The 72,089-nt window shown below is 36.8% G+C and overlaps 2 protein-coding genes across 2 annotated transcripts; one reads left to right on the top strand and one right to left on the bottom strand.

The window, feature by feature from the left end:
• Window positions 1–8,096: 8,096 nt before the first annotated feature.
• On the top strand, window positions 8,097–16,368 carry LOC113310973 (structural maintenance of chromosomes protein 2-1-like). The gene is made up of 20 exons (XM_026559804.1): window positions 8,097–8,740; window positions 9,230–9,910; window positions 10,066–10,209; window positions 10,315–10,605; window positions 10,696–10,881; window positions 10,993–11,157; window positions 11,254–11,310; window positions 11,386–11,448; window positions 12,115–12,200; window positions 12,439–12,535; window positions 12,968–13,084; window positions 13,190–13,408; window positions 14,081–14,221; window positions 14,292–14,459; window positions 14,596–14,780; window positions 14,946–15,039; window positions 15,138–15,226; window positions 15,305–15,530; window positions 15,846–15,920; window positions 16,022–16,368. Exons 1-20 carry the CDS (start codon window positions 8,423–8,425, stop codon window positions 16,136–16,138), a joined length of 3,519 nt encoding a protein of 1,172 aa, XP_026415589.1. The 5' UTR covers window positions 8,097–8,422; the 3' UTR covers window positions 16,139–16,368.
• Window positions 16,369–16,491: 123 nt separating this feature from the next.
• On the bottom strand, window positions 16,492–17,880 carry LOC113310974 (protein SRC2 homolog). The gene has a single exon (XM_026559805.1). It carries the CDS (start codon window positions 17,600–17,602, stop codon window positions 16,718–16,720), a length of 885 nt encoding a protein of 294 aa, XP_026415590.1. The 5' UTR covers window positions 17,603–17,880; the 3' UTR covers window positions 16,492–16,717.
• Between the last annotated feature and the right edge of the window lie 54,209 nt (window positions 17,881–72,089).

Here is a 72,089-nt window from a genome sequence, read left to right on the forward strand (position 1 = left end):
TCGGATGATAGTGATTCTGAAGAAGGACAGAGTCTTGATGAGGAAGTTTCTCAATACATCAAGTTGTTTAATCGTGAATTGAAGGAAACAAGGACAACTGCTTGCTTAAGAAAGTATATGAGTCCTCTCTGTCAAGAAAACAGAAAATTGAGAAAACTCTTCAAAAGTTATGATGGTGGATACAAACTGTTACAATCTATCGTTAAAGATCATGAAGAAGAGGTTCGCTCAAAAAAATATGAATGTGATAATCTTCTTCGTAACCTCTGTATATTAAAAGAGAGGCTTGCCGAAAGTGAAGCAAAATGTGAATCTCAACAGAAGTATTTCAATGACAAAGAACGCAGTCTTCTTCTCAGAGAAAAGTCCTTGGAAACAAACTCAGTGCTGCTCTTAATAAGGTAAAATCACTGGAAGAGAATCTAAATAGGTTCGTTTCTAGCTCTACAAAACTGTCTTCTATGCTGGGAGCCTGTAAAGAACATCATGATAAACGTGGTCTGGGATATAAAGGAATAGACGCTCCTAACAGTGGTAATACTAAGTTTGTTAAAGCTGTTAATATTTCTCCATGTGAAGAACCTGTGTCAGCTTGCAAAAATAAGGATTCTACCTCTTCTAAATCTTCTCAAAAGAGAACTACTGAACGTAGGTCCTTCAACTGCTATTACTGCGGAAACAAAGGAAACTCTGAGCGAAGGTGTTGTCTTCGGATTAGGAATGAAAAACTTCACAACATTCTTACTTGGATGTCTAAAGAAGTTGTTAAACCTATATCACATATTGGAATCATTCCTGTCCGGCCTCAGGGGAAATACTGTGATAGGGATTTTCCTAATTATGTATTCAAACCGAAGGATACCTACAATGGTGGAAGGAAGAACAACAAAAGTGTGACAGATGCTGTAAATCAGTCTGGAAGGATAAAAAGGAACATGAGAAAGAAAAACGAGTCAAGTTCCCCTAATGTTCTCAAAAAGGACTGTGAATCCAAACTTCCAATTCAGACTTCTTACATGTCAACAATCGAGTATATGATCTGAAGATTCACATAAACAGACTGAGACGGAATATAAAGAAAATATGGAATGCTGTTAAACCGGGTACTTCTAAATCTTCTCTTGATAATGCTTCTTCAACTAAACCAGGTAGTTTGTTAAAAACCGATGAAAAGGAAAAAGAAGAAGTGAATAATGATGAGAAAGATGCTCATCTTATTACAACATGACATGTTCATGTTGCATCTCTTTTTTTTTTGTCTTGTTAAAAAGGGAATCTCATGGTTCTCAGGATTTTTATCTTGAGAAAACTGTCAGGATTGTACTGCATTCGATGTTACTTATTCCGTTTGCTCCTTAACATCTATTTCTCTTTCTCTTTGGGCTTCTTTGGTCTATCATAGGCTCGTCTCTCTAGTACACGCACCAACCCTCACGAATGTCTTGTTTCCTAGGGTTTGATGGAATCCCTTATTTTTATAATGTGTTCCAGCGGTGCAAAAATATTTTCTAAAAGTCTTTGTGGTGCACAATGGAGGGAAGCAACAAGGTTGATGATGTTGATCTATGTCCTATTGATATTTCCTGCTTTCATGCTCTTGATCATGAAAACAAAGACAAACTGTCAGTTCAAATTTCTTCACAACTGTTAGGAAATCTTCTTGGAGACTTCAAGGTCGTTCACGAACAACTTGGTATCGCAACACGGAATCTAGACTACCTAAAAGACGAACTAAGGAAGGCAACTGGGGAACTCGCTCTTGTTCAATCCCTGGTTGCAGACATGATTTAGTTTTTCGTCTGATCTTGGTTCTAGTTGTTTGCCTAGTATGTCTTCTTTTTGGATTAGTTGGAAGAATAACTAGTGCGTTGAATAGCGATGATTGTGACTACACATAACTATTTTTGTTTTCATCTTCTTATGTTATTTTTAAAGTTTATTGGTTATTAAATTCTAAAAATATTTGGAGGATGATGTTATTGCAGTATTGATCTTTATGATTTTGTGATATTGCAATTTGTTTATGGGATATGTATTGTTTACGTCCGTGAACTTGAAGGTTCCATATTGCGGTCAAAAGTAAAGTCGTTCATGAATTAATATTCGTATTGATGAAAGGACGAATGGACTTTTGACAATTACAAAAGTTATGCCCATGCAATCATGTATTTGATGGAAAATAGGATAAAATCTTTTGTTTGACAAGGATAAAGTCTATTATATCGTTATGATGGAAAATAGAATAAATCCTTGTATGTTATCCACGGTATTGATCTTCATTGATCCATATTGTTATGTTTTATCGTGAAGGCTCCATTGTGTGTCTTATGTTGAGCACGATACAACTAAGTCGATTATTCTTATTGGCTTGTTGGTTGTTCCATAAGATGCTATATGTCGAGCATTAGGAACTAAATTAATCAACCAGTTTGGTTATTTAGTTTGTACTCCATAAGTTTTCTTTCTTATGTCGAGTACATGTACGGTTAAGGTTGTCATATTCTATGATGAACTTAGTCGGGGTTCCATAAGTTCTCTTATGTTGAGCCCAAAATAATTAAATTGATTACTTCAGTGATTAGTTTGGTTGTTTGTATTCCAATTAGATTAATTATATCTTCTCTTGTAATTGATCTAGTTGAGTTTTCATATATTCCACAAATTCTTGTGTTGAGTATATGAACGGCTATACTAATCATGTTCTATTGGTTAATTTAGTCGTATATTCCGTAAGGTTTTCCTTATGTTGAGTACGTGAACGATTGAGTTAGTCATCTTCGTATGATTACCTTAGTCGTAGCTCCGTAAGTTTACTTATGTTGAGCACTTTCAATTAAATTGATCACTTTTGTGGTTTGATTTAGTTGTGTTTTCAATTGAATTAATCATGGGTTTACTTGTGATTAATTTGGTTGAGCTTTGGATATAGAAAATCATTCCTATGATTTTTTGGTGTCCAATTGAAAAATCCTTCTTTTCTTTCGAAATTAAGGTCGCTCTTGTTGTTCTTTCGGGAATGACATCAAATGGGGGAGAGTTCTTTTGAACTTGTGCTTAATGGTAATATCTTGCGGGGTATGCGGCTGTGGAATTTTATAGGGGCTATCTTGTATCTTAAAACTCCTTGATGAATGCATTTAGCTTCGGCTTTATGATTGCATCTAAATTAAGTTGGTATGTATTTTTCTTTTAGTTTATGAAATGTCTCTTGTGGAAATTTCATTATGATCCAGTTCTTGTAACTTTACCAATTTTATTGACAAAAAGGGGGAGAAATAATGTAGTTCACACTACAAATACATATGGTTTTCGGATCATTATGTAAGGGGGAGTGGTTTCCATGATCGAGATGGAGTATTGACTAAGGGGGAGTGATACATATCACCGTAGTATTATTGTTAAAGTCGTGATACAATTGGACTTTGATATTACATAATAATACTATGACAATGTATAATAATGATCGAGAATCTCGAATTCTCTCATTGTTATAGCTACGGACTGTATAATAATGATCGAGAATCTCGATTTCTCTCATTGTTATAGCTACGGATCTTCAACAACGGTGATGCTAAACTTACAACCTTTGGGATCATTGGAGTACTTGGAAGGACGAAGATTTCAGGGAACGTTGAAGATTAGACTATGGAATAGGAGCCACTAAAGTTTATCTTTTTTGTATTTCATATGTATTAATAGTTTTGTCACTAAAATTGACAAAGAGGGAGATTGTAAGAGCATAGCTCGGTAAACCTCGCATGCGTTGCTATCTCAAGCATGTTTGTCAATGTTAGTGATCAAAACTATGAGTCTTGATTTCTAGCCTACATAGCTAAGTCTCGGACTAGGATAGAAAAGTGTAGGTTAGCTCAAGGACTTCATGGCGATTCATCATACAACGACGAAAATCTATACAAGGAACCGTGGAACTTCATCAACAAAAAGGTATGTGGAGACTTGAACTTATCTACCACTCAAAAGTCTATCTATTCTATCTCCTACTTCTTATGAGACAAAAGTCGTATGTTATATAGACTAGATCATACACATTTGACATTTCGAGCTGAGCATTCATTGCTTATCTTTTATCTCGAAATCGTGTGTTGGTAAAGCTTTTCGCTTTGATCAAGTTTATCTTCACCTAGTGACAACTGTCATGAAAAGTTTCAATCACTTTGAGAATTGCTCTGACGTGAATCGGTCTGTGAATAACGGCTACATAGATTCCTCTGAGAATGTCTCAATGATTGAAATGAGAGTTTAGATTACATAACCATGTATTCGTTGAACCGAAATTTTCGAACTTTATTTATCAAGAGAAATCGGGAGGATTGTGGAATTGGCTTGCCAAGTCCGCGAACCCAGTCCGCAGACTCAGTCCGCGAACTGTCGGAAGTTCTCGACCGAGAATTTCTGCTGGATTTTCCAAAACTCGTTTGTGTGCTAAGTCCGCAAACCCAGTCCGCGAACTTGTTTGTAAACTTAAGAGGTTATGATCTAAAGATGTGCTCTGAACATGAAACATTAAATTACTAAGGAATGCTTTATGCAAACCGTAACTATAATGTTCATGAGCTGATTCAATCGAATCGAATCATCTTTGTTTCAATTGTGTCTTGTGTAGTTACATAAGATCTCATAGCAATTGAACAACTCTTTAACTAGTTCATTTGAGTCAATTGAACTAGTTATGGTGAAGAAGAACAAGGTTAATATGAAATGCTCATATGGTTAACCTTTTGGGTTACCATGTTGAACCAACATACACGTACACGTTTGGGAATGGTTTTCACGAACCCAGTAAACGTTTACCAAAGTGTGTGTGACAAGCTAAGTATTCGATCTAACGGTTGAGAAATATTAGCTTGAATCTAAATCAGGTTTTCATCTAACGGTGAATAAGGATTGCTTTGTAACTAAGGCAAAACCCTGATTTGAAGGCTATATATAGGAGACATCTAGCATTGTGCAAAACTAATCCCCACACTTCTGTGTGCTACTAGTGCGATCGCTAGAGTCGATCTCCATTAACCTTTGATTTTCTTCTCTAAAATCAGGTTAACGACTTAAAGACTTCATTGGGATTGTGAAGCCAGACCGATACTACTTTTATCGTAGTTGTGTGATCTGATCTTACATATTCTATCGTACGAGTACAATCGATTGATTGACTTGAGATCGTGAGAGTTCTTCGATGGGCAAGATAAAGAAGTCACAAACATCTTCGTCTCACTGTTTTTGATTCATCGACAAACCGCCTGTGTAGTCAGGAAGGATTGTAGAGAGGTGATTGATTAATCTAGGCTGTTCTTCGGGAATAAAAGACCGGATTATCAATTGGTTCATGTTCACCTTGATTTTATATCAAAAGACGGAACAAAACCTAGGGTTTATCTGTGGGAGACAGATTTATCCTTTGATAGAATTTTCTGTGTGAGACAGATCTATTTATTATCAAGTCTGTGATTTTGGGTTGCAGCAACTCTTGGTTGTGGGTGAGATCAGCTAAGGGAATCAAGTGCGTAGTATTCTGCTGGGATCAGAGGCGTAAGAGTACAAATGTAACTTGGATCGGTGGGAGACTGATTGGGGTTCAACTATAGTCCAGTCCGAAGTTAGTTTGCAGTAGGCTAGTGTCTGTAGCGGCTTAATACAGTGTGTATTCAATCTGGACTAGGTCCCGGGGTTTTTCTGCATTTGCGGTTTCCTCGTTAACAAAATTTCTGGTGTCTGTGTTATTTCTTTTCCGCATTATATTTTATATAATTGAAATAATACAGGTTGTGAGTTCGTGATCATCATTTGAAAATCCAACCTTTGGTTGTTGATTGATATTGATTGATCCTTGGATATTGGTCTTTGGTACCGTCCAAGTTATTCATTGTATTTGATAAAGACTCGCTATTGTTTTTAGCTTGAGTAAAAATCAAATCAAGAGAGAGATATTAACTCCTTGAGATACTTTTATCTAGATTGAGTCTGACTGTCTAGTTGATTCTCTAGTAAAGTATTTCGGAGTTAGTCCATACAGATTGCTAATCGAATTATTGGGTGGTGTTGTTAGACCCCCGATTTTTCACCAACCACGTATCAGCAGTCGCATGTGAAATTTTTTGGGAGGACAAAACCTGGGAGAGGTTGTTGGCAGTGCCAATGAAAGATGCGGCAAGATCAAACAAAAATACACAACTCAAAATGATGAATGGCACAATAAGAAGCCAAGAAGATATCGTCAATGAGCGTTCATAATGAAGTTAGTGTTGAGGGTGAGTGTTGAGATATCAACACAGACTTCATTAGTCAATCCCAATAAGATTCAAGCCCGTATGGTATTCTCTATAATTATCTAGAGTACTGGCTTGGTTGATGGTTAGATATCTAGCCAGAAATATCTAGAACGTGGTAAGTAATTATAATAGTTAGTAAGATCTAAACATTTATACAATGTCTGCTAGTAGGATATAAAGTTGGACGATCATGTAAATGATACATAAGAGATACCTAGAGTATACAAGTTAAAAAAATTAGCTAGAAAAATATAGGCTAGGTAAAATCGGTCAAGTATCTCCTATAAATAGAAGATGTTGGTGTAGTTGCAGAGGGTGTGGGAAAGGAGCAAATCACTCCTTAGTGGGAGTAAGTGAAGGAGTTATGTTCTCCCCCACCGAGAGTTGTAAGGTGAGGTGGTTGTGTGAGAGTGTAGTGCACAAGTGGTGCATGAGTGTGTATTGAGTTGTATATGTCTAGAGTGTATAGAGATAGTATAATGGCTTTTTGGTACATAATTAATGAAATTATTATTGTATCGAAACTACGCCAAAATCTCAACTCAATCTCTAGACTTGGTATCGAAGCTTCCCTGCGTTAAACTCCACAAGTTACATATTGTAAAGTTGATTCTAATATTTTATCCATGGAAATACGAGCGCCATTTGGATATTTGTTTTCGATGTTTACTCCCTTCGTATCGAAGGCCAGAATATTTTGTAATATATTTTTAGGGGATTGAAAAGATTATACTCCTTAACTGGTTATAAGGTAATAATTGGCTCGGCTCAAGCCAAGCTAAATTAAAAATTAAGGTACATTGTGGCTTACATATCCAACGGTGAAGTATGATTTCATCTACGACCATAAATTTAAGCCAAAAATTAAGTTAAAAAATTTAAATTAGGGGATCCGGTCCCATTTTAATTATATGATAAATTACGTCAGAAAATGGAAAGAAACAATTAGCACTAAATTTACAAATTTCAAAGTTTAAAGAAATGAAAAAAGAAAACTGTAGTAAAATTTTACGTTCTGCCAATGAAGCTAACATCTTGAAAATTGTTTCAAATCATTTTGTTTCTTGATCTTTTGAATCCTAATCATTGATATCATATATGTCAGATGCTTCCATTAACAAAATAATCCAAAATTAACATATATATTATAGCAATCAATATCGGTTTTCTTCGCCGAATTAGATCGTCTTCTTTCAAAATGTACATGACAATAATGAATCAGCACCACCATAAAATGCCATGAAGGCTAACACGTCTTGATATCGTAGATGAGCCAGCAATCCAATCAGAAAACAAAAATGAAAAACCTTAGATCACAATATGTGATTTTTTTATCGAAAACATTAAATTAAAATCCAACTACACAAATCTAAATCTATTCGAAAAATCTGATATCTCAGATTAAATCCGAACAAATCTAGGTCCGGAGATGAAGAAGATAGAAGGAAAAATAATTATTTGGATTATGCGGTTATGCAATGTAGGGAAGAGAGAGTTTTTGGTATATTGAAGTGCCAAGGGAACACTCGCTGCCGTGTGCACCCAAAATGAGACTCCAATGAACTCCTACAAAACACGCTCCTTGCAGTGTGCAAGCAAAATGAGACCCCCTTAACACGCTCCTTCTGTTTCATATCTACGGCTCACGCTTTCCATTTTCCTAGGGCTGCTTAGTTTCCATCCATCGCTTGTTTTAGTTTGATATTAACGTACTACTGGTAGCAGGGAATTTTCTGTCCTTTTTGAAATTAAAAAGTATATGTACTCCCGCCCATTCTCCCAAATCTGTTCATGTACTGATATATTTTCAGACCCCAAGAAAACCCTTCCATTTCAAAGTTTCGGTCTTTAACCTGGTGCCGATTCTACCATACGCTGTTTCGCTAACCGATCTATGCTTTCAAACTCAGAGCCCTTTCTCTCCATCTATCACCATCTGTCTCCATTTCTGATTTTAGGGTTTTAGGTCATTAGATTTTACTTTACTTTCTTACGATTTGGTTAATTTAAGCAGGTGAAAATCAGTTCTAGGGTTTCAATTTCTGAAACCCGCATCTGATTTATTCACTTTGCATAGGTCTTACTACAACTTCTACTAGATTTAGGGTTTTTGTGAACTCCAGAACAAAGGAGAAATGTATATCAAGGAGATTTGTTTAGAGGGGTTCAAGTCGTATGCGACGAGAACAGTTGTACCTGGATTTGATCCATTATTTAATGCTATTACGGGCCTAAATGGTTCAGGAAAATCAAATATTCTTGATTCTATTTGTTTCGTGCTTGGAATCACGAATTTGCAACAAGTACGGGCTGCGAATCTTCAGGAATTGGTGTATAAGCAAGGCCAAGCTGGAATTACTAAAGCGACTGTTTCAGTTGTTTTTGATAATTCGGATAGAAATCGAAGTCCTCTTGGTTACGAGGATAATCGAGAAATAACAGTTACAAGACAGGTAAAGATATCATTTTTTACAATCCTGAATTTTGGACATGTCAATTGTGAAACTTTAACCTAGTGTGTGATGTTCTTTTTTGTTGGCTAACTAGGACATTAGTATTTTTTTTTGTTTCATTTTGGCATGATATCTGGTATGTGTTTGTAAAGCTTTTGAATTTTCTATAAATTATTTGTATTTTAAGACTCAAGTGCAATAGTGTTAATAATTTTGGCAATGGTGAATTAGGCTATGGACATCACGACCTTGTACAGTGTGTGGATTTCCTTTTACTGTTTGTTATGTTGGATATTGTATCCATCGACTGTAATGTTGGATATATTGTATTTATTTCATTTACTAAATTGCAGGTTTCGATATTTTAAAAACAATTTGAAATCTAAACAGCAAAATAGCATAGACTCCACATTGTCGTTATCTGAAGTTTATACGAGTTTACATTTTCATAAGATAATTGATATAACAGGTTTTTATTGTTGTCTGTAGATTGTGGTTGGTGGGAGAAACAAGTACCTTATCAATGGCCGTGTTGCACAACCTAAGCAAGTTCAGAATCTATTTCATTCAGTGCAGCTCAATGTTAACAATCCGCATTTCTTAATTATGCAAGGGCGCATCACAAAGGTTTTGAACATGAAACCTCCTGAGATTTTATCTATGCTTGAAGAGGCTGCTGGAACAAGAATGTACGAGACCAAGAAGGAGGATGCTTTAAAGACACTTGAGAAGAAGCAGAGCAAAGTTGATGAGATTGACAGGCTTCTTGATAGCGAAATACTACCTGCTTTGGAGAAGCTGAGGAAAGAAAAGTGTCAGTACATGCAGTGGGCCAATGGTAATGCTGAACTAGATAGGCTAAGAAGGTTCTGCGTTGCTTTTGATTTTGTTCAGGCAGAGCGGACAAGAGATAATGCTGTCAATGGGGTGGAGCAAATAAAGGCCAGCATAACTCAGATTGATACTGATACAGAAACTATAAAGTTAAATATTCAGGATATGGAGACGAACATATCAAACTTGACTGCTGAAAAAGATGCTATCTTGGGTGGTGAGGTAAAAAAATTGTCCGAAAAGGTGGATACTTTGTCTTGCGACCTTGTGAAGGCAACATCTGTATTGAAAAATCAAGAGGATTCCCTTAGGGCAGAAAAAAAGAATGCCGAAAAGGTAAGTTGGATGTTTGTTTGCTCTTTTTGCTCCTAAGGTTCTCTTTTTCTTTTTTCTTCAAGTCCATTTCTTCCTTTATATTGTTAATCAAGTTTTATCGAGTTATTTTGTCTGATTCTAATTAGTTTGGTGCCTGCTTGTCGATGTTTTGCCAGCATGCAAAAAGTATTGAAGATATTAAAAGGTCAATTGAGGAAAGGGATTCCGCTGTTAGAAAGGCTGAAGATGGAGCTGCAGATCTCAAAAAGAGATGTAGTGACCTCTCTAAGAATTTGGAAGATTATGAAAAGGAGTACCAGGTAAGCGTGTTAATGGACACTGCTCTTTGTCAAGAGATTTTGTAGATGCATGCATTTTAACCGCAAACAAGCTTCATCCTAAGAAATTAATTGTCCTGTTGACAGGGTGTGCTTGCGGGTAAGAGCAGTGGGAATGAGGATAAGTGCATGGAGGACCAATTAGCTGATGCTAAAGCTGCTGTTGGTACAGCTGAAACCGAATTGAAACAGCTGAAAACAAAAATTAGCCACTGTGAGAAGGAGCTGGTTGAGAAAAGGCAGCAGTTGAAGACTAAGGGCGCAGAAGCTGTTGCTGTAGAGAATGGACTTCGGAATTATAAAACAGATATAGAGAAGATTAAAACGGCTCTTGAATCTGTTCCCTACAATGAGGGTCAGATGGAAGCTCTGCAAAAGGTTTCGATCTTAACTATATGCCTAAATCCAATTTTAACGTTATTGTTCAAATAGCTGAAAAATCCATTTATGTACGTCAAATGACCTCAGGACCGACAGTTAGAGTTAGAGGTGGTGCAAAAGTTGAGGGAGGAGACCCGGAATTTGTCAGGTCAATCTGCAAGGGCTCAATTCACATACAGCGATCCAGTGAAGAATTTTGACAGGTCAAAGGTAAAAGGCAGATTTGCAAAGCTCATTAAAGCGAAGGATAGTTCCACATTGACTGCCTTGGAGGTTAGATACCTAATTGTTGTCATTGTTTTGATTTAAGTTGTAGTCTATTTTCAGTTACTTACCAATACAGAGTAGAAATTTGTGGAGCTTTATGCTGCATTACATTTGCAGGTTGTAGCAGGAGGCAAACTATATAATGTTGTTGTAGACAATGAAGATACAGGTGCACAACTAATCGAGAGAGGTCGTCTTCCAAACAGAGTAACCATTGTACCACTGAACAAAATCCAGCGCAATATTCTTCCCCAACAGATACTGCAGAACGCTGTGAATTTGGTTAGTAACGGAAACTTCTTTCCACATTCTCTTTAAATCTTTGTACTTGAATAAAATTACTTGAATAAAATCTATAAAAGATGTCTTTGTTTTCAGGTTCATGGGAATGCAGAAATTGCTCTGTCTTTGGTTGTGTATGATGAGGAAGTTAAGGTACACGATTTGTTCCTATATTTGGGTATGTAATTAAGTCTAATTTATAATAGTGATGATTTAGTTATGTTGCAGGCGGCAGTAGAACATGTGTTCGGTTCAAGCTTTGTTTGTAAAACTAGTGATGCTGCAAAGCAGGTATGCCCTTTACCAATGGATTTATATTACATTTATTGCCTCCCCTGATGTCACTAGTTCAAACTTGCTGACATAGTTAGTTAATAAGATCCTCAATTTGAGGTATTTATGATTGTGGAGGTGCTTCCTGGTGCTAAAAGATCCCAAAAGTAGTATCAGTTCAATGCTTGTTTGATACATGCCAGACCTGTGTTTTTTCCTCTTGGCTAGTCATTAATCAGTAATATGTATTTCCTACCTTCCATATGGATCTTTATCATATTGCTTAGGCAGGATGTAATCCAAAGTAAGTGAATGTAAGGAATATAAGTATTTATGCATACAAATGCCAGGCTACGAGATTACAATTTCATTATGAACCATTAGGTGTAAGTTTTAGTTTGTTTATCACTTTGTAATGGAAGTAAGTATTCATCACCAACTAAAGCAAAAAATTTCAATGAAGGCTACTATCACAAACCTTTATGTTCTTGAAAAGTACCTTCTCATATATTTTGTGGCCCACAAGTTATGACTGTAAAAACCCATAACTAATTATTTGAACTTGTCATGCATAATTATTCAGCCAGACATTGTGCCGATATAAACGCCCTCTATAGAGGTTCATTACGAACGAGACTCTGCACTCATTTTGATCTGATATTTCTATTGCACAATTTTGTGTAGGTGAATCAGAAATTCGATAAATCATGTGTTACTCTTCAAGGTGATATTTTTCGGCCAGGTGGGCTTGTGACTGGTGGTCATCGCAAGTGAGTAGTTGCTCTACTTGCACATTATCGCTTTTGTTTCCTTCTGTAGATTTTTATTGTTCGTAAACGCTTTTTCCTTCAGAAGGTTTATCTGTTGCAACTTGCAAACTTCATTCATTTATTTTACTGTATTATTAACATGTTTTTAGTACTTTTATTTTATCAATACTATTTTTTTTTTTTATTATTAAACATGGTTCTCAAGTATCATTTCTAACTTTACCACTTATGCTTGTAGAAATGATCAGGAATTGTTAAGGATTCTTCATGCCTTGGCAGAAGCAGAATCAAAGCTTTCGTTTCATGAGAAGAGACTAATGGAAATTGAGAACAAGGTCAATATTTTTTTCCTCTTTTTCTTCTCATGGAGTCTAACAACTAAATGCGAGCCCAGGGTTCCCATGGAACCTCTTAATCAATGCCTTGTACACTTTCCAGTGCCTTGATAGGTCCATGAGTTTCATCATACTTTTTGGATTTTTCTTTTCAAATTATCTCCATTTTATGGTTTGGTATTCTCGAAAACTCAGAGGTTTTCAATTTGCAAGGACATACACTTTACGAAGTAACCCTCCACTTCGATCTTTGTACTATCAACATTAATCTTGTGTTTTTTTGTACTACGTTGTTTTGTTTTCAGCAAGTTAGTTGTTAGCTTACAGCTGTTCTGTTCTCTTCTAGGGAAGGGTGTTAGTATGAAATGAAAAGTTGTGAACTTATAATATTTAAAGTATTTATTTTTCCCACGATTTCTGTTAATGCTGCAGATTTCCCAGCTACAACCTCTTCAAAAAAAGTTCATGGACCTTAAATCTCAGTTAGAACTGAAGTCTTATGAGCTTTCACTGTTCCAAAGCAGAGCTGAGCAAAATGAGCACCACAAGGTTCTGCTTTAAGCTTTAACACGTTAAAAAGCAATTTTTTGTTCAGTTTAGGTACTTTAAATTGAAATATTTTCGAATCCTTATGGATTTACATTTGTAATGTAGCTAGCTGAATTAGTAAAAAAGTTAGAGCAGGAGCTTGATGAAGCAAAGCAGAGCGTAAAAGATAAACAACTGCTGTATGACAAGTGTTTATCTACCGTTTCCTTGCTTGAAAAATCTATTAAGGAACATACTAATAAACGGGAGAGCAAACTTAAGGATTTAGACAAAAAGATTAAGGCAACAAAAGTTAAGATGCAGTCTTCTTCCAAGGATCTCAAGGTAAATGCTGGGAATAGGTGGTTGTGTTTACTATATTTACTTTACTGAACAACTTCCTATTTTGAGAAGTCGCATGTTTCAGCTCTTTTTTAAACAAGTCAGTACGATGTTTACATCTCAGAATGACCTTTTTTTTTTCTTGAAGTTTCTTTTTCTTTCTTGCTGTTTTTGATATAAGTGTAGTTACTGTTGCAGACTTGAGACCTATCATGTCTGTTTTCTGTAGTGACACATGAGGTTCTGAAACCCCAGAGAACAAGCCCGAAGTCTGTTTAGTTAAACAACTTCCAGAGATTCTAGAAAATATTGATTAAAAAAGAAAAAAAATCTAGAAACTGAGTTTCTAATGTCCAATGTTTTGCATCCTTGCATTACAGGTCTGAAACCATTTTTATTTGGTAGGGAAACATATATTCTGATTAGAACTAGTCTCTTAGCTATGAAAAACCATAAAATATGTTTCATTGTTTTGTAAAACAATATTTTTCTTTCCTTGTGCTTTTAATAGCCACCTAATTTGATCTTTAGAAACATGAAATAGATATTAAGATATAATTTTGTATTTAAGCATTGCTTCCCATGTTGAATGACTTAACATTATATCACCAGTGGTTTGAATGGATCATTTTCTGGTCTACCTATAATAATTGATCTGTTCATGCATGATGGTAGGAATATGAAAATGAGAGAGAGAGGCTCATTATGGAAAAGGAAGCTGTTATTCAAGAGCATGCCTCCCTGGAAACTCAAGTAGCTGATCTAGAGGCTCAGATTAGCAGTCTCGCAGTTGATGTGGATAAACATAGAGCCAAGGTATGTCCTGACGTGTTTTAGCAAGCTCGATGGAGCTCAAACGTTTACCACTTCTGCTTCTCTCATGCAGGTCAATTCCATCAATGATGATCTCGATCAAGCTCAATCTGAACTCAATTCGGTACGTGCGAAGATGAAAGAGTGTGATTCTCAAATTAGTGGCATAGTGAAGGAGCAGCAGAATCTTCAACATAAACTTTCTGAGGCAAATCTGGAGAGAAAGAAAATGGAAAATGAGGTGCAATGGCGCCTATCTTATACATTGTATATAAGTTGCCATGGATCCCATCTCGAAGGAACTACTTAGTATCAGTGATACATCAGTTCCTGTATATTTAAATTTCTTATGTTTGATATTTGATCTTATGCTGTAGGTGAAACGAATGGAGATGGAGCAGAAAGACTGTTCGTTGAGGGTTGATAAGCTCTTAGAGAAGCATAGCTGGATTGCTGCTGAGAAGCAACTTTTTGGAAAAAGTGGGACTGATTATGATTTCTCTTCTTGCAACCCTCACAAATCAAGAGAGGAATTGGAAAAACTCCAAGCTGATCAATCAAGGTATGCGTTTCAATTAGTTCTATCTCCTATCAAAGTCTTCTTCCTTGAAGTACCAGTTTCTCTCACATTGGTTGAATTTATGGGATCCAAGTGTTTGCCAGATGTTCTGCAAAAGCTGAAGGTTGAATTTGCATGCCTCACTAATCATTTGGTATTTGAATGTAGTCTCGAGAAGAGAGTCAATAAGAAAGTCATGGCAATGTTTGAGAAAGCAGAAGATGAATACAACGACTTAATATCCAAGAAAAACATAATTGAGGTATGTTGTTGCCTCTTCCAAAATATTGATATAGTGCCTGTGCCTCTCATGTTATGATAATCTGTATTAATTTATATTTTGTATTGCATCTTTTCTAGAATGATAAATCAAAGATCAAGATGGTTATTGAAGAGCTAGATGAGAAGAAAAAGGAGACACTAAAAGTTACATGGGCTAAAGTTACCAAGTAAGTTTGCAGTTTTTAGTTTCTTCTGCTGATATACTTAAATGTGTATGGGCTAAGTTTCACTCTGAACTTTTACAGGGATTTTGGATCCATCTTTTCTACCCTATTACCTGGCACCATGGCTAAACTGGAGCCTCCTGAAGGATGTAATTTCTTAGATGGTCTTGAGGTTCGTGTTGCATTTGGAACCGTGTGGAAGCAGTCCCTGTCCGAGCTTAGTGGAGGGCAACGATCTCTGCTTGCCCTTTCTCTCATTTTGGCATTGCTTCTCTTTAAACCAGCACCACTTTATATTCTTGACGAGGTATTGAAAATTCATCTTCCAGAACTTGAGTTTTGTTACTTCACTAGTCCTTAGACAGCTAATTTCGTCGATTCCTAGTCAGTAACTTCTTATTAGTATATATATAACTTCACTACGTCAGTAAACTGAAGTTGTTGAGTTACATCATGAACTAGAGGCGATTTTGCCTCATCAGCTATATGACAAACATCTAAAGCTAAAATGATTTGTGGATAATCTTTGGTTTTTATCCTGTGCCTTCGCAATGGAAACTGATTCATCTTTTTCTTCTTGATTGGTTAATATCATCTTTTTTTTCTTGATTGGTTAATATAGGTTGATGCTGCCCTTGATCTCAGCCACACTCAGAATATCGGAAGGATGATCAAAAGTCATTTTCCACATTCCCAGGTTTGTTTGGCTTACTGTTTCCATGTGTGTTTTTCAGTTTGTTCTTCATAGTAACCGTTCGGTTTGACCTTTTATTCCGTTATGCATTGTTTTTGTTGCAGTTCATTGTGGTATCCTTGAAAGAAGGGATGTTTAACAACGCAAATGTCCTTTTCCGTACCAAATTCGTCGATGGTGTTTCCACAGTTCAGAGAACTGTCGCTCCAAAGCAGAGGTGATACATTCATCTGCACTCAAATTACACCAGAACATTCGTGCGAAGGAACTCAAGTTACGTTTATGGTGACAACTGACAACCTTCTATAACCTGGTTTAGACTCTGTAATATAATGATTGTAACATGTGATTATTTTGGGACAAATTCACTAAAGATATTGGTTGCTATACCATTTATGACCCATGTAAATGGCATGCTTAAACTTTTAATCTGAAGATCTTTTTCCCTGCATTTGCTTTGTCAGGCAAACTTTTAGTAGAACATTTGACAGTATAGTGGTTGCTTAATCTGACTGACCATATTACAACTCAAAACGTCGATTTTGTGCCGTTCTGATTTCTTAGTTTGATTTCCTTTTGCACAACTAAACAGACCATATAAGATCATTTTATTCAGGAAGCATTTATCTATTTTGTTTGGATTACAACTCTAGTAACAAGATTGGTTTTTGTTTTCTTTACTGCAAAGCAAAAGATACATTCACTAAACTAGTTATAAACCATAAAATGAACACCAAAACACACCTTGGTACTCTCAACAGTAACACCAATTCTGCCACAAGACATTCTCATTTGATGAATCAATAATCATCGTCATCATATCCTAAATCATCCTCAACTCTTTCAGTCACATCATCAGCAATGCTATCCTCCAAATGATCAATACCTTCAGATATTGCTAATCCACCCAAAACCCCAGCAACCGCACCCACAGCTAAACCTGTCCCCATTCCGAACTTGCTGTCTTTCTTTGCAGGCATTCCTCCGTACTCACCACCGTAAGCAGGTTGACCATAGCTAGGCTGTCCATATGCCGGGTTCTGCCCGTACGGATGTGGATCATATGGATACCCAGAAGGAGGTGCAGCTCCACCAGAAGCATACGGGTATGATCCAGATGGTGAATAATCTCTGCCGGCCGATGAGGAGTACGGTGGTGCTGATGCCGGAGGTGGTGGTACACCATAAGGAGGTGCATAGTATGGATCCGGCGCACGGTACCGATTCTCACGGACTTTAATCTCGACTTCTAGTTTCCCGTGTGGACGACCAGATGGACGTTTGAGATGTAGTTTCCGATGAGCCCATTCGCCCATCCCAACTTCGTCAACGATTTCATTAAGAGGGACCCTGATAGAACCGATCAACGGTTTTGTATCTTCATCCGATGATCTGAGATGAACGATGTCGATGAACAAATAGGTAGAGTCGTTGATGGGTGAAGGTGAAGAATTGTAAGGAGGTGGTGGAGGTAAAGGAATGGTTAATTTCTCATCCCAGTTTGGACATGTATCTCCATATTCATCGACTTTGGTTGTGCATTTTGCTTTTGGGTCTACCCAGACAACGGCATATGGTTTGAGAGGACCGTGTTTCCAGCTGATGTTCTTGAGATCTTGAGCTGAGCATATCTTGATTTCAACTTCTAATGGACCAGATGGTTGTGATGAATAGTAGGATGACATTATGCAGATCAGATCAGATCAAATGTATGATGGTTGAGAGAGACTTTACTAACAACGTTGGAGGAGGGAATGGAAAAATTGGTGAGTTTTAGTATATATAAAGACCCAAAGTCAAGAAAAGTTCTAGAATGCAGAGTAAATTATTATTCTGGTGAAAGGATTGGATTCGGCAACAGGGAGATGGATAAAAAAAGGTGTGGAGATTATTCTAAATACGCGTTACGTACGCGTGCATCTCATGCTGTTTTCTTGCTTCTTCTATGTCAAAAGCACGTTAATCAACTACTCCAGTTGTTTGCTGCAGCTTGGATTTTTAGAAAAAAGAAAAAGAGGGGCGAATGTAAAGTTTATTCGGCAACTCCAGTGTCCAGTCATTAATGAAGGATATTCGTGATTCCTAGTTACTAATTGGAAATGTAGCTTTCATGGACTAGCAGGTAAAGAAAGAATACCCACCTCCCACATGCGGACTGAACAAAAAACAGAAATGCCTTCCTCAGTTAGTCACGAAATTGACGGGATAGGGGTACTTAATGGGGACGTTTATTATGGATTTCTAATTTCTAGAGTTATCTACTACCTGCTAATTCTAGAGGAGTGCTATTTCGTCTGTACGAGAGAGTTTATCTCATTGGCTATTTTATGAATTATGGTAAGCAGTCTCTGTCAACAGAACCAAAAAAAAAAAATGGTTCTATCCAATTTGATTTTGATTCCACCTTTTTTTTATAGAAAAAAGAGTAGAGAGCTCAACCGAGCTAACCACCCCGAGTTACAGCCAAGGTATCATCTGCGCCAAGGCTAGCAGCAGGATGATCCAACAAACGGAGATTACTAATATTACAGTTATCCATAGTAGTAGTATTGTTTGTAGGATATTGTAAAGCATTGTAAAGAGATCGGAGATTAGGGCCTTTCCAGTTGAAGTTTTGGAAAGAAGTAGAGTGACTAGCTAACCTAGCTAAATTGGCCGTAATTGTATTTTGTTGAGACGTTCTCTTGATTAACCTCCCCAAAACAAAGTCAATGGGTTATATTCTTCTGCCAGTACTTTGTAGATGATCTCCTTGAAATCTTTCTTGGACTTGAATTTGATAGAGAGACTGAATGGTTTGTAGAATTCCTTCTTCCTCTGCTGCATAATCTATGTGTTGCTGATGCAGCTCTTTCCCCCAGTTCAGTGCTAGTTGAGCTCCTCTTCCTGCTCTGTCTGAGCTACTGAGTCCTGTTGTGGTGTCTTTGATGTTCCTACCTCCCATGCATTGACCTGTAAAGGATACAACCAAGAACGCAAAGTTAATATATGATTGTAAATCACTATTAGCCATTTCATTGTTGACATGTTTAATATGTATGCTAATAGTGATGCCAAGATTTCCCCCAAGATTTCTGTTCAGACTGATGGAACTTGTGTTCTGGTCATTGGTATCCATTTGATAGAATGGATTATTTAGGATATGGCCTGGATTGTGGTGCACCCTATTATAGGTACATAGGTGTTGGGTGATCTTCAGAGCCGTTGTTGCAGCAGAAGGTTGAATATTCCTGAAGATTTGATCACATCTAGCTTTCCAGATGAACCAGCAGATGGTAGCAAAAGTAGCATTCCGGCTAGCTATGGGGTTGTTCTGAGAAAACCAGCTATTGAACCAATCATGGAAGGATCTGAAATTCGTAAAGAGTTGGTGATTCTCCCCAAAGAGATGAGCCCAAACATCAGAGGCCGCTGGACAAGCTAGAAGAACATGAGTGATATCTTCAGAGGAGTTCTTGCACAAGGAGCACATATAATTAATATAGTGCAAAATACTGGCAGTCTTGGCATTTGTTGTGAGAATGCCATAAGCACACTTCCAGATGAAAAGATGAATAGCTGGAGTAGTGTCTATGTTCCATATCTGCATCCAGGGAGAAATTATAGCATGATTTGCATACTTGTCATTAATATGCTTGTCATCAAGGGATTTGACAGAAAATTTCCCTGTATTAGTCAGACTCCATATTATAGTATCTTCAGTATCAGGGTTATGATGGGTATTGATAATGAGATTTTGTATATCTTGAGTGAACCAAAGAGCTAGGATATTAGAGTCCCACTCTCCACGAACATTGAATAGTTGATTGACAGTTTTGAGATCAGGGGGGCAAAGAGGAGGCTTTTGAATAATGCCATGTGAACCTTCAATCCATCTGTCATCCCAGATATGTATTTTAGTTCCATTTCCAATCCTCCAAATGTAGTTCTGTTGAATGCAGGTGATACCTTCTAAGATTCCTTTCCAAATCCAAAAGTCAGTTGTTTTTGGTTTGGTGTCCATTCTGATGACCTCCTGGTTAGGATAGTGAGAAGCTTTCATAGTATGCTCCAGAGAGAATTTGTCTCTTTGACTAATCTCCATGCTATTCTGGAGATCATAGCTAAGTTGAATAATTCCATATTTTTGAAACCTAAGCCTCCTAGCTCCTTAGGTTTGTTGACTGCATCCCAAGCAATGTAGAATAGGCCTTTAGATTTATCTTGCTCCTTGTTCCAGAAGAAGTCACTTTGGATATCATTTAGCTCTTTGCAGGTTCCTTTGGGGGATCTTGAAGCAGTTCATTTGGTAAACACTTGAGGTGGAAGTAACTGTTTGGATGAGAGTAACTTTGCATGCTGTAGATAGATTGGTTTTCCAGCCATCAAACCTTTGTTTGAGTTTATCCATACATGGTTTAAAAGCTTGAATCTTGCTTCTGTTGGTGAAGAGAGGTGAGCCCAAGTACTTATCAGCGCTGCTAATTCTTTGAACATGCATGGCTTCACTAATAGCTTCAGCAATATCTGGAGCAGTGTTTTTGCTGAAGAATATCCCAGATTTGGAAAAGTTGATCAGTTGTCCAGATGAGTGGCCAAAATCTTGGAAAATCTTGATGAGGTTGTTGCATTCTGACATGTTAGCTTTGCAGAAGATCATGCAGTCATCAGCAAAGAGAAGGTGGTTGATAACAGGAGCATTATTACATAACTTGGTTCGATGAATGAGTCCTTGAGATTCAGCAGATATTAGATATCTAGATAGGGCCTCCATACATAAGAGAAACAGATATGGGGATAAGGGATCTCCTTGTCTGAGCCCTCTTGTAGGTTTGAAGAAATTTCCAGGAGAGTCATTAATGAGGATAGCAAGACTGGTAGTAGAGATGCATTGTTGAATAAGGTTACACCATTGATTGCTGAAGCCCATCTGTTTCATCACCTTGATTAGAAATTCCCAGTTGACTCTGTCAAAGGCTTTTGTCATATCAATCTTAATTCCCATGGTACCATTTGCTCCTTTTTTCCCTTGTCTGGTGTTCATATGATGGATAATTTCATGAGCAATGGCAATATTGTCAGAGATTTGTCTGCCATGGATGAAGGCAGATTGAAAAGGAGAAATGAGTTTAGGTAGAAGAGGTTTGAGCCTTAGAGCAAGAATTTTGGATATAATTTTATAGGTGGTGTTACATAGGGAGATAGGCCTGAATTGAGCAGGTGTAATTGGGTTATCAGTTTTAGGGATGAGGGAAATGAAAGTATAATTCATCTCTTTAAGAATGAAACCAGAGGTGAAGAAATTTTGAACCATGCTGATGATATCTTCACCCACTACCTCCCAGTTAGCTTGGAAGAAGTTTGGTGGAAATCCATTGGGACCTGGAGCTTTGTCTCCATCCATGCTGAAGAGAATGTTTTTTATTTCCAAAGCATCAGGGGTTTTTAGAAGGATGGTGGTTCTCATTGGTGGTGATATTTGTAGGTATGAGGTCTATGAGGGATTGGTTGATAGTTATAGGTTCAGCTGTATCCATGTTGGCAAAGTGGTTTGTGAAACAGAGGTGTACATCTTTATTATTGTGAAGCCAGGTACCATTTTCTTGTTGGATGGAGACAATTTTGTTTCTTCTGTATCTTTTCTTGGCAGAAATATGGAAGAAGCTGGTGTTTTTGTCACCAAGTTTGATGAGTTGGTCCCTGCTTTTAGTCTTCCAGAATTTTTCTTGAATGTCCTGCCAATGTTCCACTTGTTTATTAGAAAAAAATAGTCAATTTTTGATTCCACCAATAGTCAATTTTTTATTCAGATTACGCATTACGATACTGCCATGAGTCGGCCCATGACCATGATGAGACTTGCATCGCCAATACTCCTACAAAGAGATGAGAGCCGAACTCCTCTGAACCTTCCTCGAACGGAAGGAATTGGAAACCGTTGTAACGTAAATCCTTCGCAGAATCCAATAGTGACCCCATAGGTCATATACCATAATTCTTAGAAAAAACAATATCCAAGGGTCAATTAAGTCTTATCCAACAAACAAGGTCGAACTTCTATCTACTGTGATTTATCAACGCAAAACCTGTGATATTTCAAGTATAAAGATAAACAATATAATGCGGAAAAAGAAATAACACATACACCAGAAATTTTGTTAACGAGGAAACCGCAAATGCAGAAAAACCCCAAGACATTGTCCAGATTGAACACCAAACTGTATTAAGCCGTTATAGACACTATCCTACTACCAATTAACTTCGGTATGGAATATAGTTGACCCCGAACTCAGTCTCCCACTGATTCAGGTACACTCGTGTTCCTTACGCCTCCTGAATCCCAGCAGGACTCCGTGCAATTGATTCCCTTAGATGACGTCACACCAACTAAGAGTTGCTTCAACTCAATTGAAGACTTTAAACCAAATCTGCCTCCCACAAATTAATCCTATATGATTGATTTCCTGATTTAAGATCAAAACAGATGATCAGATCAAATGTAAGATCTCAGTGATGGAAATCGGTAACAACTTAACAAAAGTCCGGTTATCCTCGAAATCCGGACGTATGCAATCAGAAGTGCAGCCTAGATTATTATTCACCTCACAAGTATGAAACTTATGTGAAAAGGCGAGGGTACCCAAATATACCTCAAGCTAAAACTTTTCCTACCTATAAGTCCTTTCTCCGAAAGTGATTATCTACGGACTGAGTCGAGATAAGGCAACTAATCGGTTCACACTTCGTGTGATCGTCTATGGATACGAGATCGAGACAATACAACAACGAAGTATGTTTACTTGATAAAAAAGGTTCGGACTTAACCAAACACAATAGGATTGCTTATCAAGTAAATAGGAATTAACATTTGTGTAATTTACTTTAATTATAATAAAACAGTTATAATGCGGAAATATAAAGTAAATGACACAACAAGATTTTGTTAACAAGGAAACCGAAAATGCAGAAAAACCCCGGGACCTTGTCCAGAATTGAATACTCTCAGGATTAAGCCGCTACACAAAATTAAACCAACTTCATATAGTTGAGACCAAGCAACTAAACCTATAGTTCACCTAGTTCCGTCTGTATTCCCACGCCTCCAACCTATGAATAAGTCACGTACTTGGAACAATTCCTTTGGTTCGTATTCCAAACAGTAAAGGAACAACAAATTTGTTTGGTATCAACTCTATTCAACCAAGTGATATGAGTTGGACAAAGCTCTTCTGTTTATCTTAACGTAAACTCCTTCGTCAGGTCCTTAGATCTATTTTATGTTCAATTACCGAAGTAATCGTTTAATTTTAGGCCAACAACACTATTAATCCAAAGAATTGTGTTGATGCCTATCTACTCAATTAATCAATCCAATCTATCACAAGGATAAACCGATTGTTAATCGGATCCTCTTTTACCGAAACAAGTATTGTGCGCACACCAAAGATTATGAACCCACAAATAAGAAATCTTCAATATCTTATTCGTCTTCAAATCTTCTTAGATCTTCAATAAAAACCTGCACACAATCACTTGAATCTCTTGTGATCAATCACGCACAGAACGGAGTCTGTTAACAATAGATTATCACAAGATCGTCTTTAGAACTAACAACAGTCTAAAGATCCCTGTCGAAACTGTGAACTAGTTTGAGTGAATATTATATCAGAAGAGAAGATTCTCAAGCATAAACAAACTAGGTGCAATCAAAGTTCAACCACTGTTAGTCAATCAAATCAATGAAAACAAAAGATAAACCGCAATTATCTAGTTTCCCACCAACGGTACTCGTAGAGCTTCTCAATCCCAAAGAAGACTTTAAACTGAGCGGCCGTAAGAGATTTCGCCTAATTAGGTTACTCTCCTCTCCGAATAGGCGGCTACACCAGTAACAACACAACAAAGAGGAAGTTTGTTGTTACGAAGGATTAGTTTGCAAGAAAGGCAAACTTCAAGTATTTATAGACAAGGAAGTTTGGACACCAAGGAATTTCCAAAACCGAAAATATTCTCAAGATATTCATTAAAGCACAAATTCGGTTTTCATAATTCCTGGAAATGCTCTGTCCAAAAATAATGATCGAAATCTCTCAGAAAATATCTAATTAGTACATGCCCATTACTAGTTCTTATTTTCCTAAAAATGAAGTTAATTACCATAATTAAAAGATTCTTAACTTATTTATGTTTTGATCCTGGGATTCTCTTCCCTTAGATATTAAGGAATAACTTTGGACAATTAAAGAAATAAACATTCATAGCACGTGTTCAAAGTATGTCGATATCTTAACTTTGTAAGTTCTCTTTCATACTTACAACCTTAAAACCGATTTTCCACACTTCCAAACAAGTTTAGAATTGGTTCATCTGACTTTCAAGAACTATGCGATTGATCAAATAACATTCAATCACAATCATGGGTTTAATTAACGGTTCTACCAAAACAAGTTTCGGTTCTACCTTCCATGTGAGTACCGTGCATGGTCACACTAGCTTTTCAAAATTCGGTTGACTAGGTACTAGGATCGGTTCCCCACATATATATGGTATCTAAATTATATGTGTTGCACATGTCCATAGGATCGGTTCCCCTTTGCCTAAAAACGTGTTGCACATGTTCATAGGATCGGTTCCCCCGTCTGCTATAAACCTTGCTGCACCTCATACAAGGATCGGTTCCCCTTTGTGATGTACTGCACCTCTTACTAGGATCGGTTCCCCTTTCCCATATTTGGTCGGACATAAAATCACAAACCCAATCGTACCATCTCAGGTGATTACTTAAGATCTGTTTCACTAATAAAAGTCATACCAATACATAAGTCAGGCCTTTGTGAATAGTTCTACCAAGAACACAACAAGTCGTGAACGGTTATACTCAATCACACATATTGGATGTTCACAAGATATGCAATGAATAACAATCCCAATAACGCATGGCGATTTCCTTTTTGATTCACAAGTTTATGAACTTACTTCCTTAGAACACATGTAAAACATTGTTCCCTAGGATGAAATCCTCACCTCATACTCGTACATAATCACAATAACATTCAAATGATTATGGCGATGTCTTATCTACAAAGTTTAATGGTTAAGCAATAAATCTCGTATTGTATTCCTTAATACTATGTCTATCTAGAGTTCAAATATGCTTCGCAGTTTTGTTTTCAATATGAACGACTTGAAAGATACGTTAGGGAATGAAACAATTCAAGTCAAATATCACCAACCTCAAGTGGAAGGATGATTGTTGTCGTTGTAGCTCCTTGCTTCTTCACATCTTCAAGTCTTCGCAATACTTGTAAAGTCTCATTATCCTAATACTTTCAAGCTAACCTATACGAAGTTGACTCTAGTACATAATCAAGCGACTCTTAACATGAGTTTTGATTCACTAAAATATGACAACCAAACTTGACATACTAACGCTTGGTGGGATCAACCGAGCTATGCTCTAACATTGTGAAATCACAAAATTTGAGACGAAGAGAACTTTGTGATTTCTATCTATCTTGTTTAAGTGATAAATCAACAATCGAACAAGAACATGATACATAAGTTATCAATATAAAATATAACTGGACCTGGCTTCACGAATCCCAATGAAGTCTTTGATAGTCTCTAAACCCTAAAATGGTTTCTGTAGAGAACGACTTTAGATACAACTAGGACACACCAAAAAGTAGTGTAAGGATTCAAAGATCCCAGTTGCCAAGAGTTCCCCTTACATAGACTTCAAAGCATACATTATTTTAGGTTTAAGCTAAGATAGCTTTGGAACCAAGGAAACAATATTCACCGTTAGATTAAAGCTTTGAATCTTATTCACATAAGTAAGATATACACTCAGGTTAGGTAAACCGTAACTGTTAGAGCACTACTGGGTCGAACTCGCAACCATTGCTATCTCAAGCTTGTTTGTCAAGTTTAGTTGATCAAAACTATATACTTGATTTCTAGTCTACTTATAACTATGTCTCGGATTAGGATAAAAGTGTGTAGTTGAGCTTTGGCCTTCACGGCGTTCACCAATTGAAGAATAATATCTACTTAAGAGCTTGGAGGAAATTCATCAACAAAAGGTATGTGGAGGCCAAAACTTATCTATCACTCAGAAGTCTATTATATTCTATCTTCTAATGAGACTAAGTCGTATAACCATATAGACTTTTATATTATACACATTTGATATTTCGAGCCGAATTTATCTCGTTTATCCATTTATCGAAATATGTGTTGGAAGCTTTTAGTTTTAGCTAAGTTCATCGTATTCTTGACAAGTTTAGTTGGAGACAATTTATTTGTTGGAAACTAAATATTAAGTCAAAAGATGATCATGTGAAAATTACCTTGAAACATCTTATATGGATTGTGTGAGACAATCATTTGATGTCGACTTGGGAAGTTTCGTATTGATCGATTAATCACTTGAAAATTACTTGAAGTTAGTGGTATGTGTGAGATTACCATTGTTGTCTTCCAAAGATGTTTCAATTACTAAATGAGAGTTTTAGAACTACCATGTCTATATATAACATAGGTTGTATACTTTGTATACTAACTGTGCAAGTCTAGTTCAGGTCCGGAATTATTGTTCACAAACTCTGTTTGCGAACTGGTTTACATGTGAAAATTTATGGAGGTTGTGTTCGCGTACCCTGTTTGCGAACGGGCTAGCCAAGGCCAAGTCCGGAACTCCTGTTCGCGTACGCTGTTCGCGTACGCTATTTTCTAAGCATACTTAGCTTGAATCTTAAATCAGGATTTCATCTAACGGTGAATATTTAATGCTTTGTTACTAAGCTATCTTAACTTTGATTGTAAGCGACCCTGATTTAAAAGACTATATAAGGGAGAACTCTAGCATATGGGAAACCTAATCACGACACTTCCGTGTGTCCTAGTTGCAAACTAGAGTCGATTCTCTTTTAACATAGGTTTTTCAAAACCATTATTAGGTTAACGACTTAAAGACTTCATTTGGGATCCGTGAAGCCAGATCCAACTATTTTCTATGTAGTTGCGTATTCTGCTCTTACTTGTTCTATCGTATTGAGTTTTATCTTCTCTAAGATTTACTCGAGATTCGTCTCCGATAGGTAACATATACAAAGTAATCACAACAGTTCTTCGTCTCAGACTCTTGTGATTCCGCAATAACTTCTTATGTTAATCAGTTAGGTTATTGTGAGGTGACTAATATTTCTAGGATGATCTTCGGGATTATAAGACTGGATTATTAGTTGAGTTTCCTGTTCACCTTGATTTATTGAGACGGAAACAAAACCTAGAATAGACATATCTGTGGGATACAGATTTGTTTATAAGTCTTAGACTTTGGGTCGTAGCAACTCTTAGTTGTGGGTGAGATCAGCTAAGGGAATCAAGTTCGCAGAGTCCCGCATGGTTCTAGAGGCGTAAGGAATGCGATTGTACCTTAATCAGTGTGAGACTTGGTTAGGGATCAACTACATTCTAGTCCGAAGTTAACTTGTAGTAGCCTAGAGTCTGCAGCGGCTTAATACAGTGCGATGTTCAAATATGGACTAGGTCCCGGGGTTTTTCTGCATTTGCGGTTTCCTCGTTAACAAATTTTTTGGTGTTTATATATAATTGAAATATCACGGGTTGTGCGTAGTTCAATCACAGTTGATAAATCCTACCTTGTTTGTTGGATATAACTGATTGACTCTTGGGCATTGGTATTTGGTACCGTCCAATTATTTCTCATATCAATCAGGCTCACGGATTTCTATCTATTTGATTTTATGATTGTATTGAGAAAGAGATAAAGCTCTTTGATATATTTCTTGATTGAGTGTCACTTTTAAGTTGGTGCTCTCGGAATTATATTGGGGTATAGTCTATACAGATTGACGAACGAATTATTGGGTGTGGTTGTTATACCCCTACTTTTTCAATTGATATCAGAGCAGGCAAACACACTAAGACCTCATAAGTCTGTGTTTATAGCAATCTGATTTCTGTGGACAAAAGTTTACCTCAACCTAATGCACATAGAAATATCTTCCAACGTTTTTGATTATGCAAAATGTCTTGGGTTTACCTCAAAGGATAACTGCTTAGCAGATTCTTCCGAATTCCGAGGTAGAAAACTTATGCTATCAGATTCTGATAACATTCCCTCTAATGTGACAGTTGGCACTATGTCAGAATATGAGATATAACTCACCAGAACCTTTATAAAATCTGCTGAGATTATTAATGTTCAAGCTTCTAAAATTAGATCTCTTGAAGGAAAATATGCTCAGCTCACTGATGAACTTGAGAAGGATCTTAATAGAGAACGAGAACTCTATGGTATTACTGAGTCTTTTTCTAACAATATCGAAAACCCCGTTCAAGAAACTACTCTACAACGCGAAAAAATTAGTATGCTTGAAGATATTGTTAAAGAAGACTCAATTAGAGAAGAACATTTAATCAAGACTCATTCATCAGAATTGAACAGTTTTCGTGTTGAAAAAGAGAAACTTGTTGCATCTCTTTTACTAGCCTAGGAACAATGTAACTCCTTGAAAAGAGAAAACTATGTTTTAGTGAGTAAGTCTTCTTCAGTGCCTAATTCTAATACTCATGTGGTATTACCTAGCATGGAGAAAATTACTCATAGGGAATTATCTATTGAGAAACATTTGCGTAACTTACAGATATCTGAAAAGGCTATGAGTCAAAAATGGGATTCATCAAAAGTTTCTTATCCACGAACCTGCTCATTCTGCGGGAATGGGAATCATAATGTTCTACATTGTTTTGCTAGAAAGAAACAGATTTCAGACCATCAAAATTTGCTTATTTTTACAGTCGACAGGGTAAATAGTCTGACGACGTCAATAATGGATGACATTACTGCAAAAAACCAGAAATCTCATAAAAAGAGCTTCCAAGGTCATTCCTCTAGAAATTTCTACAGGAACAATGACTTTCATAATGGTATGACTTCCTACACCACTAAAGCTCACACGTCTAGGATTTGTGAGAATTGGTCTGGCAGTTCTAAGTCTAGAAGATGGGATTCGTGTGACGAAATCTCAAGAGGTCCTAGACTTAATCCTCAGAGAAATTCTTCTGATGAAGTTTCAAAAAGGTCAATGTCTAATTCTACTGGAATAAGATATAACCGAAGGAAGGTAAGAAATACACGACACAAACACTCAAGAGGTATTTAATACTCTTCCCTCAAGAGGTATTTACACTCAAGGTAGGGATTACATCTCACTCTATTACCTAGTTTCTAGGTAAATTCATCCTTGAAACTAACTTAAGAGTTGCAAGGATGATATTTGTGGGATACTCAAGTTCGTTGTATGATATCGTCTGATCTTGTGTTTTTGAAATAAAATTGTTTTCTTCATCATGTGAATGTTGAGTCATAACTTGACTCCTAGTAACTGATATATCTTGTTGATTTTTCATGTGCTCTAATTTAAAGTAAAACTTCAAATTATCGTGTTATGAAGATTTATGAGATGACTGAGAACATATATTGTATTTCCTTATTTTGGATCTTAGCTGACCCATTAAACCTTCTCCAAAATAGTCCGCGAACGTCCGTGTACTCTTATTTCTAAGAGTTTTTATTTAGGGTTTCTTTAACAAGGGATTTTCTCTATTTCCCTTGTTCACGGATATATATATATATATACTCCATATATTTTTTCGTCTCCTTCCCTAGCAAAAAAAAATACATGGAGAGCGGTTCAAGATCTCAGGAAGTAGTCGATCTTGATATGGAGGAAGACATCAAAGAATGCAACTCGGTTCAAGAACTTGTTTTGAAAAGATTATTGCAAGGAAAGAGTACAACTCTTAGATTGCTCATCATGTCAACGATTTAGTTCATTATCAGAATGATTCAAAGGTCGAATTTGCAAACCTTCAACTGTAAATAAATCATCTAATGGATGGTCAAACCAAAATCCTTGAAAATTAAAAAATCTTGATACAAAACCAGAAGAAGCTCATCTCTGATTGCATTAAGGCCAGACATCTTGCTCGCATTATTGATCGAAAGGTAAATGTTCTAACTCACGAACATGGAGTTTCTACAGTCAAAAGAATCAAGGATATCAACGATACCTTTTATGATGGAGTCATGGAAAGGTATGAAGTTATCAAAGAGGTCTGAAATTATTTTGTCTAGGAAACTTCTTATGAGAATTTATTCTTATGTTTAAGAATGATAACTAGGGTTTTGTATAGAAATTATTGTGATTACACATAGCTATTTCCAACGATTTTCATCTTGAAATGTTGTTAGATTTATCATTTAAATTCTAAGTTATTTGGAAGATGATTTTGTAGTATTTAATCTTATTGGTTTTATATATTGCAAATGTCTTATGAGACATATATGCGTTTACGTCCGTGAATTGTGCTTATCTCATAAAGGCTCAAAATATAAGTCTATTATGTCTTTATGTGAATATTGATAAAAGATAAAATGAACTTTTTGAGAAAAATTCCGCAGTATTGATCTTTCCCTAATTCAATTTTGTGTGAAAGTACTGTATGGCTCCATAAGCTTTCTTATGTTGAGTGTTTCCGATTAAACTAATCATTAAGGTCTTCTTTTCTTGTAAAAGTAAGGTCGCTCATGTTGTTCTCTTGGGAATGACATCAAATGGGTGAGTTCTTAAATGAACTTGTGCTTAATTGTCATATCTTTGTGGGGAGAGCGGTTGTGGAATTTTGTAGGAGTTAACTTGTATCTTTATAAACTCCTTGATGAATACACTAAGTTTCGACTATGTGAAATCATCGAAACAAAGTTGATATGTTCTCTTTCTTTTGGTCATGAATTATCTCTTTGAGAATTTCATTATGATCCAGTAGTTTTCGTACCTTTGCCAATTTATATTGACAAAAAGCGGGAGAATTATTTGGTAGTTCACACTACATACATATGGTTTACGTATCATTATGTAAGAGGGAGTGGTTTTCATTATGAGATGTAAGTATTGACTAAGGGGGAGTGATATAAATCACCATAGTATTATTTCAAAATTATGATGCAATTGGATTTTGATTCAATATAATAATACTATGACACTGTATAACAATGTTTGAGAACTTTCGTTTTCATATTGTTGTGGCTACGGATCTTCAACAACAATGATGATGAGTTGAATTAGTATTCAAACGGGTACGCATACTAAAATCCCGAATTTGAATTGTTAAGCCAGTACGCATATGAGTATGCATACTAAATTCCCGGACTTCAACTGTTAAACTAGTACGCATACGGATATGCATACTAAGTTCCTGGACTTGGAATAACTTGAAACAATTAGCATACAAGTACACATATCATGTAAGATGTTACCAGGCGATTTTCACATGACCATCTTTTGACTTTCATCAAGAATATAAGATGAACTTGGCTAAAGCGAAAGCTTACCAACACATATTTCGAGAAATATGTAAGCCAGTTAAACTCAGCTCGAAATATCAAATGTGTATAATCGAAGTCTATATAGCTATACGACTTTTGTCTCAAATAGGAGATATAGTAGATAAACTTTTGAGTGATAGATGAGTTCAAGTCTCCACATACCTTTTGTTGATGAAGTTCCACAAGCTCCCCTTAGTATTTCTTCGTCTTCAATCGATGAACGTTGTGAAGTCTAAAGCTCAACTACACATTTTATCCTAATCCGAGACATATCTATAAGTAGACTAGAAATCAAGACTTGTAGTTTTGGCAACTAAACTTGACAAACAAGCTTGGGATAGCAGCACTTGCGGTTCGACCAAACATTGCTCTAACAATACCAAATCCACCTGATTATTTCAATCTATAAATGAGCATTCCAATCTAATAGAAAACGCACTCCGTGGTTCAGCAGATGCTCAAATATTTATTATTTTTAAAATATGTTTACTATTGTTACGACTCTCATTAACACCTCTGAGACATCATTGATCACTAAAACACCCCGTGTATGTACATCTTGATTAAAGTCTTAAATGTTTAAATCAACACCATATTACTTACTAGTTTTAAAGGCATATTTGCTAAGAACTATCATTATACACAGTTCATGAACCCGAACCAATGTTTATATTCTTCTATGTGATTTCAGATCTGTCTTTAAATCTGAAATTGACTTGTGATCATCCATTGTTAACCGTTCGATGCTTGATCGATCATAAGTCGGAATCAAGTTTGTTATTGTGCATGTACAAAAGATTATTAAAGATTTGAAGACAAAAGTATTTTTCTTATTGGTTTCGTACCTTTGTGATTTGTTTTGTGCACAAACTTGATCGGATATGATCCAACTAGATCTAGTTTATCTTTTGATAGAATTGTCATTTCTAGTCGTATTTAGATCGACAAGCTATCATTTGTTGGTACTCTTCAGTATCTGAATCTGGTAGTTCTGTTTGACTCGATCTAGTTAACTTGTTTAATCCAGACCTTGGAAGATCTAAACCCGACAAAAGAGTTAGAGCATTGCTCGGTCGAACTAGCATGCGTTGCTATCTCAAGCATGTTTGTCAATGTTAGTTATTAAAACTATAAGTATTGATTTCTAGTCTACTATTAGCTAAGTCTCGGACTAGGATATAAAGTGTAGTTGAGCTCTAGACTCCATGGAGATCATCATACAAAGACGAAGAACTACTCAAGGAACTGGTGGAACTTCATCGACTAAAAGGTATGTGGAGACTTGAACTTATCTATCACTCAAAAGTATATCTACTTTATCTCCTATCTTGAGATAAAAGTCGTATTGCTATATAAACTATGATTATACACATTTTCTATTTCGAGTCGAGTTTATCTCGCTTATCTATTTCTCGAAATATGTGTTGGTAAGCTTTCGCTTTGTCCAAGTTCATCTTTACTAGTGACGAAAGTCATATTAGTTTCAATTACTTGAAAATCGCTTTGACGAAAAATAGCTTGTGAACAACAACTATATAACGTGCTCTAAGAATGTTTCAATGATTGAAATGAGAGTTTAGAATATAACCTTGAAAGGATATAAACATTGTGGGATAACTCATACGTGTGTAAGTCCTTATTCCTTGAACCAAAGTATGCGTACTTTGCTGCTCAGGAAAACTGGAACTAAAGTCCGCGTACCAGTACGCGCACTGTCGGAAGTTCACATCCCGTGAATTTCTGCTGGAGTTTGTGAACTGAAAACAAGCTTATTTCGGGTACTTAAGTTCGCGTACCAGTATGCTTATTAAGTGGGTTAGTTTCTAAAAACGATTATTCATGATATTAAACTTATATAAACTATGGAATGCATACTTGCAAACCGTGGATATAAAATTCATCAATTGATTCGAGTGAATCAAATCGTTTTTGCTTCGATTGTGTCTTATATACTTCTATGAGATCTAAGCAATTGAACAACTCTCTAACTAGTTCTCTTGAGTCATTTGAACTAGTTATGGTTAAGATGAATATGCTTGATATGAAAATGCTCTTATGGCTAACCATTTGGTTAACTACTGTTGAACCAACTAAATATACATGTTTGGGTACGGTTACACAAACCTAAATAAACGTGCATTTCATTTGTGTGTAACAATCTAAGTTCGATCTAATGGTTGAAAGATATTAGCTTGAATCTAATCAGGTTTTTATCTAACGGTGAATATTGAATGCTTTGCTACTACGCTAACATTGATTGCAAACCCTGATTTGAAAGACTATATAAAGGAGAACTCTAGTAACTGGGAAACCTAATCCCCACACCTCATGTGTGATACTAGTTGTATTAGATAGAGTCGATTCTCCTTTAACCTTAGGTTTCTATCAAGACCATGTAGGTTAACGACTTGAAGATTTCATTAGGATTGTGAAGCCATACCCAACTATTTTTTCTGTAGTTGCGTGATTTGATATTGCTGTTTCTATCGTATTTGAGTACAATTGTAAGATTGGCTTGAGATTAATTTCTCCAATAGGCAATATAGAAAAGTAGTCACAAACACCTTCGTCTCATCGTTTGTGAGTCCACAATATCTTGTTTCGCTAGTCGATTAAGATTATTGTGAGGTGATTGATAATTCTAGGTTGTTCTTCGGGAATATAAGTCCAAGTTATCAATTGGATCTTCTTCACCTTGATTTATCAAAAGACGGAACAAAAACTCTGTAGGAGACAGATTTATCTATTACCGTATACTTTTCTATGTGATACAAATTTGTTTATTAAAGTCTACGACTTTGGGTCGTAGCAACTCTTTGTTGTGGGTGAGATCGGCTAAGGGAATCAAGTGCGTAGTATCATGCTGGGATCAGAGACGTAAGAAGTGCAACTGTACCTTGGATCAGTGCGAGATTAATTGGGGTTCAACTACAGTCCAGAACGAAGTTAGTTTGTAGTAGGCTAGTGTCTGTAGCGGCTTAATACAATGTGTGTTCAATCTGGACTAGGTCTCGGGGTTTTTCTGCATTTGCGGTTTCCTCGTTAACAAAACTTCTGGTATTTGTGTTATTTCTTTTCTGCATTATATTTTGATATATAATTGAAATATCATAGGTTGTGCGTTGAATCGATCAATTGGGAAATCCAACCTCTGGTTGTTGATTGAAATTGATTGATCCTTGAAAATTGGTCTTTGGTACCGTTCAAGTGATTTCTCTTGTATTCAATTAGACTCGCAGATTTCTATTTGCTTGAGTAAGTATTGAATTCAGAAAGTGAGATATAACTCTTTGATATAATTTTAATAAGATTGAGTCTGACTGTCTAGTTGATTCTCTTAAAAGTATATTGGAGTTTGTCCATACAGATTGCTAAGCGAAATATTGGGTGTGGTTGTTAGACCCCCGCTTTTTCAATTGGTATCAGAGCAGGCAAACACGATTAAGGAACTTATAAGTCCGTGTTTGTAGCGATCTGACTCTATGGACAAGAGTACTATCTCTGATAAACGCATCACCAGAAATAAAAGTTATGTCTCGACTGTATCTATTAAATAGAAAGATCCGTCAATATCAAATATAGAGGAACCTAGTGTTCAGTACGAGACAGACAGACACTGACATGTGTTATTCTGATTACCCTTCAAAAGAGTCTATCTTTATTAATGAAAGGGAGACAGCTGAAGAGAGTGAACTGATTCTGAATCTTGTTAGAATCCAGGATGATAGGTTTAATCGGTTGAAAAATCATGTCAATGTTCTTCTTGGTGTAATAAGAGACTGTAAATCCAAAGAAAATACTGAAGATCATTCTTCATGTATGTTACTTGAGGCGAGCCTCAAAAAGGATGCTTTGGAAATTGAACATCGCTTGAGTAAACTCTCAATTCAAGGATGCTCTAAGCAATCTAATATACCATGTACTTCTACCACAACTGAAGGAGTTCCATTTATAGAAGTAAAACCGGAATCCCTTCCTATTGAAAAAGATGTGTTAGTCACCTCCTCTAATCAAGGTTGTTCCACATCACATGGAAGGAAGAAATCTCCAAACGAGGTTGTTAAGACTGCACTACCTAATCACTCTGGTGATCATAAAGTATGTTTCTTTTGCAAGGTAAAAGGTTCTGTTAAACAAAATGGAATCTCTAGGTTGGATAAAAATTTCTTTGTTCAACTTAAACACATCTTAGATTTAATTCTCAAAGGTGTAACTGACATTCGTATGTCTAAACCAAGTGGTTTTCGTACTTACCCTGTGTATGCTACCAGGAAAGTCAGTTCAATGAGTTCCTCGAATGCTCAGAAGCAGAACACACGTCTTAACAAAAATCGTCTAAGAAAGATCAGGTTTTTTCTTCTGTTAAAAGAGGAGATAACGTTACTTTTGATGTGAAAAACATTCCAGGAGAAAGGAAGAAAAATGATGATATGAGAAATAACCCGAAGGAGATAAAGAAATTGTCAACAGGTTGTCAACCGCCTCAAATCAAAATTCTTCTGGAAAGAACTCAAACCTTGTCTCGTATTATGATGACAATAAATTTTATGATAATTTCTCACATCAAAAAGAATTCTTTCCTAGAGTCGAAAGGAAAAAGAGACCCAACCGTAAACACAATTCATTTAATGAGATTAGAGATCATACTTGTGTCAATTAATCACAAGGATTGAAAACTTACTCATAAAAATCATATTGAGTAAGATGTGTTAATAATCAGGTATACTGTTGGAAAAATTGTTGTCTGTTTGGTTGAGTTATTTTCTTATCGTCCATAGTTAAACTATTGTCTGCAGACAACTTTGCTTAAAGTTTTGGTTGTGTCTGATGTTGTTCTTCTTTTGTTTTTGTTGCAACTATGTTGTGTGTTCTAAATTATTTCTCTATGGAAATATAAAATTTTCCGAGCAAAAAAAAAAAAAAAAATCTTGTGATATTTTTTACATAGCAGAAACTCTGTCTTGTCGTAAAAAAATACGACCGGTTGCGTACCTTTGTTGTTGGGTCAAGATTGTGTTCGTACGAGTACCCGTCTTACTGTCACGAATCAATTTTTTGAAACCCCAAAAGTTTCCTTCTCTAAGAAACCGTTTAAATACCAAAACCCTTGAGTCTCGTATGCATACTTTGGGATTTTCTTTTTGTGGCTTGTCAAGAATGTCTTCTTCTAACTCTAGCGATTTTACAAAAGGGTTTCTTGACAAAGGTATTGGTTTCGAGTCCAAGGGAAGGAAGAAAAGAACCCTAGTAGAAGATGATCATCCTAATGCCTCATGTTACTATGCCTATATACATCAGGATTTTGAGAATGAGGATATGGTTTCTGCTGAAGTGGTTCATGATTTTCTTAAATATTTTGAGGAAGCAAAACTGCAGCTCGTTGATACTTTGAAGAGTCTTGATGTGTTAAGAACTAAGTTGAAAAAGGTTACTTCTGACCTTGGTCTCATAAACACACATGTTAAAGATCTTCTCAATGAGGATATCTTCTCTGAAGAAGCAGTAGATGCTGTCAATCACAAGCTCAAAGACCTCATGGCTCATGAGGATTCCGAAACGTCTATTTGATTTCAGTTCGTGTTCGGTTTTGATGGTCTAAGTGTCTGTCCTTGTTCTTTAGCTTGTTTATTTGATTTTGTCTAGTAAATCTTCTTATGGGAATTTTATTCTTGTGTTTTTAGGAAGAATAACTAGAGTTTGGAATAGCCATTATTGTGATTACACGTAGCTATGTCCAACGTTCTCATCTTCATTGTTTTTTAGGTTTACTTGTTTAAATTCTAAAATTGTTTGGAAGATGATTTTTGCAGTATTAATCTTTATAGTTTTATATTGCAATTTGTTATGGGATATGTGTGTTTGCATCCGTGAACTATGATTGCCCCATACTTTGTCAAAAGTTAAGTCTTTCACATGTCGATATGCGAGAATTGATAAAAGAATGAATGAATTTTTGACATTAGAAAAGTTAAGCATATTGTATGTCATTATGCAAATATTGATGAAAGATAGGATAAACTTTTGTTTACGAGGATTATGTCTATTGTATGTCATTGTGCAAATAGTGATGGAAAATAGAATGAATCCTTGTCTATTCTGCAGTATTGATCTTTCCCGATCCATATTTTTATGTATATAATGTGCGGCTCCATAAGTTCTCTTATGTTGAGCATTTTCGATTAAATTAATCATGGGTTTTCTTGTGGTTAATTTAATTGAGTATTTTGGATTCAAATTCATATTCGTATGTGATTTGTTATGTCCAAAGAAATCCTTCTTTTCTTGTAAAAGTAAGGTCGCTCTTGTTGTTCTTTAGGGAATGACATTTTATGGGGGAGAGTTCTTTATTGAACTTGTGCTTAATTACCAAATCTTTGTGGGGAGTGCGGCTGTGGAATATTATAGGGGTTATCTTGTATCTTCATAAACTCATCGATGAATGAATTTAGTTTCGGCTATATGATGGCGTCTAAAAAGTTGATATGTGCTTTCTTTTGGTCATGAAATGTCTCTATGGAAATTTCATTAGGATCCCACTAGTTTTCGTACCTTTGCCAATTTTATTGACAAAAAGGGGGAGAATTAATGTGTAGTTCACACTACAAATATATATGGTTTTCAGATCATTATGTAAGGGGGAGTGGTTTCCATGTGAGATGGAGTATTGACTAGGGGGGGTGATACATATCACCATAGTATTGCTGTCGAAGTTCTGATACAATTGAACTTTGATGATGTGTAATAATACTATGATACTGTGTAACAATGACTGAGAACTTTTGTTTTCTCATTGTTATAGCTACGTATTTTTAACAACGATGATGCTAAATTTACAACCTTTGGAATCATTGGAGTACTTGTAAGTGACAAAGGTTTCGAGTAATGTTGAAGAACCAAGGAGATCATGCATGTGGAAGAGAAGCTACAAAATCTTATTTATTTTGTATTCCATATGTATTGATAGTTTTGTCACTGAAATTTACAAAGGGGGAGATTGTTAGAGCACTGCTCGGTCGAACTCGCATGCGTTGCTATCTCAAGCATGTTTGTCAATGTTAGTGATCAAAACTATAAGTCTTGATTTCTAGTCTACTATTAGCTAAGTCTAGGACTAAGAAAGAAAGTGTAGTTGACCTCTAGACTCCATGGCGATCATCATACAAAGACGAAGAACTACTCAAAGAACTGGTGGAACTTCATCGACTAAAAGGTATGTGGAGACTTGAACTTATCTATCACTCAAAATTATATCTACTTTATATCCTATCTTGAGACGAAAGTCATATTAATTTCAATTACTTGAAAATCGCTTTGACGAAAAATAACTTGTGAACAACAACTATATAACGTCCTCTAAGAATGTTTCAATGATTGAAATGAGAGTTTAGAATATAACCTTGAAAGGATATAAACATTGTGTGATAACTCATACGTGTGTAAGTCCTTATTCCTTGAACCAAAGTATGCGTACTGAAAAAGCGGGGGTATAACAACACCATCCAATATTTCGCTTAGCAATCTGTATGGACTAACTCCGAAATACTTTGCTAGAGAATCAACTATATAGTCAGACTCAATCTAGATTAAAGTATCTCAAGGAGTCAATATCTCTCACTTGTTTTGATTGACTCAAGCTAAAACAATAACGAGTCTTTAATCAAACACAATGAATAACTTGGACGGTACCAAAGTCCAATATCCAAGGATCAATCAATATCAATCAACAACCAAAGGTCGTATTTCCAATTTATGATCTTAACGCACAACTTGTATTATTTCAATTATATAAAATATAATGCGGAAAAAATAAAACAGACACCAGAAGTTTTGTTAACTAGGAAACCGCAAATGCAGAAAAACCCCGGGACCTAGTCCAGATTGAATACACACTGTATTAAGCCGCTACATATACTAGCCTACTACAAGCTAACTTCGGACTGGACTATAGTTGAACCCCAATCAGTCTCCTACCGATTCAAGGTACAGTTGTACTCCTACGCCTCTGATCCCAGTAGGATACTGGGCATTTGATTCTCTTAGCTGATCTCACCCACAACTAAGAGTTGTTGCAACCCAAAATCGCAGACTTGATAATAAACAGATCTGTCTCACCCAGAAAAGTCTATCAAAGGATAAATCTGTCTCCCACAGAAGAACCCTAGGTTTTGTTCCGTCTTAAGATATAAAATCAAGGTGAACAGGAACCAATTGATAATCCGGTCTTATATTCCCGAAGAACATCCTAGATTAATCAATCACTTCTCAACAATCCTTCTTGACTACACAAGCGGTTTGTCGAGGAATCACAAACAGTGAGACGAATATGTTTGTGACTTCTTTATCTTTCCTATCGGAGAACTCTCACGATCTCAAGCCAATCAATATATTGTACTCGTACGATAGAAGATGCAAGATCAGATCACACAACTACGATAAAAGTAGTATCGGTCTGGCTTCATAATCCCAATGAAGTCTTTAAGTCGTTAACCTGGTTTTAGAGAATAAAACCAAAGGTTAAAGGAGAATCGACTCTAGCGAGCGCACTAGTATCACACAGACGTGTGGGGATTAGTTTTGCACAATGCTAGATGTCTCCTTTATATAGCCTTCAAATCAGGATTTTTCCTTAGTTACAAAGCAATCCATATTCACCGTTAGATGAAAACCTGATTTAGATTCAAGATAATATTTCTCAACCGTTAGATCGAAAACTTAGCTTGTCACACACACTTGGGTAGACGTTTACTGGGTTTGTGAAAACCATGCTTAAATGTGTACGTGTATGTTGGTTCAACATAGTAACCCAAAAGGTTAACCATATGAGCAATTCATATTAACCTAGTTCTTCTTCACCATAACTAGTTCAATTGACTCAAATGAACTAGTTAGAGAGTTGTTCAATTGCTATGAGATCTTGTGTAACTACACAAGACACAATTGAAACAAAGATGATTCGATTCGATGAATCGGCTCATGAACTTTATAGCAACGGTTTGCATAAAGCATTCCTTAGTAATTTAAGTTTCATGTTCAGAGCACATCTTTAGATCATAACCACTTAAGCTCACAAAAAAGTTCGGATTTAAGGCAACCGGCAAAGTTTTCCAAACTCAGCAGAAAATCTCGGCAAGAGATTCCCGCCAGTTCGCGGACTAAACATGCAAACGAGTTTTTGGAAAATCCCAACAGAAATTCTCGGCAAGAGAACTTCCGTCAGTTCGCGGACTAAGTTCGCAGACTGGGTTCGCGGACTTGGCAAAGCTAATTCCTCCGGTTTCTGTCAATCAACAAAGTTAGAAAACTTCGGATTAAGGAATACATGGTTATATAATCTAAACTCTCATTCTAATCATTGAGACATTCTCAGAGGACGCTATGTAGCCGTTATTCACAAACCGATTCAGGTCAGAGCAATTCTCAAAGTGATTGAAACTTTTCATGACTTTCGTCACTAAGTGAAGATAAACTTGATCAAAGCGAAACGCTTTACCAACACACGATTTCGAGATAAAAGATAATCAATGAATGCTCAGCTCGAAATTTCAAATGTGTATGATCTAGTCTATATAGCATACGACTTTTGTCTCATAAGAAGTAGGAGATAGAATAGATAGACTTTTGAGTGATAGATAAGTTCAAGTCTCCACATACCTTTTTGTTGATGAAGTTCCACGGTTCCTTGTATAGATCTTCGTCGTTGTATGATGAATCGCCATGAAGTCCTTGAGCTCAACTACACTTTTCTATCCTAGTCCGAGACTTAGCTATGTAGGCTAGAAATCAAGACTCATAGTTTTGATCACTAACATTGACAAACATGCTTGAGATAGCAACGCATGCGAGGTTGACCGAGCTATGCTCTAACAATCTCTCCCCTTGTCAATTTTAGTGACAAAACTATTAATACATATGGAATACAAAAAAGATAAACTTTAGTGGCTCCTATTCCATAGTCTAATCTTCAACGTTCCCTGAAATCTTCGTCCTTCCAAGTACTCCAATGATCCCAAAGGTTATACGTTTAGTATCACCGTTGTTGAAGATCCGTAGCTATAACAATGAGAGAAATCGAGATTCTCGATCATTATTATACAATGTCATAGTATTATTATGTAATATCAAAGTCCAATTGTATCACGACTTTAACAATAATACTACGGTGATATGTATCACTCCCCCTTAGTCAATACTCCATCTCGATCATGGAAACCACTCCCCCTTACACAATGATACGAAAACCATATGTATTTGTAGTGTGAACTACACTATTTCTCCCCCTTTTTGTCAATAAAATTGGAAAAGGTAAAAGAACGGAATCATAATGAAATTTCCACAAGAGACATTTCATAGACTAAAAGAAAAAATACATACCAACTTAATTTAGATGCAATCATAAAGCCGAAGCTAAATGCATTCATCAAGGAGTTTTAAGATACATGATAACTCCTATAAAATTCCACAGCCGCACACCCCGCAAGATATTACCATTAAGCACAAGTTCAAAATAACTCTCTCCCATTTGATGGTATTCCCGAAAGAACAAACAGAGCGACCTTAATTTCGAAAGAAAGAAGGATTTTTTAATTGGACACCAAAAACCACAGAAATGATTTTCTATATCCAAAACTCAACCAAAATAATCACAAGTAAACCTATGATTAATTTAATCGGAATACGCAACTAAATCAACCCACAAAAGTGATCAATTTAATTGATTGTGCTCAACATAAAAAAACTCACGGAGCTACGACTAAGATAACCACACAGAGATGACTACCTTAATCGTTCAAATACTCAACACAAGAATTTGTGGAATATATGAGAAACTCAACTAGATTAATTACAAGAGAACCTATAATTAATCTAATTGGAATACACAATCAAACTAATCATCGAAGCAATCAATTTAATTGTCAAAAGATTTTGCTCGACAAAAGAAGACTTTCGGAGCAAATAACTAAATAACCAATCAAGATGATTAATTTAGTTCAAGAATGCTCAACATATAACATCTCATGGAACAACCAACAAGGCCAATATTAATCGACATAGTTTTAAGGTGCTCAACATAAGATACACAATGGAGCCTTCACGGTAAAACATAACAAAATGGATCAATGGAGATCAATACCGTGGATAACATACAAGGATCTATTCTATTTTCCATCACTATTTGCATAACGGCATAATAAACTTTATCCTTGTCAATCAAAATATTTCATCCTATTTTCCATCAAATAAATGACTGCATAGGCATAACTTTTGTAATTGTCAAAAGTCCATTCGTTCTTTCATCATTACGAATATCAATTTATAAACGACTTTACTTTTGACACAATATGGGACCTTCAAGTTCACGGACGCAAACAATACATATCCCATAAAAATATTGCAATACTTCAAAACATATTAATACTGCAACAATATCATCCTCCAAATATTTTTAGAATTTAAGAACCAATAAACCTAAAAAATAACATAAGAAGATGAAAACAAAAATATCTACGTGTAGTCACAATCTTCGCTATTCAAAGCACTAGTTATTCTTCCAACTAATCCAAAAATAAGACATACTAGGCAACAATTCCTTTGAGAAATTCTTTATCATTCCCGAACTCCTTGTTATCGACAACCATCGGGACATAAGGTTCACGGAGATAAGTGTCAATACCCACGAACTGTCTTGGCTGAAGAGGTCGAATTAGGGTCCTCTGAATTTCCAAAGATTTAGACACTAACGTCTTTATTTCATAAATCTCCCTTCTTATTTCCTTTAACTCATCAAGAACATCGGAAAACTTCTGAGAGTTAGAAGGAAAAACCCTGGGTTTTCTCGTATTCCTTCTTTTTCTTTTCAGGGACTTAGAAACATGAGATTTCTCTTTTTCCTTGATTGAAGACTTAACAATCATGTTGACATCCTTTCCATCTGACGACATAGTGCTTTGAGAACAGTTATGAACAACTGGATTTGTGTGATGGAATCACTTAACTCAACAAGCAGTCTTATAAAGGATGTCAAAAAGGAAAGAAGGAATGTAAGGTTCGAAACCTATTGACAGGTTCGTATACGCCCAACTCTAAAACCCTATAAAGAGTAGAATTGTCGATAATAACCCTTTCTTTTATTTGATAGACAAAAAAATAACAAATCTAAGAAAAGAAGGAAAAACTTTTCTAAAGCCTAGATCAGCACTCAATCTTGTCTCTTTTCGAACAGGCACATGAGACAAGATTTTCCCAACAACACAATCAAGTTGTGTTGCGATGAACAACGATTTGTCCATCTTTTTCCTCATGGGAGGAATTGATGTAGTTTTTACAGTGGTAAGAAAAGGGTTTGATTCTCGGACTTGTGAAGTTGATTTTAGACTTAAAATATAAAATTGATATAGCGAATAAAACAAAGGATGATGACAATATTGAGAGGTTACTGAGAATCGGGATTCCACCAAACTCATATACTATGGTTCAATATTAATTCTTAGACAATTATAACTCCAAAAATGATAAGATTGACTCTAAATCTTTGCCAAAGTAGATTTTATAAAACATTAATTGTAAATGGTAAGCATGAGTTATCAAAACACCTAAGCTAAGTGTAACCCATCAAACTAAATCACAACTAATTAATTTAAAATCATAGTTCTAATTATATTAAGGCAAAAGTCTTAAAAAGAATATAATAAAATTACCATAATGTTGAGAATTGGCTTCCTCCGTCATCCCAGTGATGAGGTTTAGCTCCTCATGTTGTAAATGAATGTTATAAAAAAATTGGTAGCATCATATTTATTGAAAGAAGAATGAAGAATTGGAAGCTGAAGTCAAAGGTCTTCGCGAGAAAAATAGACAATTAGAAATTGATTCTTCCTCGTATAAGAACAAAATTTCTAGTCTTCAACAAGCTAATAATCAGCTTTACGGTATGCTACTTTTCTATTTTCTCTTTATTCATTCATCATGTTGTTTTATCTTATTTACATGATCCTTTTGCAGACATTTATGGTCTTTCTGATGAGGGTACCCTTCTTCGCTCATTTCCTAATGCCTTGGATAATGATACCCTTCTTGAACGTCTTAACAATTCCTTAAAAAGCTTCTCAAATGATAGAATTTCATCTCTTTCTCTAAGTGAACTTAGATCGAAATTTCGCCTCTTAGAAATTGATCATGGATCCAGTTTAGGCTTGGCCAACAGATTTAAGCGTCTCCTTATTGATTCCAAAGAGAAAACCAATGAGTTAAGAACCAAAATTAGCGGTCTCATAGATGATAAGGATCGTATCTATGATCAAGGTGCCAAAGCTTTGGCGAAATTCCAAGAGGCTCTCCTTGAAGTTCAACTTGAGCGAGATGAAGCTAACCGCAAGAATATTGAACTCTGCAAAAGGGAAAATCAAATTCGTTCTCGTCTTCTTATAAGTAGTGAGGATGAATTTGTCTGGGCTGCGAAAATTTTAGATGATGCTAGAAAAGATTTAGGCGTAAATGTTAGTCTCCAAGTTGAACATACAACCTTGATTAGAGATATGATTTCTGACAGAGAAGGTTGCTAATTGCTCTTCTTTACTAATCTTTTGCTTCTTATGAATTTTCATCAAGTTAATAATTGATTGTCTTTTGTTCGCAGATTCTGAAAATAAATATCGTGAAAAGATTGAAGAACTTGTGGCTGAAAAGGAGGAACTCGCAAAGAATCTTTCTTCTCGCAACGACAAATATTCTAGATTAAAGAATCAAATCAAGATCACCGTTGCGAATTTTAAGAATGACGCTATGCATTTTCGCAATCAAACCATCCAAATGGTTTGTGATGATCATAATATCCCACATTCTGATTATCCTTGTCTTTTAGAAGAAATCCCACAGAATACTCCCAGTTTGATTATCTCTGATAGCGAAGCTGACGATGAAGAATCTGATAGTGATGGAAGTTCTGATGGTGATAATGAAGGATTAACCAAGAAATAGTCTTTACTTCTTTCTTTGATTCTTTGTGACACTTGTACATTTATTTCTTCTTTCTGTATTCTTGTGTTTCTTTCATTTTGACCTGCGTAAATTAAAACAATTCTTCTTTGCAATACAGTTAATCAATATAATCATTAATTCTTGAATTTTTGAGTAAATCTCTCATATGGAGACAAATAACATTTTCTATTTTCATACATTCCCATACTTGCCTCTGTTATTTGAATCCAAATGAGAGATTTCATTAAAATTTTCTTATTGTATAATTTCGCAACCTTTTGCGAAGTGAATTTTGTTTCTTTTCAAAATCTCATCCCTGTGTGGTCTTATTTTGTCTTCCTAATTAAAGGTCTTATTATGCCACCTCTTGTCATTGCGACGAAATCGCAGGACGTCCTTGCACTTTCATGCAAAAACCCATTGATCTTGCCTTAACTTTTTCTTTTGTATTATGGCCTCTTCAGGAATGTTGCGTCAATATGACAAGCCTTAATATCCTTGCAAATAAAAAGTCTCATGACATTTGCGTCTTAAGACACTTATCAACTCCCTAATGGAGGGTGCCGCCCTTATCTCCCCCCTGGTTGCCCCTTCAAGGAGGCGTACTTCTACCATACAAGGTTAACTCCTCCCATCCAGTCTTAACAACAACCAGTTGTTTTCGCAGCCACTTATCCCTTTTACCTATAGAGTTTATGGTTACAAGACTGCACCCTAAGTGGGGTTTTCTTCGGGCCGAGTGCAGTATAAGCCAAGACTTGTCAAGAATGGCAAGGACGCTTCAAACGCCCCCGTACTCTTGACTCAACCGTGTACCTCGGCGCCTTGATCAGATTCTGCACTCCTTGAGAGATCCCTTATTACCTTAGTCGCCCAACCTAAGTCATATGCTTAAGATAAGAATCCAAGGTGTCTCTCCAGGATGGGCTTCATTGACCCCAAATCTCCATGACTCAGGTTCCGGGGGTGGTGTAGCCTTTCCCTGAGCCATGCAACAGGTACCCCCTTATATGACGTACTTTAGGTCTTACATTTGCCTCTTGCGAAATTGTATTCGCGAACTAGGGTGTACGCCATAAAGGTTCGCCTCTTTCTCTTTTGTCATTCTTCTCTGATTATTTTCTGTAAAATTCATTATCTCTGCGAGAATCTCGCAAATCATTATATTATGTCTGAATTTCGCAATCTCAACTTTGTTGTTCAATCAAATGTGTTTTTGAGAATTTTACTTATTGCGAGAGTACCGCAACAACTTAATCATTCATACATTTCTTTTTTTTATTACCTTTGCCATCCTCTGCTTCTTTATTATTTTCTGCTACTGCTTCTTTGGTAGTGGTATGTTCATCATTTTTGTTCTGATCTAGCATTAATTTCGTAACATCTCTTCTTCTTTCCTTTCGATTGTATCCACCATCAACCTCTCACTTCTTTGTACATCTTTAATTTTGTGTCGCCAGTTGTCCTTCTTGTTTGCTCTTCTTTCGCAAGATTCTATCTCAGTTTCGTAACATCTCTTTCCTTCAACCCAATCTCCCTTTATGATTCCTACACCATTGGGGTGAGGGAATTTGATGCATTGGTGGAAATTTGAAGCTACCCCTAGAATCCCATGTAGCCAAGGTCGACCAATTAACGCATCGTATGGTGATTCTACATCAACGACACAGAATGAGATTTCAGAAGATATTCCCTTCAATGGAATTCGCATAGTAACCTCCCCTTTAGGCTTGTTAGCAGTACCATTAAAACCATATATCTTATATGTTGATGGTATAAGATCATCATCTCTTCCACCCATGGTTTTATAAGTATGATAAAATAAGATGTTCACAGAGCTTCCAGTATCGACTATAATTCTATTGATTGCCCATGAATCTTCAGCTTCATCATCCTCATCTTCTTTTGGTTTTGGATTAATTTCTAATTTTATTACCAATTTATTGTCATGCACCTCTTCTCCTTCGGGAATTTTCTGCAGTAAAAGAAATGATCTGTTTCTGCCATTCCTCTAGTGGCGAGATTTTCGCAATATTCATAATTTCTCTTCCATCATTATCTCTTGCGAACACTCTACTCAAAACATTATCATGAAAATCTTCAATTGTCTTATATGAATGTACGATAGAGTGACATAATAGATTTTTTGCTTTTGCACCAACTTCTATGAAGAATGTTTCTTTCTTTTTCATCGTATTCACTTTGTGATGTTCTGGTGGTGGTGGTAATGGTTGAGATTGTGGATGCCCTACCAGAAAGTCGTTTAGTTTTCCTTGATCTATCATTCTCAAAATAATTCTTTTTACATTTCTGCAATCATTTGTGGTATGTCCATGAAAATGATGATAAGAACAAAATTCATGACTTCTGTGGTTTGGAGGTGGTTCCGTTCCCATGTTCCACGGTGTTGGTATATTCTCCATCAAGATTATAGCTTCCCATATCTTCTCCACACTTGCATTTAGAGGTGGCATCTTGATTTCTTCCCATATTACCTTGTGACTTCCTTGTCCTATTATAGTTTTGTCTTTGACCTCCATAAGTTTCTTGCGGTTGATCGAGCTTTGAATCTTGTTATTTCCTCCACGATTGTAGAAATTTCTTTCTCTCTCATACTCTTCTTGATCTCGGCTCCCCATAGCTACCAATTTCTGCTGATTGTTACTTGTCACCTTCTCTTGTTGTACTTGCGAAGTATTCGCCACTGTGTTTATTAGCTTGGGTAATAAGCTTGCATTCGCTGTTTGTGAGCTGGTGTTCGCAACTGGATATGATTCCATTTCATTTTGCCTTTCCTTAGAGCAATGTATTCTTCTTGAAGTTCTCGCAATTCATTGTAATCGTATTCTTGACTCTGAAAATTTGGACATACAATAGGTTTGTTGCAAACATAGCATTGATAAATGATAATATGAGATATCTCTCATCTACACGGCCAGCCATTTCGCTACACATAGTTCTCCATCTTTTAGTCAAGTGTTTCAAACTTTCGCCAATCCTTTGTTTTAATCCAAACACATCTTCTATACCAGGTCGTGAGGAATTATTACTTATATATGCTCCCAAGAATGTGTCTGCAATGATTGAAGGAGGTTATTGTATTTTTGGTAAACCTTCAAACCATTTTAACGCTTCTCCTGTTAAGCTGGATGCGAAATATTTGCACAATACCGCATCATGATTTTCCCATTGTAACATGCACCTCACATAGGCTTTAATGTGCTGAATTGCACAAGTTGTTCCATCAAAAATGCTGGTTAATGCGGGCAAATTGCATTTCGGTGGTATTCCTCCTAATTGTACTTCCCTTGTAAATGGAGTTTTCGCAGCTTCTTCTATTGCTTCATCCAATTGTCTTCTACCTACTTCTCCTCTGTTATTTAGCATTCCTCTCATTTCTTCTAATTCTTTCAAGATTTGTTTATTTACACCTGAATCTTGATCCATTGGTCTCTTTAATTTTGCTTCTCTTCTTCTGCGTTCACGTCTATCTTCTCTTGCGAAATTTTGCATCTCTTCTTCATTATCCTCATCTCGTCTTCTTCTGCGATTCTCTTCCTCATCTATCTTGAATTCGCAAATGATGATGCGTTTCATTTTCCCCTCCATAATTTTGTTCATTTCTTATCAATTCAATTCGTGTCTTTCAGCCATTCTCTTTACTCTATCATACTCCTCATTGAGATTATCATTATTCCGGTTTTGTGTACGCCTTCTTTCTCGATTGTCATGATTGTTCTGGCGAATTGTCTCCTGAAGCTCTTGTTCTTCCATTTCCTCTCAATCTTTCACGTTCGCAGATTAAACGTGCTTGTTCAGCATAATGTCTTTCAATTTCTTCTTCAATTGTCTGTTGATTTCTTTGAGTTTCTCTCACATGTAAAATTCTTCTTCCTTCCTCTTGATTTCCTTCGCCATCTTGGTTATTTTGTCCCTGATTTTGTCCGTTCTCTTGATTTCCTCCAATTTTCCCATCATCAAAAGTTTCATTTTGTGGAACGTAACGATCATCAGTTCTTTCTCTATTTTCGCGATATTCTTCATTAGGATTTGATATTTCTTCTTGAATATTTTTCCAGCATTGATTGTGGGTGAATTTCGCCTCATTTCTCTTCTAGTCGATCTTGAATATGATTTTGTAATACTTCTCGATCTTCTATTCTGTAGTCTTATATTCTCCATCCTTAATTCGTGATTTTCCTTGTTAAATTTGCACGTTCTTCTGCTCAGCTCTTCTTTCTTCATGTATTCTTCGTCTCAATGTTTCTAACGCTCCAATTTCCTCACCTCCATGAATTATTCCTTCATCTGCTTCTTGATTTCTCTCTTCCTGTCTATAATTTCTGTTTTGTTGCTCTTCTTATATTTCTTCTGCTGAATTTGATCGCCAAGTGTGTATACTCACCCTGTCATAATCTGTATTCCTCTCTTGAACTAGTGTTTGTTGAATTGGCGGTTGAATTTGATTTTCTCTATTATTTCCCATTCTAGTAGATTCTACCATTTCACTTCTTTCTCTTCCAGCAATTCTTTTGCTTCTTCTAATAGTAGTCGGTTGTTCGGATATATTTCTTCATCTAGCCATTTCTTCAATGTTAACAATATTGCAAGAAATTATGAAAAATTCTTAATCAATCACTTTAAATTTTCACGAATCTCAATATCAATCTTTAACTTTTTCTAGAATAATCATCAACTCGTCCCTGTTTCTAGCGCCATTATGTAGTTGCAGGAAATCCTACACTACACCACTCATATGATTTCATTGATGATCAGCTCATTTTTAGGTTTTCACTCTTAATTTTATTGATTAATTTTTGAATGTTCTTACGAGAAAGATAAAGAAGTCAAGAATGATCTCTGCTCTGAACTTTCTCTCTCCTATTTACTTGTTTCTTACTAAAAAGATCTCTATCCCTCTTTTTACAAATCGAATGACTATTTATAGGGAAATACATAGTGGATAACAGCTAATCTGCCCTTTATTTTCGGATATGGCTTGCGACATTCTCGCAACCTTACAAATATTAATTTCGCAAGTTCTCTAATTTTCGCAGGAGTATCACATCTTTCTCATGATCCTAGCTGACGTCATTTGTTATATTCTTCCTGAAATTGTTCTGTGACGCTATTGTGCTGTGCTATTGATAATTTCGCTAAGACATTATTGTTGTGAGATTCTGATCCTACATAATACTCTCACTATTTTTCTCAATCTCTCCCCCCCACCCAGAACCCCCCGAGATGATTCCATGCGACTCCTTTTATATTGGGGATTCTGAAATCCTTCCATAATTTTCTACATGAAGTGATGTCATTTTTTATTTTCCGGCTAATGGAGTGACGCCGTGTGTCAGGACAATGCAAAATCCTCCAATAAAAATGAGCCACGTGTCAAATATTGCAGTCAGAATATTCTTTATTTGGAAAAATATATTATTTTTAATTAATTCCAACCATAAATAATAATATCTTGATTTCCTTTTTATTTTTCTTATTTTCTTCATTAAACCACATATCTTCAAATATCCTTTAATTATTAGTATCTTGCACATGGTCTCCACACTTCTACACATGATATGGCACACTTCCATGATTAATACACTCCCATAACCAAATGATTGACCCAATAATTCTTCATGTTTCTTCTTGGGCCTAGCCCACTTCATTTATTTCTTTTTGCGAGTAGAATTCCACATTTTGGTCCATCGAGCTTTATTTCCCAAAAATACCTACAAATACACAAAATAGCACAATAAGCACAAAATCGAGTACTAACATTACAGAGAATTGAGAACAAAATAGACACATAAATGCGTCTATCAAATACCCCCAAACTTATTATTTTTTAGTCCTCGAGCAAAACTAAAAAATAAAATAAATAAAACCGAGTTAATCTCGGGAGGGTTTACCAGAGGTGTACCCACAAAACCATTATTCCAGACCCTAGCTATCTACGCAGAACCTTGGAAGGCACTAAAGAATCTCCTTGGTTGGCATACAATCACTGACTACTGGAGGAAGTACCCTGATGCGAAATTCCAATTGTTGTACACGAGTTTGCACTCAAGCATACTAAAATTCATATAAAGTGACAGAGCTCTACTCAGATAGTTTCTGGGCATCATAACCGGAGTCAACCAATCACATGGAAAGATTAAGAAGATGGATAAAGAAAAAGATGGTTTAAAGTGAACGGTGTTTCCCATATCTGTCTGAAGGCCTCTGCCAGGATGAACCTATCCTAATGGACTGAGATACCGGTCAGACTAATATCAACACAACTGGCATATACAAGGGGACCAACGGTCGATAATCCTAACTCTAGGTCAACACAACTGGCATATACAAGGGCACCAGCGGTCGAATTTATTGAATTTATTATGGTTGGTCTGATGGTCTGGTTTCAATACTCAACTTTTTTTTTTTTTGGTATCTCAATCACCCTATTTCACCTTAGTAAAGGTAACAACTTGAATCGTGTGCCCCACCAAATCACTTAAAAAAATAAAAACAGAAGGATTAAGATTCAACGAGATATGGCGAAACTACCATGTTTTTTTTTTAATTCTAACACCTGAGCTCTGTGCTTTTATGAATAGACTCTTTAGATGTTTCCATCTAATCAGATTGGTTCCTCAACTCCTACAACCAAGATGTTTCCATCCACTTAGATAGGTTAGTGTTATCCTTAATAGGCATAAATTTCTTGGCTCTGGAGTTTATTTATTGCAGCTAACAAAAAGTTTCTTCCCCACCCCAAACTTAAATCTAACATTGTCCTCAATGTTCTAAAAATGAAATTAAAAGCATGAACAAGGAGAAACTGTTACCACTTGAGGAAAAGAAACAAGGAAGGATATTACCGTGTCGCATGAGCGCGGGTGCCTCCCAGTAAATGCTAAATTTAAAGTCTCTAGCTAGAAATCAAATACCTCAAAAAGGATTGCCACCTCCCAAATTCGTATACCAATAGTCGAAACAATTGTGGGTCCACAAGACCAAATAGAGCTAACACAAATATGAGACAACAACACTGGTTCAGAAAAATGAAAAGAAGGAGCACATCCTCGTCTAAGGTTTCTGTCAAGACAACTGGGTTTATCTGGGTAGCATAATTGAGCTTCTTATGTGTATCTTGATAAATAGATTCATCCGAAAAACGGGTCTCTAATACCTGAGTTACCTCCTGGACAGTATCAGGTGGATCGGGTTGCGGAGTCTGAATAGACTCAAGTGATATCTCAGATGCACAAAGCTCGAGTCCCAAGTTAGGGACTCTAATTAGGGATACGTGACAATCATAAGAACCATCACTGCCCCCAAACTTAGGGTTTTCACTACTTACAGACAAACCTCTAATTATTGCTTGAATTTCCGGATCTTCAGAGTCCTTAAAATACTCAAGGGCTTCTTCTAAAGATTGATCACACATCTGGTAAAAGAGAATGGTTTCCTCAAATTCATCTAAAGAATCTCCCAATAGAGTATCATGCCTATTATCCTGAATTAAATCCTGAACTAAAGTGATAATCATATTCACTTCTTCTAATTCATCATTCTCAGAAGGTTGTCTAGTAACATTAAAGACATTTAGTTCAGTGGTCATATTACCAAAGGATATGTTCATAAGTTCGGTTCTACAGTTGATGACAGCGTTAGCTGTGGCTAAAAATGGACGACCTAAAATTACCGGGATTTGAGCACTTGGGTCCTGAACTGGCTGGGTGTCTAAAACAACAAAATCCACTGGATAAATAAACTTATCAACCTCGATCAGAACATCCTCTATGATACCACGAGGGACTTTGACAGACCTATCAGCTAATTGTAGTGTCATTTTGGTCGGCTTCAACTTACCAAGACCTAGCTGGGTGTATACATGATACGGGAGTAAGTTAACACTAGCTCCTAAGTCAAGTAATGCCTTATCGACAATGTGGTTACCAATTGCACAAGATATGGTAGGGCATCCAGGGTCCTTATACTTAGGGGGTGTTTGGTTTAGAAGAATTGAACTTACTTGACCAGCTAAAAAGGCTTTCTTATGAACATTAAGCTTACGTTTTCTTGTACAAAGATCTTTAAGGAACTTGGCATAAGCAGGCATCTGCCTAATTGCTTCTAATAAAGGAATGTTGATGTTCACCTGCTTAAATATTTCCATTATCTCGTTGAAAGTTGACTCCTTCTTTGTTGGGGTTAACAACTGAGGATATGGGGCTCTAGGCACAAAGATAGTTCTATCAGGAATTTCTTGGGACTCCTTAGAAATTGTTTCAGTTTCCTCAGTTATGGGTTCCTCTTGGGAAGTAAAGGGTGGAACTACAATATGTTCACTAGGCATGGCTACCTTATTGTCTACTGTTTTACCGCTCCTGAGGGTTTTTATCGAGTTCACATGGTTTGATGATTCCTCACCAACTAAAGATATTTGATGGACCCCCCTAGGATTGGCTTGAGTTTGACTAGGAAACTTACCTTCTTCTCTCTCACTTAAATACTTAGCTATTTGGCCGACTTGAAGTTCTAATTTAGCAAGAGTCTGGGAATTATCCTTATGGTTCTGCATGGTTTATTGTTGAAAGCTAAGGTGGTTAGCTGATAACATATCATGGTTCTTTACTAACATAGTAAGAGCTTCTTCTAAGGTAGAGATCTTTTTCTCAGAAGTGTTCTGAAACTGGGTTTGACCTGAAGGGTTCTGAGTATAACCAAAACCTGGGGGAGGATGAGTATTACTAGGCTGACCTTGATTCTGGCCCTTGGACCAAGAAAAATTAGGATGGTTTCTCCGACCAGGGTTGTAGGTCTCTGAGTATGGGTCAAACTTCTGACGGTTCTCGAACCTAGCATTGTTATAGACAGCACGGGCTTGCTCTTCACTAACATGACCTTCCCAAAACGAGTTATTGGGTTCTACTCAACAACTAGAGACTTGAGAGGCTCTAATCCTATCATCAGTTTCAACAAGAGACCTATGTTTAGGCTGATTCAATTCCAAAGCTTCTAACCTTCTAGACAAAGCAGCAAACTTAGCATCTGACCCGAAGATTGTATCTACCACATTGGTGCTACTTCTATTGACCAAGAGTCTTTTAGGGGGTTCAACACAAGACTCCCACTGTTGGGATTTTTCAGCAATAGCTCCTAAGAAGGTAAAAGCATCATCAACATTTTTATTAGTGAACTCACCAGCGCACATAGACTCGACCATGGCTTTGGTACAATAGTCTAAACCATTATAAATAATCTCTACAAGTTTCATCTTATCAAATCCATGGTGAGGACACTGGGATAGGAGATCATTGAATCTCTCTAAAAACATATAGAGAGACTCTCCCTCTTGTTGCACACTAGCACTAATTTTCTGCCTAACAGCTGCAGTTTTATGCTTAGGGTAGAATTTCATATAGAAACTAGCAATAAGTTCATGCCATGTTTCAATGGATTCAGATGGTAGGTTATTCATCCAGGTCTTGGATTTATCTCTCAAGGAAAAGGGGAACATCTTAAGTTTCAAAACTTCATCAGTAAGGTATTTTATTCTAACTGTCCCACAAATTTCCTCAAAGTCCCTAATATGAAAATAAGGGTTCTCATCATCTTTTCCTGAGAATATAGGGATCATCTGAAGAATACTAGGTTTTATCTCGAAATTAGCTGTATTGGCTGGAAATTTAATGCACGAAGCTCGGTTGGTCCTAGTTGGGAACATGTAATCTTTCAAAGTTGTCATCGCTGGCACAACTGAAATACTAGGGGTATTTTCTTCATAGAGAGACAGATTCTCAAAACTGAAGTTTCCAAAAACGAGGCTCTCAAAAGAAGAGTCTTCGAGCTCCCCGCCTTCACAAGAAGAACTACTAGGTTTATCACTAATCAAACGACCTAGAGTGTTTCTTTTCCAAGCCCGCTCTCTAATAACCTCGGGCATACACTAAAAAAAGAAAAAGAAAAAGAAAAAGGAAGGGAAGTTCTATGCAAACACAAACAAGGATGACTTCACCACAACAAACCTACTGATTTCTAGCAAACAAAAAGCATGATGGCTCCACTTAGATTGTTTCTATACTAGCTTCTAATCCTTCGAAAGGGAATTCGTTACAATTTAAGCAAACCCCTCTGGAATCAATCCGAGTAAAACTAAGTTGAATAGAGGCGAGGGAAGCTGTGTGGAGCTTTGATACCCAAGGCCTCACCGCATTACAAGGCGGCGCAGTCACGCATTCAACTTACAGAAACCATCATGAACTTCGAAGTATGCTTAAAAGAGTAACCAATATTTTTCGAACGACTTTCCTATTAAGCTCGTTACCGTATAGGTATCGTTCTAGTCAGTATTTTAAGCTTAGATTCGCGTTTGGTATCGTTTTCCTAAGGCGAGCAAGAAGAGAACGGTGATGAAATCAGAACCCTTATCTTGTATGACCAGTCCTTTCCCTTTACTAGGAAATTAAAGCAGCTGTATTCAGTTCCTCGACATATATTCACACGAAGGAAGACAATAACTCGCTGACATGGGATTCACGAGTGTTTCGACAAACTTACCTCCCGTTCCAGACGGGGGATGAACCGCTGAAGTCGACTCGGGCCACGACTCCTATGTCATGTATGAACCCGAGAGGCCGAGGCGATATCGCAATCGCCGTCCTTCTCTGCAAACAGTTTAATATTTAATACTACCCTTCCGTAGGGTTTAAAAAGAAAAATGTCCAAAGTCCAAGTCCAAATTCCAAAAAAAAATAAAGTGCAAAAGAAAAAGAAAAGTCTAAAAAATAAATAAAAATAATAATAATATCTAAAAAAAATAAAAATGTCTCTCTTTTTTTTTCTCTTTTTTTTATTAAATAAAAAAAATCTCTTTCTTTCGCTCCTTTCGCTTTGCCTTTTACTCCAAGTCTGTAAGTATTCACCAAAAGCTTTGGCAAAATATTCTTTCGCTCCAATTCCAAATTCTGTAAGGAAAAGACAAAAACCCAAAAACGTAAAGAAGAACAAATAAAATAAAACAAATAAAAACCTTAAAAAGAAAAAATCTAAAAACTCTAGCCTAAAGACAAGTCCGAGTCGGCGGCGCCAAAAACTGATGTAGTTTTTACAGTGGTAAGAAAAGGGTTTGATTCTCGGACTTGTGAAGTTGATTTTAGACTTAAAATATAAAATTGATATAGCAAATAAAAGAAAGGATGATGACAATATTGAGAGGTTACTGAGAATCGGGATTCCACCAAACTCATATACTATGGTTCAATATGAATTCCTAGACAATTATAACTCCAAAAATGATAAGATTGACTCTAAATCTTTGCCAAAGTAGATTTTATAAAACATTAATTGTAAATGGTAAGCATGAGTTATCAAAACACCTAAGCTAAGTGTAACCCATCAAACTAAATCACAACTAATTAATTTAAAATCATAGTTCTAATTATATTAAGGCAAAAGTCTTAAAAAGAATATAATAAAATTACCATAATGTTGAGAATTGGCTTCCTCCGTCATCCCAGTGATGAGGTTTAGCTCCTCATGTTGTAAATGAATGTTATAAAAAAATTGGTAGCATCATATTTATTGATTCAACGTGAAAAGGATACAAAATTTATTGATTCCCACTCACTAATATTGCTCGATTACAAGAAATATGAAATAATACTCTCACTATTTTTCTCAATCTCTCCCCCCCACCCAGAACCCCCCGAGATGATTCCATACGACTCCTTTTATAGTGGGGATTCTGAAATCCTTCCATAATTTTCTACATGAAGTGATGTCATTTTTTATTTTCCGGCTAATGGAGTGACGCCATGTGTCAAGACAATGCAAAATCCTCCAATAAAAATGAGCCACGTGTCAAATATTGCAGTCAGAATATTCTTTATTTGGAAAAATATATTATTTTTAATTAATTCCAACCGTAAAGAATAATATCTTGATTTCCTTTTTATTTTTCTTATTTTATTTATTAAACCACATATCTTCAAATATCCTTTAATTATTAGTATCTTGCACATGATGTCCACACTTCTACACATGATATGGCACACTTCCATGCTTAATACACTCCCATAACCAAATGATTGACCCAATAATTCTTCATGTTTCTTCTTGGGCCTAGCCCACTTCATTTATTTCTTTTTGTGAGTAGAATTCCACATTTTGGTCCATCGAGCTTTATTTCCTAAAAATACCTACAAATACACAAAATAGCACAATAAGCACAAAATCGAGTACTAACATTACATAGAATTGAGAACAAAATAGACACATAAATGCGTCTATCAGGAATCCTATGATCTTTGTCTATCAAAACGATTTGACCATATTTTCTTTTCAAATGGTCTTATTCTATCCTTGGAAACCAACTTTTTAGACGAAGATAAGATCATACATACCTCGGCGGTCTTCTGAGCAAGTTTCAGCTTCCTTGCTAATCGATCTGCTCTTCGTTGAAGTTTGTTGGCGTGCCTTATTTGTAACACCTTGATAGTTCGTGTCCCTTCATCGAATAAAACGAGCACGTCAATCTTGGATAGTATTCAGGCATCTGAGATGTGCAAGCAGCTAGACATACAGTTGATCCTGAAACATCACTGATAGGGTCTCCAGTTATGGATTCAGTGAATCTTCCACCTTGATTGGGTTTCCCTCTTCTCCGAACCATTGAGGTTGATATATGTATTGCTACAAGTATCAAAATCGATGTTTTCACAAAGAAGCCATACACTTGATTTCCTATCTTCATCGGAATCATAGGTTTCAGACATTTCATCAAGTGTTACAGCTAGACATTTGTTCCCAGTGTATTTTCTATGATTTGGGCATTCGTTAGCAAAATGTCCAAAACCCTTAACTTAAAGCACTGAGGCATGTCCTCGTCAGCATCCCTGTTTTTAGGAGGTACGCGACCGTGAGGTATGTCTGATGACTTAGGTTTTTCTCTTGAAAACCGTTTACTTCTCTTCAACAGAAGATCCCTAAACTGTCTTGTGATCAAGGAGACTGATTTGTCAAGATCTTCATCCGAAAAATAATCCTCAGACTGATCATCCTCAGAGACATGAACACTCTTACCTTTGACAAGTAATTTAGTGTTCCTTTGTGCTTTAAAGGCAACATCCTTACCGACTTTGGATGTATGGTCATGGTCAAAGATCTTAAGCTTTCCAACCAAGGTGTTTCTGGAAAGATTATCGAGGTTATTCCCCTCAACGATGGCATGCTTCTTAGACTCATATCTAGATGGCAGCGATCTGAGAATTTTCATCACAATGTCCTTTTCAGGAATAGTCTTACCCAATGCAAAATATGCATTAACAATTTCAGACACTTTGTGATTAAACTCATCAAATGTTTCTTCATCTGCCATACAGAGGTTCTCCCAGTCGGAATTAAGGTTTTGAAGCCTATCATCCTTTTCACTGGAGTTGCCTTCAAATATGGTTTCTAAGATATCCCAAGCATCTTTAGATCTAGTGCAGTTTGTCACATGATGCTGAAGATTTGGGGTAATGGCATGTATGATAGAATTCAAACCGTCGGAATTTTGCTTTGCAGCAGTTATCTCAACAGCGGTGTATTCACCAATAGGTTTGGGAACGTTTACATCACCAACTGCCACAACGGGAGCATCATAGCCATTAACTACATATACCCATGATTGAAAATCACGCGATTGAAGAAAAGCTCGCATAGCAATTTTCCACCATAAGCAATTGGAGCCATCGGAGACTGGTGGTACGTTAATAGAGATAGCACCTCTGTCCATAAAGTCAGATCGCTATAAACACGAACTTGTTAGGTCTTAAACGTGTTTGCCTGCTCTGATACCAATTGAAAAAGCGGGGGTCTAACAACACCACCGAATATTTCGCTTAGCAATCTGTATGGACTAACTCCGAAATACTTTGCTAGGGAATCAACTAGACAGTCAGACTCAGTCTAGATTAAAGTATCTCAAGGAGTCAATATCTCTCACTTGTTTTGATTTACTCAAGCTAAAACAATAACGAGGCTTTAATCAAACACAAGGAATAACTTGGACGGTACCAAAGACCAATATCCAAGTATCAATCAATATCAATCAACAACCAAAGGTTGGATTTCCAATTGATGATCTTAACGCACAACCTGTATTATTTCAATTATATAAAATATAATGCGGAAAAGAAATAACACAGACACCAGAAGTTTTTTTAACGAGGAAACCTCAAATGCAGAAAAACCCCGGGACCTAGTCCAGATTGAGTACATACTGTATTAAGCCGCTACAGACACTAGCCTACTACAAGCTAACTTCGGACTGGACTATAGTTGAACCCCAATCAGTCTCCCACCGATTCAAGGTACAGTTGTACTCCTACGCCTCTGATCCCAGCAGGATACTGCGCACTTGATTCCCTTAGTTGATCTCACCTACAACTAAGAGTTGCTGCAACCCAAAATCGCAGACTTGATAATAAACAAATCTGTCTCACACAGAAAAGTCTATCAAAGGATAAATCTGTCTCCCACAGAAAAAACCTAGGTTTTTGTTCCGTCTTAAGATATAAAATCAAGGTGAACAGGAACCAATTGATAATCCGGTCTTATATTCCGAAGAACAACCTAGATTAATCAATCACCTCTCAACAATCCTTCTTGACTACACAAGCGGTTTGTCGAGGAACCACAAACAGTGAGACGAAGATGTTTGTGACTTCTTTATCTTGCCTATCGGAGAACTCTCACGATCTCAAGCCAATCAATAGATTGTACTCGTACGATAGAAGATGCGAGATCAAATCACACAACTACGATAAAAGTAGTATCGGTCTGGCTTCACAATCCCAATGAAGTCTTTAAGTCGTTAACCTGGTTTTAGAGAAGAATACCAAAGGTTAAAGGAGAATCGACTCTACCGAGTGCACTAGTATCACACAGACGTGTGGGGATTAGTTTTGCACAATGCTAGATGTTTCCTTTATATAACCTTCAAATCAGGGTTTTTCCTTAGTTCAAAGCAATCCATATTCACCGTTAGATGAAAACCTGATTTAGATTCAAGCTAATATTTCTCAACCGTTAGATCGAAAACTTAGCTTGTCACACACACTTGGGTAGACGTTTACTGGTTTTGTGAAAACCATGCCCAAACGTGTACGTGTATGTTGGTTCAACATAGTAACCCAAAAGGTTAACCATATGAGCAATTCATATTAACCTAGTTCTTCTTCACCGTATCTAGTTCAATTGACTCAAATGAACTAGTTAGAGAGTTGTTCAATTTCTATGAGATCTTATGTAACTACAGAAGACACAATTGAAACAAAGATGATTCGATTCGATGAATCGGCTCATGAACTTTACAGCCACGGTTTGTATAAAGCATTCCTTAGTAATTTAAGTTTCATGTTCAGAGCACATCTTTAGATCATAACCACTTAAGTTCATGTAGATGGTGGATTTTCGACAAAGGGTAGAATTATAAAACTATATTCCAAATTCGGCAACCAGATGAGTATTAAGACTCATGTCTCTCATTAAAGCATGAAAGCTCATGTCATAAATCTCTGACTGAGAAGGATGTCTCTCAGAGTACGTGTAGATGTGTAGTCTCTCAGCTGAGGCCACGACACATCTCATGAATACTGAGCAATTTCAGTAATTACTCCGGATCCGACAATCGGATGAGTATCGAGACTCATGTCTCTGTGCATGAAAGCTCATGCCACCTCTGATGGAGAAAGTCTCGCAGAGAAGATGAAGATGTGCAGTATCTCAGCTGAGGCCACGTCACATCTCATACTGTGTAGAATCGAAAGATTGGGCGGCTCCTAGACAGCATGTCTGCTAGTATAGAGCGACAACGTCTTCGGGATGTAACCAGATTTTCCTCGACTATGCAAGAGGAATATGACGCTCCAGCAAGTTCATATTGCTCAACCCTCAGATAATTAATGCTCCTAGACAGGAAGCCCTTCTAGTACAGAGCCAACAATTAATTATCTTAAATCGTCTGAATATCCAGAAATATTCTACGAGCCATCGTATGAATATCCAGCAATATTCTATGAGTCGTCAATTAATCGTCTGAATATTCAGCAATATTCCACGATTCCTCGTTATATTTCGTTACTTCAATCCGTGGTTCTTCCCAGCAGGATTCCACAGGTTAGTAATAAATATTCAACGAAACAGGCATCTGGGCATCGAATAAGCGCTGACAAAATGATGCAAGTGTAATTAGCAGATAAAACACAGACTAGCATTCTGAATGCACGAACGAGCATTCTAAAAATACGAACGAACGAGGAACCTATGCAAAATAGGAAGGGAAAATAATAATAATAAAATATCAAACAAAAGCGCCAGGGAACTAAGCTCACCAGCCGTCCAGTCATGCCGTGCCTAGTCCCGCGCCCAATTTTATATTTTACCATATTTTTACTATTTTCACGATCTCATGAAAATCCTCTCGTTCGAGCAAATTTCCTTTATTTCAAAGAAATTATCTAAATCACATGATTTTATCAAAAAATAATAAAATTAGGAAAAGGTGTCGCGGGACCGAGCACCAGCCGGCCATGTCTTGGCCGTGGCCGGTCCCAAACCTCACGTCTCCATTATTTTTTGTTATTTCATTCAAATTATGAAAATTCGTTGATTTTATGAATTTTCCTAAAATCATGAAAATTACCTAATTTCATGTATTTTTATCTAAATCACATGATTTTATCAAAAAATAATAAAATTAGGGAAAGGTGTCGCAGGACCACCGGCCGGCCGGTCATTCCTTGGCCGTGGCCGGTCCCACACCTCACGTCCCATTATTTTATTATTCCTTCTCAAATTATGAAAATTCCTTGATTTTATGAATTTTCCCTAAAATTACCTAATTTCATGTATTTTCTCTAAAATCATGGAAAATATTAAAAAAAATAGGAAAACTTGTGGGACCGGGCTCTAGCTGGTCGGTCCTTGCCCTAGCCGGTCCCACACGCCCATTATTTTATTATTATTTGGTGTTTGGTTTCCTGATTTCATGAAAACTCCCTGATTTCAACAAAATATCTTGGTTTTCAACAAATCCCTTTGATTTTATGAAAAATTATCTAAAATCATCAAAATTACATAAAACTGGGAAGAATGCCTTGGGGCCCGCGCCCATTGGACGGCCGCCATGCCACGGCCATTTCCGGTCCCACACCCCCATTACCTATTTTATATTTTAATTTATGTCTCTCATCTCATGGAAGTTCCCTAATTTCGCCAAACTCTCCAGTTTCATGGAATTTCCCTTAAATCAGAGAAAAATACATAAAATCACATAAAACTGGGAAAAGCATGTGGGACCGCGTGTCATCCGGCCGGCCATGCCCTAGCCGTGGCCGGTCCCACACCAAAACCATGTATTTTTGCCGGTTTCAGCAAAACCATGGATTTTGCATATTTTCTCCAAATGTTGCTCAAACGTGCATCAGAAAATATCAAAATTCTCAGGACTGAAGCATGGACACTATGGTGACACGGGCACATCCCCTTGACCGACCAAGGGTGACCCTGAGGCTTGCAAACAGCTGGTCCCGCATGTTTTAATGATTTTAACCTAATTTGCTCAGTTGCTCACAATTAGGTTCAAACTCTTTCCAAACAATTGGAAGTTCGCTCAAACGACCATCTACTGGTCCCACGACCATCAAGAGCCGGTCTCATGACCTCTTGGTCGGCCCCTCATATTTTCTACATCAGGTTTTATGATTTTTTGCTCACACGAGCATTATTTCAGTAAATGATTAAACCAGCATTTAATCATTCTTTCACCAACTGGTCCTCAAGAGACTTTGGTATTTTTTGCTCACTCGAGCATCTGGGCGTTATATGGTGAACCCGTCATCCCATGTAGCCGGTCCCGTGTTGATTTGCAATAAATCATCATTTCGGTAAAATTAGGGTTTTGAATCCAGAGCTCCGCAGAAACGTGATTCTGTGCAGATTCGAACACTCTGATAATTTTATGTTGATTCCATGATTGATATTCATATTTATTTTGCTCGACCCAGCAGTCAGTAACTTAAATTAATATTTTATTTGGTCCAACTACCAACAATTCATCAAAAGAACAATATTTCCTCGAACTAGCAATATTCGCTCGAACCGGCAATATTTATTCAATTAGCAATATTCGCTCAGACTAGCAATATTTGCTCAAATCAAAGAATATTGGTTCAACTACCAATATTCAACAATTTAGCAACACAGTTTTGCTCGTCTTAGGTTATAATGATACCTCGTCTCAGCAGACACTTTAAATTCATGAGTTTCGAAACATTTGCTAATCATGTTCAACTCAGCACTATATGGACTCATCGTCCCATAAAGTCAGCAACTGACTCCACAATCACGAGATTTCAATCGTGTCACATGGGAGGATATTAACTAGGGTTTTGGTCTGGCGGTCTACGACACGTGTGTTCACCCACGACGAGAATGTGAGCAAGTCGTGCAATCAGTTGGAAGAGTCAGCAAAGTAGTTGGTGGAAGGTTAACCAAGTCTCCGCACGATGAGTAATTGGTTTTAACACGATTTTCCCATTTCCCACTCTCTGATTCCAACAACTGTCACACTTCACGGGATCATGGTGTTTTCAACTCCGATATTATAAAATGTCTCTGAATCCTGATTGAAGAAGAGGTTTTTCGAACTCGAACAACATTCGCCAAACGAGCAATTTCTCATCAAAGTTCATACAGACAATCTTTCGTCTACACGAACTCACAGAAATTACTCTCAATTGAGCAAAATTCAATCATTTATTTCACGCTGAATTCACAACACACCTACAATCACAGATCACCATAGATCTCACGCATTTCTCAGCTTCCCTCCTACAGATCAACCCATCCTCTCTTGTGACCGAATTGACTCTGGAACGGCCATTGTTCTTGGTTTAGGCCGGGTTCTTACATATTGATCTCTCGAACTTAAAGCACTCCCTTCTTGCAGTGCATATGTGTGAGGTTCAACATTTCGCTCTGTTCAAGGAGTCTCCACACGGTCGACTCTTCAATTCCGTAAAAACCAGCAAATCGTTTTTCCCCACTCACAGTTTACAAACAAGTTCGCGGACTTAAGGCAACCGACAGAGTTTTCCAAACTCAACAGAAAATCTCGGCAAAGAGACTTCTGCCAGTTCGCGGACTAAACACGCAAACGAGTTTTTGGAAAATCCCAGCAGAAATTCTCGGCAAGAGAACTTCCGTCAGTTCGTGGACTTGGAAAAGCCAATTCTTCCGGTTTCTCTCAATCAATAAAGTTCGAAAAACTTCGGATTAAGACATTGAGACATTCTCAGAGGACGTTATATAGCCGTTATTCACAGACCGTTTCACGTCAGAGCAATTCTCAAAGTAATTGAAACTTTTCATGACTTTGAACACTAGGTGAAAATAAACTTGATCAAAGCGAAACGCTTTACCAACACACGATTTCGAGAAAAAGATAAGTAGTGAATACTCAGCTCGAAATGTCAAATGTGTATGATCCAGTCTATATAGCATACGACTTTTTGTCTCATAAGAAGTAGGAGATATAATAGATAGACTTTTGAGTTATAGATAAGTTCAAGTTTCCACATACCTTTTTGTTGATGAAGTTCCACGGTTCCTTGAGTAGATCTTCTTCGTTGTATGATGAATCTCCATGAAGTCCTTGATCTCAACTACACTTTTCTATCCTAGTCCGAGACTTAGCTATAATAGACTAAAAATCAAGACTCATAGTTTTGATCACTAACATTGACAAACATGCATGATATAACAACGCATGCGAGGTCGACCGAGCTATGCTCTAACACGTACTTTGCTGCTCAGGAAAACCGGAACTGAAGTCCGCATACCAGTACGTGCACTGTCGGAAGTTCACATCCCGTGAATTTTTGCTGGAGTTTGTGAACTGAAAACAAACTTATTCCGGTTACTTAAGTCCGCGTAACAGTATGCGTACTTAAGTGGGTTAGTCTCTATAAACAATTATTCGTGAGCTTAAACTTATATAAACTAAGGAATGCATACTTGCAAACCGTGGCTATAAAGTTCATGAATTGATTCGAGTGAATCAAATCATTTTTGCTTCGATTGTGTCTTATATAATTTTATGAGATCTAAGCAATTGAACAACTCTTTACTAGTTCTCTTGAGTCATTTGAACTAGTTATGGTTAAGATGAATATGGTTGATATGAAAGTGCTCATATGGCTAACCATTTGGTTAACTACTATTGAACCAACTAAATGTACATGTTTGGGTACGGTTACACATACCTAAATAAACGTGCATTTCATTTTTGTGTAACAAGCTAAGTTTGATATAACGGTTGAAAGATATATTAGCTTGAATCTAATCAGGTTTTCATCTAACGGTGAATATTGAATGCTTTGTTACTAAGCTAACATTGATTGCAAACCCTGATTTGAAAGACTATATGGAGAACTCTAGCAACTGGAAACCTAATCCCCACACCTCCTTTGTGATACTAGTTGTATTATCTAGAGTTGATTCTCCTTTAACCTTAGGTTTCTATCGAGACCATGTAAGTTAACGACTTGAAGACTTCATTGGGATTGTGAAGCCAGACCCAACTATTTTCTCTGTAGTTGCGTGATCTGATCTTGCTGTTTCTATCGTATTTTAGTACAATCGTAAGATTGTCTTGAGATAAATTTCTCCGATATGCAAGATAGAAAAGTAGTCACAAACACCTTAGTCTCATCGTTTGTGATTCCACAATATCTTGTTTCGCTAGTCGATTAAGATTATTGTAAAGGCGAGGGTACCCAAATATACCTCAAGCTAAAACTTTTCCTACCTATAAGTCATTTATCCGAAAATAATTGTCTATGGACTGAGTCGAGACAATGCAACTAATAGGTTCGCACTTCGTGTGATCGTCTATGGATACGATATCGAGACAATACAACAACGAAGTATGTTTACTTGATATAAAGGTTCGGACTTAACCAAACACAATAGGATTGCTTATCAAGTAAATAGGAATTAACGTTTGTGTAAATTACTTTAATTATAATAAAACAATTATAATGCGGAAATATAAAGTAAATGATACAACAAGATTTTGTTAACGAGGAAACCGCAAATGCAGAAAAACCCTGGGACCTTGTCCAGAATTGAATACTCTCATGATTAGGCCGCTACACAAAATTACACCAACTTCGTATAGTTGAGACCAAGCAACTAAACCTATAGTTCACCTCGTTCCGTATGTATTCCCACGCCTCCAACTTATGAATAAGTCACGTACTTCGAACAATTCCTTTGGTTCGTATTCCAAACAGTAAAGGAACAACAAATCTGTTTGGTATCAACTCTATTCAACCAAGTGATGTGAGTCGGACAAGGGCTCTTATGTTTATCTTAACATAAACTCCTTCATCAGGTTCTTAGATCTATCTTATTCTCAACTACCGAAGTAATTGTTAAGATTTTGCAATCAATTCTTTTAATCAGAAAGAATTGTATTGATGTCGATATACACAACTAATCAATCCAATCTACCACAAAGATAAACCGATTATAGTTGGATCCTACTATACCGAAACAAGTATTGTGCACACCAAAGATTATGAATCCCAAATCATAAATCTTCAATATCTTCTTTGTCTTCAAATCTTCTTAGATATTCAATAAACACCTGCACACAACAACTTGAATCTCTTGTAATCAATCACGCACATAACGGAGTCTGTTAACAATGGATTATCACAAGATCGTCTTTAGAACTAACAACAGTCTAAAGATCCCTGTCGAAACTTCGATCTAGTTTGAGTGAATCTTATATCAGAAGAGAAGATTCTCAAGCATAAACAAACTAGGTGCAATCAAAGTTCAACCACCGTTAGTCAATCAAATCAATCGAAAACACAAGATAAACCGCAATTATCTAGTTTCCCACCAACGATACTCGTAGAGCTTCTCAATCCCAAAGAAGACTTTAAACTGAGCATCCGTAAAATATCTCGCCTAATTAGGTTACTCTCCTCTCCGAATAGGCGGCTACACCAGTAACAACACAACCGAGGAAGTTTGCTGTCACGAAGGATTAGTTTGCTAGAAATACAAACTTCAAGTATTTATAGACAAGGAAGTTTGGACACCAAAGAATTTCCAAAACCGAAAATATTCTCAAAGATATTCAATATATTCCAAATTCGGTTTCCATAATTCCTGGAAATGCTCTGTCCAAAATAATGACCGAAAATCTCTTTGGAAAATCTCAACTAGTAAATGCACATTACTAATTCTCAGTTTCTTAAAATAAAATTAACAACCTTAATTAAAAGATTCTTAACTTATTTATATTTCGATCCTGGGATTTTCTTCCTGTAGCTATTAAGGAATAACTTCGAACAATAAAAGGTAAACATTACTGCACGCGTTCAAAGTATGCCGACATCCTTACTTTGTAAGTCCTCTTTCATACTTACAACCTTGAAACCGATTTGCCACACTTCCAAACAAGTTTAGAATTGGTTCATCTGACTTTCAAGAACTGTGCGATTGATTAAGAAACACTCAATCACAAATCATGGGTTTAACGGTTCTACCAAAACAAGTTTTGGTTCTACCTCCATGTGAGTACTGTGCATAGTCACACTAGCTTTCTAAAATTCGGTTGACTAGGTACTAGGATCGGTTCCCAACATATATATGGTATCTAACTTATATGTGTTGCACATGTCCATAGGATCGGTTCCCCTTTGCCTAAAAACGTGTTGCGCATGTCCATAGGATCGGTTCCCCTTTCTGCTACAAACTTGTTGAACCTCATACAAGGATCGATTCCCCTTTGTGATGTGTTGCACCTCTTCATAGGATCAGTTCCCCTTTACCCAGATTCGGTTCAAAAAATCACAAACTCGATCATACCATCTCAGGTGATTACTTAAGATCTGTTTCACTAATAAAAGTCATACCAATACATAAGTCAGGCCTTTGTGAATAGTTATCCCAAGAACACAAACAAGTCGTGAGCGGTTATACTAAATCACACATATTGGATGTTCACAAGATATGCAATGAATAACAATCCCAATAACGCCTGGCGATTTCCTTTTCGATTCATAAACAAGTTTATGAACTTACTTCCTTAAAACACATGTAAAACATTGTTTCCAAGATCATACACATTTGACATTTCGAGCTGACCATTCATTGCTTATCTTTATCTCGAAATCGTGTGTTGGTAAAGCGTTTCGCTTTGATCAAGTTTATCTTCACCTAGTGACGAAATCATGAAAAGTTTCAATTACTTTGAGAATTGCTCTGACGTGAATCGGTCTGTGAATAACGGCTACATAGCGTCCTCTGAGAATGTCTCAATGATTGAAATGAGAGTTTATATTACATAACCATGTATTCCTTGAATCGAAGTTTTCGAACTTTGTTGATCAAGAGAAATCGGGAGGATTGTGGAATTGGCTTACCAAGTCCGCGAACCCAGTCCGCGAACTGTCGGAAGTTCTCGACCGAGAATTTCTGCTCGATTTTCCAAACCTCGTTTGTGTGCTAAGTCCGCGAACTCAGTCCGCGAACTGGCATAAGTTCTCTTTCCGAGAATTTCTGCTGAGTTTGGAAAACTCAACCGATTAACTTAAGTCTGCGAACTTGTTTGTGAACTTAAGAGGTTATGATCTAAAGATGTGCTCTGAACATGAAACATTAAATTACCAAGGAATGCTTTGATGCAAACCGTGGCTATAATGTTCATGAGCCGATTCAATCGAATCGAATCATGTTTGTTTCAATTGTGTCTTGTGTTGTTACATAAGATCTCATAGCAATTGAACAACTCTTTAACTAGTTCATTTGAGTCAATTGAACTAGTTATGGTGAAGAAGAACAAGGTTAATATGAAATGCTCATATGGTTGACCTTTTTGGGTTACTATGTTGAACCAACATACACGTACACGTTTGGGCATGGTTTTCACAAACCCAGTAAACGTCTATCCAAGTGTGTGCGACAAGCTAAGTTTTCGATCTAACGGTTGAGAAATATTAGCTTGAATCTAAATCAGGTTTTCATCTAACGGTGAATATGGATTGCTTTGTAACTAAGGCAAAACCCTGATTTTAAGGCTATATAAAGGAGACATCTAGCATTGTGCAAAACTAATCCCCACACGTCTGTGTGCTACTAGTGCGCCCGCTAGAGTCGATCTCCATTAACCTTTGATTTTCTTCTCTAAAATCAGGTTAACGACTTAAAGACTTCATTGGGATTGTGAAGCCAGACCGATACTACTTTATCGTAGTTGTGTGATCTGATCTTGCATCTTCTATCGTACGAGTACAATCGATTGATTGACTTGAGATCGTGAGAGTTCTCCGATAGGCAAGATAAAGAAGTCACAAACATCTTCGTCTCACTGTTTGTGATTCCTCGACCAGTCAGGAAGGATTGTAGTGAGGTGATTGATTAATCTAGGCTGTTCTTCGGGAATATAAGACCGGATTATCAATTGGTTCCTGTTCACCTTGATTTTATATCTTAAGACGGAAAAAAACCTAGGGTTTATCTATGGGAGACAAATTTATCCTTTGATAGACTTTTCTGTGTGAGACATATCTGTTTATTATCAAGTCTGTGATTTTGGGTTACAACAACTCTTGGTTGTGGGTGAGATCAGCTAAGGGAATCAAGTGCGTAGTATCCTGCTGGGATCAGAGGCGTAGGAGTAAAACTGTACCTTGGATCGGTGGGAGACTGATTGGGGTTGAACTATAGTCCAGTCCGAAGTTAGCTTGGAGTAGGCTAGTGTATGTAGCGGCTTAATACAGTGTGTATTCAATCTGGACTAGGTCCCAGGGTTTTTATGCATTTGCGGTTTCCTCGTTAACAAAATTTCTGGTGTCTGTGTTATTTCTTTTCCGCATTATATTTTATATAATTGAAATAATACAGGTTGTGCGTTAAGATCATCAACTTCTCTAATCCAACTTTTAGTAGTTGATTGTAGTTGATTGATCCTTGGATATTGGTCTTTGGTACCGTCCAAGTTATCTCTCTTTGATAGAGACTCGCATATTTCTATTTGCTTGAGTAAAGATCAAATCGAGAGGTTGGGATATAAACTCTTTGATATATATTTTTATTGATTGAGTCTGACTGTCTAGTTTATTCTCATAAAAAGTATATTGGAGTTTGTCCATACAGATTCCTAAGCGAAATATTGGGTGGTGTTGTTAGACCCCCGCTTTTTCAATTGGTATCAGAGCAGGCAAACACGTTAAAGACCTTATAAGTCCGTGTTTGTGGCGATATGATTATGGACGAGTCTATCTCTAACAACGTACCAGTTCAGAAATTACCATATGATTCTAAAAGCTTGGATTCACCTGAGAGAACTATCACATCTAAGTCAATATCCAAACATTCTCTTGATGTAAAAACTGTTTACTGGGAAACTCTCCTAGAAGAACAGTTGGATGAACTTTCTGATGAAGGTGATTCAGATATTGATAGAGATGTTGATGAGGAAGTCTCAGAGTATGTTATGTTTTTGGATTCGTGGAATATGAAGAGGATTACAACTTCTCATGTCACACCACTTCTGAATCCTCTCTGTCGAGAAAACAAGAAATTGAGAAGATGTTACGCAGGTGTTTATTTTTCGAATCGTTCTACCGAATCGATCCTCAAGGATTCTGAGGAAAACGTATTGTTTATGGGTGAAAACTATTCTTGCCGAATTTGGTAATTTGGGATGTGTAGATGAGGAATGAATCTAAACCCTAAACAAATGCACTGTACGGGAGTGCTTGTGATTCGAGAAATCAATCTGTACAATTCCGGCCTAAACCAAGAAATGGTCGTTCCAGACTTGCTTATATCACAAAGTGAAGGAGATGGGGTTGATCTTAGGGAGGGAAGCGAAGAATGTGAAGGTGTTGGCTGTGTATGACTTGTGTCAGAAAGCTGAACTGGCTTGCAGAATGTAAGCTATCAGTTCCAGTGTTTCAATACGGTTGTATCAACACTTGCTTCTGTTGTCTTGTCGAAATAGGGAGGAGAACCTATTTATACAAGTCATTGAGCCTTACTCACATATCTCGTGGGAAGTGGAGAAAGTGGAGTGATGAAGTAGTGGAGTTGCGGGTGTTAGTGTTACACGATCAGTCCTGCCCACTTCTCCCATCATCACTAACCGTCCATGACTTCCAGACACGTTCTTGTGATGGCGCGTTGTGCGCTGCACGCTATAAACCACCAGACCAATACCCCAGTATGTATCCCCCAGTTTGTGACATGATTGATGTCGTGTGGATCGTGGGACCCACAGAAGGTAGCATGTAATGCTAGGTTAAATAACTAAGTTATTTAGAAAGTCGATACTTGTGAAGTATCGTGTGTATTCTATGCAAGTAATGCATCGAATATACTCAGCATGTATGAAACATCGCTGTTTGAGCGTTTTAAATTAGCTTCATGTCCAACCTACTTCATGTGATGATTTGGAGGCTGCGCAAGCAAGTCCTGACTTGGCCGACCACATGGTGTGGTAGAGTGGCGGATGATAATCACCACGACACCTCATTGACCAGTTAACTCCTGACCAGGGTTGTATAACCAAGCAGGTGAAGTTGAACGGACGAGATGATCTTTGAGACACTCATCTGCGACCGTTAATGGAATTAGGATTTATGAAGAGGTGCGCAAGCATCACTCTTCAGCTTGGTCGAAACCAAGCTTGGGACGCAATTTTGGCCGGGCCGATCGTGCGTGCGTGTAGACGGCATGTCGGT

Source organism: Papaver somniferum, chromosome 9 (genome assembly GCF_003573695.1).
Source record: "Papaver somniferum cultivar HN1 chromosome 9, ASM357369v1, whole genome shotgun sequence".
NCBI lineage: Eukaryota > Viridiplantae > Streptophyta > Magnoliopsida > Ranunculales > Papaveraceae > Papaver > Papaver somniferum.

Bases quoted from the DNA above. Each gene is read 5' to 3' on its own strand.
- LOC113310974 (XM_026559805.1), bottom strand. From the start codon at position 17,602: ATGTCATCCTACTATTCATCACAACCATCTGGTCCATTAGAAGTTGAA.
- LOC113310973 (XM_026559804.1), top strand. From the start codon at position 8,423: ATGTATATCAAGGAGATTTGTTTAGAGGGGTTCAAGTCGTATGCGACG. The intron at 10,210-10,314 runs GTAAGCGTGTTA...TCCTGTTGACAG, and splicing joins ATTATGAAAAGGAGTACCAG to GGTGTGCTTGCGGGTAAGAG. The intron at 14,460-14,595 runs GTGCAATGGCGC...CTTATGCTGTAG, and splicing joins GAAAGAAAATGGAAAATGAG to GTGAAACGAATGGAGATGGA.